Source organism: Benincasa hispida, chromosome 12 (genome assembly GCF_027475165.1).
Source record: "Benincasa hispida cultivar pf3 chromosome 12, pf3_genome.v1.1, whole genome shotgun sequence".
Lineage (NCBI taxonomy): Eukaryota > Viridiplantae > Streptophyta > Magnoliopsida > Cucurbitales > Cucurbitaceae > Benincasa > Benincasa hispida.
The window spans coordinates 34782290-34854378 of NC_143489.1; the positions used below are offsets into that span (position 1 = coordinate 34782290).

General features: G+C 33.4%; 2 protein-coding genes and 1 long non-coding RNA gene across 7 annotated transcripts; 2 read left to right on the plus strand and 1 right to left on the minus strand.

Annotated features, from left to right (window-relative positions):
- The first annotated feature begins 18040 nt into the window (after window positions 1-18040).
- Window positions 18041-41083, plus strand: LOC120092978 (Glycosyl hydrolase family 38 protein). 2 transcript variants are annotated; one of them, XM_039051254.2, is made up of 29 exons: window positions 18041-18538; window positions 18636-18719; window positions 19289-19377; window positions 19520-19694; window positions 19832-19951; window positions 20142-20225; window positions 20328-20399; window positions 23551-23664; window positions 31857-31957; window positions 32038-32131; window positions 32219-32386; window positions 32474-32563; window positions 33161-33226; window positions 33338-33394; window positions 34238-34472; window positions 34559-34695; window positions 35342-35413; window positions 35504-35563; window positions 35645-35716; window positions 36718-36765; window positions 37329-37448; window positions 37634-37699; window positions 38308-38420; window positions 38646-38730; window positions 39388-39498; window positions 39580-39675; window positions 39854-39901; window positions 40467-40535; window positions 40617-41083. In XM_039051254.2, the coding sequence occupies exons 1-29, from the start codon at window positions 18335-18337 to the stop codon at window positions 40842-40844; spliced, it is 3078 nt and encodes a 1025-aa protein (XP_038907182.1). In that variant the 5' UTR covers window positions 18041-18334; the 3' UTR covers window positions 40845-41083. The 2 variants fall into 2 exon arrangements, with proteins under 2 accessions (XP_038907182.1, XP_038907183.1); XM_039051255.2 differs by having other exon boundaries at window positions 34238-34457.
- Window positions 41084-43995: 2912 nt separating this feature from the next.
- On the minus strand, window positions 43996-45029 carry LOC120067338 (coiled-coil protein). Its single transcript, XM_039018903.2, has one exon. The coding sequence runs from the start codon at window positions 44780-44782 to the stop codon at window positions 44210-44212; it is 573 nt and encodes a 190-aa protein (XP_038874831.1). The 5' UTR covers window positions 44783-45029; the 3' UTR covers window positions 43996-44209.
- Window positions 45030-62086: 17057 nt separating this feature from the next.
- Window positions 62087-67352, plus strand: LOC120092639 (uncharacterized). Of its 4 annotated transcripts, none has more exons than XR_016525385.1 (4): window positions 62087-62312; window positions 63577-63658; window positions 65776-65975; window positions 66219-67352. It is a non-coding gene; the product is annotated as an uncharacterized LOC120092639 (long non-coding RNA). The 4 variants fall into 4 exon arrangements; XR_016525388.1 differs by having other exon boundaries at window positions 62107-62312; window positions 63577-65222; XR_016525386.1 differs by having other exon boundaries at window positions 62107-62312; window positions 66215-67352.
- Window positions 67353-72089: the final 4737 nt, after the last annotated feature.

Genomic DNA, 72089 nt, shown 5'->3' on the forward strand with positions numbered 1-72089 from the left:
ATATTCAATGGACATAGAAATATATCTGTATTGCGACGAGTGCAGTCGTCGGTCTTTAGTGGAGTGTCCGAAAATTAATGGATGTTGAATAATTTAATTAAAAAGTTTAATTACGATTACCATTGGAGCTTCAATCTATAGGTCCATGAGGTCCCTGGTTCTCAACAAAAATTTAATGAGAATCAATTTTGGATTATTTTGAATTGTTCAAATTAATTGAGGGAATTAATTATATGTGATATAATTGATTTTTACTTAATTATATATATGATATAATTACTATAATATATTTGATAAATTATTTAAGAGGAAATAAATATTTAAATTTGATTCAAATATTAATTATGTGAATTTTATTCATATAATTAAGCTTAATATTGATAGGATTTATATCGACTATCATACATCGATGAGAGAATTATAACTGTAGGTTATATTGTTCTTTATACAACATTAAACTATAGGTTGTGTTATATTAGATATAACCACACACACTCGCGCACACGCACACGCGCACACCACAACTCTTTAGTGATTCTAATCCCATTAGAGAATACAAGAGGCTTTTTTCGTGGTGGTGGTGACCATCTCCACACTTTCACTCAAGGACCTTCATAGGTTCCTTCAAAAGCAAAAAGAAATGTAATGGAAAAATACCCAAGATAGTGACATGACGAATTAATCATCAGATTGGACCAATTAAAGATTGCCACTTTGAGCTATCGGGTGAGTGACACATGGAGCTTTAAATTTGCAATTGGTGGATTTTTGTTTTTATTAGAAGAAAAGATAATTAAAAGAAATGAATTTTGTAAAAAAAAAATTGATTATGTTAAATAAAGAAATGAATTTAATATTATTTTATGATCATGTCTAATTGCTAGTTTTTGACAAATAATGGGCTCTTGTTTTTTTGTTGGGTTTTAAAAGAAATGATTTTAAAAGATGTATATTATTATGTTTTTTTGTTTGTATCTAATGACTAGTTAAGTTTAAATCTCCATCATTCAATTTAACTTTTTGAAGAATCCAATGACCCAAATTAAAATTCACTTTTTATCGCACTTCTCTCTCTTTTTATACTTCATCTTCTCTAAAATTATTCCAACTTTTCACATTTTACAATCCTCAAAATTAGCAAAAAAAAGCCACAATTGTTACTCTCTCTACAAGCTTCCAATTTTCTTTATTTTCATCTTATTCTTGAGAGAAATTTTTATTGTATTGTGAGGATTAAAGTGTGTGTGCTCAAATTTGTATACTTGCTCTATTTAGAGAGTTTATTGTGTGTATTTAAAGATTAAAAAATATTGTAACGGTTGGATCCTAACCCGTGGAAAGGATTGAGTTTACTCTTGAACCCAAAAAAAGAGCAAGGTAGCAATTCGGTTCTCATCCGTGGAAGGAGTCAAAGAAGATTTTTTAATTGAAGTCCCAAGAGGCGCTTGAAAAAGTGGATCTTGGTCGTATTTGACCAAACCACTATAACAATCACGGTGTCTTTTTCCCTAACTCTTTCCTAGTTATTTTTGCACTTAATTTTAATTGCTTCCTCTTGTTGGTTGATAGTGATTGAATAGATTATCATATATTATTTTTTTTTATCAATATTGTTACTTAGTATCAATTAGGGTTTTGTTAATTTATTTTAAAAATTATCCAATTAGATAAAATCGAGTATACTTTAAGAAAAAAATTAATTAAACCCTATTCCCTTCCCCTCCTCTAGGATTGCCATATCGATCCAACAATTGGTATCAGAACGAGCTTGCTCTCTTGAAATTTTCTCTTGATAAAATTTATTGTTAGAGCATTATGGAAAACCTACTAGCAAATTGAATTATTGAAGGGCAATCTACTTCTAGACCTTATTTTGATGGTTCAAATTATGCATATTGGAAAGCTAGAATGAAAATTTATTTACAATTTATTAACTATAATTTGTGGTTAATTATTGCCAAAGGTCCTTATATACCCATGAAAAAAGTTGATAATGTTGATAAGCCTAAATTACAAGAAGAGTACGATGAAAATTAAATTTAAAAAAATGTTCTTTTAATGCGAAGACTATTAATTGTTTGTATTGTGCTTTGAGCAAAGATGAATTTAATAGAATATTCATGTGTTCTTTTGCTTAAGAATTTTGGAATACTCTTGAAATTACTCATGAAGGAACAAATCAAGTTAAAGAGTCTAAAATTAACATGCTTGTTCATAGGGTTGGCAAAAATCCACACGGGTCCCCGCCCCGATCGGGCCGGGGAATCCCCAATTTGACCGGGGATGTGGGTTAAACGGAGGATCCTAATCGGGTCCCTGGTCGGAGACGGGACAGGGACGGGGAGGGTATCCCCGCCCCATCCCCGTCCTTGATTAAATTTTTTTATTTTTTAATATATATGTATGTATATATATATATATATATATATTACAAATATTTATATATTTATATATAAAAAAAGGATGGGTCCTTGTGGGGACCCATTTTCCCGAGGTGGGGACGGGGGTGAGGATGGGGGAAATATGCAAGTACAGAGATGGGGAGTCCCCCGACCTCATTGCCAACCTTACTTGTTCATAATTATGAATTGTTTAAAATGAATGCTAACGAGTCTATAACAAATATTTTTACTAGATTTACTAACATTATCAATGCTTTGAAGGGACTTAGTAAAGTCTATACAACATCTGAAAATGTTAGGAAAATTCTTAGGTATTCTTAGGTCTCTACCTAAGACTTGGGAAGCAAATGTGACGACAATATAAGAAGCAAAAGATCTCACTAAACTTCGATTGGAGGAACTCATTAGCTCACTCATGACCTATGAGATTACTATGAAGGAACACTTGGAGGATGATCCATGAAGGAAAAAAAACATTGCATTAAAGACCATTTCCTTGGAAGTTGATTCCGAAGATGAGGATGACCTTGATGAAGATTATGTTGCCTATCTCTCACGTAAGTACAAAAATTTCATCAAGAGGAAGAAACAATTCAAGAAACACCTATAAACCCAAAGAGAGTAAAAAGGTGAGAAGAATACAAAAGATTAGGTTATTTGTTATAAATACAAAAAGCCAGGTCATATAAGAACGGATTGTCCACTCCTCAAATCATCTAAGAAATCCAAGAATAAGGAAATGAAGGCTACTTGGGATGATAATAGTGAAAGTGGAAGTGGAAGTGATGATGATGATGTGGCATACCTTGGTTTCATGGCCCACAATGACAAAAATGATGAACTTGATGATGAGGTAACTCTAGAACCCACTTCTTATGATGAATTGTTTGAAGCTTTTAAAAGTATGCAAAATGACTTAGAAAAAATTAGCTCAAAATATGTTGTGCTTAAGAAGAAATACAATACTTTAACTAGTGAAAATAAGTCTTTACTTGATGAAATTGCTTGCTTTAAAGAGAATGAGCATGTTGTGCAAATTGATGGAATAATTGAAGTAGGCAAGCCTTTTGGTGATAAGAGAGGTTTAGGCTATATTGATGAATTTTCTACTCCTTCAAGTTCTAAAACTATATTTGTTAAAGAATCTTCTATTGTGTCTAGTTTGCCTAATATTGTGTCTAATAATGTTAACTCTTTCGTGCCTATATGTCATAATTATGGTGTTGAAGGTCATATTAGACCTAAGTGCTTTAAATTGAAGTATGGTCACACTATTCTTCAAGAATAAACTTTTCTCAAAGAGCAAAGTTTTGCAATGCTCCAAAAAATAATTTCTCCAAGAAGAGTAAAGTGCATAAATTTGTTGTTAGAAATAAATCCTTGCATGATGTTGTTTGTTTTTGTTTTTGTTTTTGTTTTTTATTTTTTGTTTTTTTTTTGTGGCAAATATGGACATAAAGTTTATTCTTATTACCTGTCTAATTCCAGTACTTTTAATGCTAATGCAAAAATGAAATACATCATTGAGTTTGTAAATGCTAACACAATTGGACCCAAACAAGTGTGAGTACCAAAGAATCAAACTTGAATTTTTTGTTTGTAGGTTTGTTGGAAAACCTCCAAGAAAAATAAGTGGTACTTGGATAGTAGTTGTTCAGGCACATGACCAGAGACTGATCTAAGTTTATTTCTTTCTCCAAAAGGATGGAGGCATGGTAACTTTTGGTGACAATAAGAAAAGTAAAATTATTGGCAAGGGTAATATAGAGAATAGATCTTCTATTTTGATTGAAAACGTGTTTTTAGTTTATGGTTTAAAGCATGATTTACTTAGTATTAATCAGTCGTGTGATAAAAGATTTAGAATTATGTTTGATAAAAAGGATCGCATCATTGAAAATGCTTGTGATAGAAAAGTAATGTTTGTTAAAAATAGGGATGAAAATATATATACCCTTGATTTGAATGATTGTCCTATTATTGATAAATGTCTTTCCATGTTGCAAGATGATTTTTTGTGATGGCATAGAAGACTAGGACGTGCTAGCATGCACTTAATTTCAAAATTTCCAAGAATTTTTTGGTTAGAGGTCTTCCTAAATTTAAATTTGAAAAAGATAAAGTTTGTGATACTTATCAAATGGGAAAACAAATTGTTGGGTTTTATGTTCTAAAACTTGCAGTTTGTAAAATGATAAACATTTTCTATTATCAATATATTTGTTATTGATCTCATAAATTGTATGAAAGTCTAAATCCAATAAACTAAGACCCATGCCTATTGTATGAGTACTTAAACTTTATGTGGAGACATAAGAGTGGATCGGGTTTGAATAAATAGTCAAAATGATCTATGATACATGAATAAAGTTGGGTATATAACACCATTGGATGTGACCTACTCTATAGTTGTTACAAAGAGTTGTAAAGTTCTACATACGATGTGATCCTAATTCGTACATGTTATGGCATGAGAAGTGGGGGCGTTCTATGCAATGAGTTTGCATAAGATCAGGACCAAGAAATAAGTCACTCTTACTTTATAACGTTGTTTACTGTTTAAGACTGACTATTTCACCTAGATGATCTAGGTAACTCGATCTTAATCCTGAGCTAACTATGAACTCTTGTTTATTCAGGATTGTCCTTAGATTTGCATAGTTTAGGGTTGGCTCAACAGCACCGGCTCAATAAGACTCCCATTTCAGGGGTAAGACCGGATAGATAGCTGGAGACATAGGGTGCAAGACGGAGTTCACGCCTACCCGATTTATGGATAGGAGAAAGGTTGTTTTCTCAAGTACTGAATCCATGTCTTGAACAAGGGGCCCACCCTCTCACTGGGCTGAGAGAGTTTGGTTTGGTGATTGGATCACAAACCAGTTGTTCATTAGAGGATCAGTAGGGACTTGAGAAATAAGACGTAATCTCGGGGGTAAAACAAATATTTGACCCAACTGTTATTACGAACAATCTGTAAAGGGTCGACTTGTTGATTATGGTTAAATCATGTGGACATAATATATCTACAGTGAGGGGAGTGCAACTATGGTCTTTAGTGGAATGACCCATTAGTTAACGAATGAAGATTAATTTGATCTAATGAGTTTAGGGAGCCCATGATTTGTAGGTCCGCGAGATCCTCTATTAGCTCCTAAGGACTAGCTCTAGAATAATGTGATAAGTTAATTTGAAACGTTCAAATTAGAATTAAGGGAATTAGTAATTATATGAGATATAATTATGTTTAATTTTAGAATTAAACGGAATAGGAGAATTTATATATTTAAATATAATTTAAATATATAAAGATGGATATGTGTTAAAATCAATTTAATATTTGATATTAAATTAATTAATTTTATTTAATAATTAATTTATGAAATTAATTAATTTTTCATTTTTAAAATCAAAATAGATTTATAAAATCAAATTTTGATTTTTAGATAAAATTGAAAAAATTGGAAAACAAAAACACAAAATGGAAAAATGGATTTTTCCTTTATCCATCACCTAAGTAGCTCACACATGAAGCATTAACATTGTCTTGTCTTCTCCAAGCATGAGTTGCAACTCATGCAACTCTTCTCTTTGCATGTTGATCTGCAATATAATGAAGAGATTGAAGTAAAATTTGGGCATACAATCTATAGAGTTTTTGAGAGAAAAACTGGTTTGAAGAAAGGTTCAGGTTGCAGAAGTGAACTTTTCTCCTTCATCCCTTGATTCAAGCTTGTTTTGAGTCCCACAACTCAATCTAAAGCACCAAGAGAATAATGTGGAAGATCTTGAGGTGATCTACAACAAGATTTAGAGAAGATTGTAGCTGGTGAAGGAGCTTTGAAGAAGTTCTACAAGAGGTATGTCTTGAAACTCACTTTTTCAGCAAAAGCATGTTTTATATTTTGCCAAAATTAGTGAATTTAAATGCTTAGATGATCCTTGTGCTTCTGCTGCTGTTGATACAATCCTACACAAACTAAATCTTCTTTCAAATCTAAAAATGTGATCTCTACTACTAGACCCTTACAACTATTACACATGAACTTATTTGGCCCTTGTAGTGCTAGCTATAGAGGAAATCATTATGCATTTATGATAGTTGATGATTTTTCTAAATTTACTTGGGTTTTGATGATAAAACATAAGGATGATATTTTGAAAAGTTTTATTAGTTTTGCTAAAAGAGTTCAAAATGAAAAATAATTTTTTTATTTCTAAAATTAGGAGCGATTATGGATGAGAAATTGATAATGATGTTTTTAAAGCTTTTTGTGAAGAAAATAGTTTTTCTCACAATTTTTCGTCTCCAATAACTCCTCAACAAAATGATGTGGTTGAAAGGAAAAATCGTACTTTGCAAGAATTTGCTAAGTCAATGTTGAATGAGTATGGTCTACCTAAATATTTTTGGGCGGAAGCCATTAATACCACTTGTTATGTTTTAAATAGAGTTTTAATTAGACCATCTTTAGATAAAACTCCTTATGAGCTTTGGCATGGAAAAATTTCAAATATTGGGTATTTTAAAGTTTTTGGTTGCAAATGTTTTATTTTGAATAATAAAGAAAAACTTGGAAAATTTGATTCTAAGACGGATTTTGGTATTTTCCTAGGATATTCTTCTACTAGTAAAGTTAATAGAGTTTTCAATAAGACAACTTTAGTTATTGAGGAATCTATGCATGTTGTGTTTGATGAATCATGTAACAATATTTCTAATGAGTCTATTTATAGTGATGATTTAGAAAAAGATTTTGGAGATTTACTTATTAGTAAAAAAGGCAAAGATATTATCTCATGCATGCAAGAAGTGAGTATCAATTAAAAGAAGGAAGATAATTCTTCATCCATGCCTAAAGAGAGTGAAGATATGCTCTACCCCATCCCAAAGATTTGATTCTTGGTGATCCCAAACAAGCTGTGAAAACTCGTTATTCTTTTAATTTATTTAGTAATCTTGCTTTTGTTTCTCAAATTGAACTTAAAAGTTTTAAAGATGTCGAATGTGATGAATTTTTTATTTTAGCTATGCAAGAAGAATTAAATCAATTTGAAAGGAACAAAGTTTGGCAATTAGTCCTTAGGCCTTCTAATGCATCTATAATTGGAACTAAATGGGTATTCAGAAATAAAATGGATGAAAATAGAAATATCATTAGAAATAAATCTAGACTTGTAGCTCAAGGTTATTGTTAAGAAGAATATATAAATTATGAAGAAACTTTTGCATCGGTTGCTAGATTAGAAGCTATTAGAATGTTTCTTTCTTTTGCCTCTTATGAGAATTTTATTTTATATTAAATGGATATGAAGAGTGCCTTTTTAAATTGTTAGAAAGTTTATGTAAAACAACCTCTGAGTTTTGAAAGCTTTAATTTGCCAAATCATGTTTATAAATTGAAAAATGCTCTTTATGGCTTAAAACAAGCCCCAAGAGCTTGGTATGATAGACTTGCAACTTTTTATTTGAGAACGACTTTAAAATGGAAAAATTGATACTACTCTTTTTATTAAAGTTAATTGATAATGATATGCTTATAGTGCAAATATATGTTGATGATATTATATTTGGTTCTACTAATCCATCTTTGTGTGAAGAATTTTCTAAATGTTTGCATAGTGAATTTGAGATGAGTATAATGGGAGAACTTAGTTTCTTCCTTGGACTCCAAATTAAACAACTCAATAATGACTTCATAAATCAAGAAAAATACACAAGGGGTTTGTTCAAGAGATTCAAATTGAATGAAGATAAAATTGCAAAAACTCTTATGAGCACTACCACTAAGCTTGACAAAGATGAAAAAGGTAAATGTGTGGACATAAAGACTTATCGAGGTATAATCGGATCTTTACTTTATTTGACCACTAGTAGACCCGATATTATGTTTAGTGTATATCTATGTGCTAGATTTTAATCTTGTCCTAAGAATCAAATTTGCATGCCGTTAAAAAGAATATTTAAGTATTTGCTTGGAACTATTGATGTAGGCTTGTGATATCCTAGAAATGTTGAATTTAATTTGGTTGGATATTCTGGTGCGAATTTTGACGGTAGTTTTCTAGCAACCACTAGTACTTGACCGTAAGAGTACTAGTGGGACTTGACAATTTTTTTGTAGTTCCTTAGTATCTTGATATAGTAAAAAGTAAAATTCGGTTGCTTTATCCACTACTGAAGCGGAATATACTGTGGTTGCTAGTTGTTGTGCACAAATTTTTTTGTATGAAACAAACTCTTTATGATTTTAAATTAAAATTTGATAGTGTGCTCATATTTTGTTATAATATTAGTACTATTAATTTGACTAAGAATCCTATCCATCATTCTAGGACTAAACAGATTGATATTAGGCATCATTTTATTAGAGATAATGTGCAAAATGGTGATATTACTCTTAAATTTGTAAGCTTTAATAATCAATTAGCGGATATTTTTACCAAGCCTTTGAATGAAGAAAGTTTTTGTAAAAATAGGCTTGAGTTTGGTATTATTCGTTGGGATGCATCTTGATTTCCCATCTTACTTTAGACTATTATATAATGCATATTGATAGAGGGAGAATTAGAATATTTGTAATATAACATATTTTTAGGGGAGCACTTAATGTTTATTGTTCTTTTTGATGATTTCAAAAGGAGAGAAGTATAAGAAAAACGAGTTATAATTGTTTCAATTGAATGTATTATTTAGAGGGAGAATTAATTAAAGGGAAGAAGGTAATTCTTTTGAATTGTTTCTATTGAATGTATTATTTAGGGGGAGAATTAACTAAAGGGAAGAAATTAATTCTTTTGAATGAATTTCAAGCATGATCTTTGTGGTGATATGTATACTTGATATTAAAATTACTAATCACATGTGTTGCTATAGTTATATGCATTTCAAGTTATTTTTCTTCTATGGTTTGTCATCATAAAAAAGGGAGATTGTTGGCTTTTTGGGGTTTAATTTCAAATTAGTTAATTTTAATTAATTAATTAATATTTTGATGATAAAAAACATGGTTTTGTTTACTAATAATTTTATTATTTTGAATAGTTCATAGCGTAGAGCTCAGAATAATAATTCTGATACATGTTGAAACACCCAAAACGGAGTTTGGATGAAAAAGATATAGTAAAAAAAAGCGTAAAGGAAAAAATATTCAAGATGGTGTCGTGGCTAATTAATCATCAAATTGGACCAATTAGAGATTGCCACTTGGTGAATTTTAGTTTTTATTGAAAGAAAGAGAATTAAAAGAAATTGATTTTGTAAAAAAAAATGATTTTTTAAATAAAAAATGAATTTAATATTATTTTATGATCATGTCTAATTGCTAGTTTTTGACAAATGGTGAGCTCTTGTTTTTTTATTGTATTACTTTTTTTGTTTGTATCTAACAATTAGTTAAGTTTAAATATTCACCATTCAATTTAATTTTTTGAACAATCTAATGACCCAAATTAAAATTCACTTTTTACCCTATTTCCCTCTCTTTTTATACTTCATCTTCTCCAAAATTATTTCAACTTTTTTACATTTTACAATCCTCAAAATTAACAAAAAAAAAAATACCACCATTGTTACTCTCTTAACAAGTTTCTATTTTTCTTTCTTTTCATCTTATTCTTGAGAGAAATATCTATTGTCTTGTGAAGATTAAAGTGTGTGAACTCAAATTTGTATACACGCTCTATTTAGAGAGTTTATTGTGTGTATTAGATTAAAAAATATTGTAATAGTTTGATCCTAACCCGTGGAAAGGATTGAGTTTGCTTTTGAACCCGAAGAAGGAGCAAGGTAGACTCTCATTCGTGTAAATAGTCAAAGAAGATTTTTTAATCGAAGTCCCAAGAGGCATTTGGAAAAATAGATGTTGGTGGTGTTTGACCAAACCACTGTAAAAATCACGGAGTCTTCTTTTCTAACTCTTTCTAATTATTTTTGCACTTAATTTTAATTGGTTGCTCTTGTTGATTGATATTAATTGAATAGATTATCACGTACTTTTTTTTTTTTATCAATATTGTTATTTAATATCAATTAGGATTTTGTTAATTTAATTTAAAAATTAACTAATTAGATCAAATTGAGCACACTTTAGAAAAAAGTTTAATTAAACCCTATTCACCCTACTAGTTGCCATAGCGGTCCAACGAGTGGATGTAGGCCGGTTGTATCCAACCACTATAAAATTCTCGGTGTTAATTTTTCTATCTCTCCTACTTTAGTTTTGCAATTAACTTTATAGCATGAAATTAATTGCAATATTTGTTCCTTAAATTAATTGTTTAATGTTTATTTAGGTTGGTTGAATTGATTTTTAAATATCTCATATCAATCTTGTTATTAGAATCAAATTAGGAGCTTCAATACATGTCATACCAATAACTCTTGTTTTTTAATTCAAAATAATCAAGAAGTTATTATATTATTAACTTCTTGATTATTTTGAATTGAATTTATTTGCATGGTATTTAAATTAATTATTAGGGAACAGTTTGTTGATCTATTTAATTGGGCCCACACTTAGAAGAAAAGTATTGATTAGTTTTATTAAACCCTATTCACCGCCCCACCGATCCTACATCTCCAAACTTCAATTTTCTTTCTTTCATTTTCTCATCTTGAAAAAAAAGTTGTTGTAATGGTTTGATCCTCAACCGTGGAAAAGATCGGGTTTATTCTTGTATTTGAAAAAGAACGTTTTTATAGTGACATACCCAAGAGGAGTTTGGAAAGAGGATGTAGGCCAAGCCGGTTGTGCCGAACCACTAAAAATTATTCGGTATCAATTTTTCTATCTCTAATCGAAGCTCTGACTTCGAGGTCAATAGTAAAAGCACTATATCAGTTGAGCTACGCTCATGTTAGCTATACTACTTTAATTTTGCAATTAATGTGTTATTATTATTTATTACATTAAATTAACTGCATATTTGTTCTTTAGATTAATTGTTCATATTGATTTGTTTTGATTGGTAGTTTTAAATTTTCTATATTCATTATCAATCTTTTTATTATAATTAAATATGATGCTTTAAAATGTGATTCTTATTTTCTTGTTTAATTCAAAGTGAAATTATTTCAATGAATTTATTGTTATTATCTAAAATTGTAATCATTTGTTTAATTGGGCCTACAATAGTAAAAAGTTTTTAATAGTTTCAATAAACTCTATTTATCCCTCTAGAGTTGCTATACCGATCCTAAAATTGTTATTAGAGTTGGGTGCTCTCTTGTTTGTGGTAACATTTTCATTAATTATTTTTTATTGATACCCGTTGTTTGAGTTTCTCACTCCTACAATTGGTATCAGAGCGAAGTCGCTCTTGTTTTTAATCAAAATTCTTATTAAGAGCTATTTCATTTAACACCTATTGTTGAGTTATTTACTCTAACAATTGGTATTAAAGAGGTTGCTCTTTTGCTAAAATTATTTTTGAAATATTGTTTTGGTACTTGAAATATCTTATTATTTTTTTGAAAAATTATTTGAAAAGCTTAATTACTAAAGCTATGACAAATGGTGATTGTGTTGATAGACCTCATTTCTTTGATGGTATTAGAAATTATGATGTTTGGAGAAATAAAATGAAAACTTTTATGCTTCTTTAGATTTTAATATTTTGTATGTTTATGAGCATAATTTGTCAAAATTGGAATTAAGTAACGAGTTGCTTACCTTTAATACCAAAGCCATGAATATCATATATTGTGCATTGGATAGACAAATATGTGATAAAATTTTATATCTTGATTATGCATATGATATTTGGAACTTTCTAGATAATATGTTTAGTATAGAAAATTCTCCTTGTACTATTAACTATTTATTTTATGTGAAAGAGAATAAAAATTCTCAAAATCAAGGAAAAATTCATAAAGTAGTGAAAGAAAAACGTGATGGATCTTCTTGTGCTTAATGGCTCATTCGGATAATGATTCCAGAGATGAAATTGACAAAAATGAGTTATTCAAAAATCTCAAACTTTGATGAATTATATGATGTATTTGAAAGCATGCAATGTGATCTTGAAAAAGTTAGCTCTAAATATTTAAAGTTATCAAAGAAATATAAGGTCTTGATTATTCAGAATAAAAGTTTGATGGATGAAAATGTTTGCTTGAAAAATGGAGCTAATGATATATTGTTGCATAATAACGTTATGTTTGTTGCGTTAAGAAAAATACATTGAATGATAGAATTGTTTTACTTGAAAAAGATAATGATGAACTCAAATCTTTATCATGTGATTTGAAAATTGAATTGAATGATTTGAGAGATGAAAATGAGAAAATTAGATCTTGTTCTTCAGAGCTAAAAGATGAAATTGCTAGTTTGAAAAATAAAGTTTTTGAGTTGAAAAGTAGCAACACTTCTTTAGAAAAAGAAAAAGTTTCTCTTATGGATAAAATTAAATTTCTTGAACATGATATCTTGGATAGAAATGAACTTGTAGAGCTCTAAGAGAAAAAGAGTCAAATTTTATGAATGAGTTTAAATGTACTAAAGAAAGTAAAATTGACTATAGGTGCTAAAAAATTAGATAAAGGTAAACCTTGCAATGACAAAAAGAGACTAGGTTATGTGAATGAAAATTGTTCTTATAGTTCTAAGACTACTTTTGTTAAGGTCACCTCTTCTATGTCTAAAAATATTTTACCTAATGTGCTTAATTTTGTTGAACTAAATTTGTGCCAAAGCACGAAAAAGTTAGACATGCCCATGAAAATTCAAAATTTGTAATTAAACTATTTCATGCTAGATCAAAATGTGCCTATAATGTGAATTTTGTGAATGAGCATGAAAAAGTTAGGCCTATGCTTGAAAAATTAAAGTTTGTATCTAAACATTCCCATGCCAAAACTACTTTGCATGAATAGTGCTAAGTTTGTGTCTAGACATGAAATGTGTGTTTGGTCCAAGGAGTAGGGAAGTAGGGATTTGTGAACTCCACTCCTTTGAGTCCAAGGAATTTATGGGCGATACTAAAAAACATCAATTTTATATCTTATCAACTCCTTATACTAGGAGTTTAACTCCCTAAACTTCATAACTCCTTACTCTTCACTATTCCACTCCTTACCCCAAACGCCCCGAAAATGCTAGAGATATTTGTGTGAAGTCAAAATTTGTAGACCAAACTGTTTTAAATTGAAAAATGCCCAAAAAAGAATTTCTTTGAGAAAATATTGTGAAAAATAAATTATTTAAAAAGAAATTCTTGCCTAATGTTACTTGTTATTCTTGTGGTAAAATTGGTCATAAATACCATACTTGTTGTTTCCCAAAGGAAGAATGCCATAATTTTAGAACTAATTTTAAGTGAGTTCCAAAGTCTTTGCTCACTAATGAAGGACCCAAGAAATGGGTACCAAAATCTTCTATTTGAGTTTTCCTTGTAGGTATTATTCAAGAAGCAATTGTTGCTTAAACTTCAAATGAGAAATTATTTTAAATTGGAGCAACTCTTATGGCTTGCTTAAATCCATCGAAGAAAATTGCCTATTTGGTAACTTTTATTTATTTTTAATTATTGAGATAAATATTCTCTTGGTATCTCTATGGAAAATAATTTTGAGCATGTTGTTTGGAAGGGTTGTTAAATTCCTTTTCATGCGGGGAGTATTTTAATTTATTTACTTTCTTGATCCTCTTTAGTGATTTGCTCAAAATTGATATAATTCTTGCTTGGATTGTTACCATGTTTATATTTTTGCTAATTTGACTTTGCTATTATTTGTTTTTCAACAATTGGTATTTATATCATAATGTTTTATATATTGGTATCTACATTTTACTTGAATGATTTTATCTCCTTAGTTTTAATTGATATTTCTTATTAGAAAGAGAGTGTTTGGTTTTAGAGGGAGTTATACTCTTTTATATATATGAATTTCATGTTTGATGATATTAATTTCCCATATCCCTTTATTGTAGTGTGATCCTCTTATGCATATTGCTTATTCTTTTAGGAAGTAATTGTCTTTGGAATAAAAATTTTTATTTGAAAATTTGTTTGATATTTCTACCCTTAAGTTGAATTATATATTAAATGTCTTTTTGTCTCTTATTAAGGGTGAGTGTTCAACTGATTTCCAAATAGGGAGAATTTTGTGAAATTTGGTCCTAAATAGAATTAAGCTTGAGATTTGTTGCCTTTTGAATTTAAGATATGTTTGTTATATTTTCTTAGAAGACACATCGATATGAAAAGAAATACAAAGTATGTGCTTGTGATTTTATAAGAAGCTTTTATGTCTTTGTTTATTTTTGTTAATTGTCATTTTTTGATTGATTCCAAAAGGGGGAGATAGTAAGAAAAATTAGAATATGTTATTATTGAAATAATCATTGTTTTTAAGTGGATTGAATTTGTGTAATGTGTGTTGATTGTGTTTCAAGTTTATATTTTATATCATACACTACTTTAGATTTCATTTTTCTAAAACCTTCACCATTGATTTTTCATTTCCAAGATCAAATGGTCCAAATTAAATGTGATTTTCAATAATTTTTCCTCTCTATTTAAACTCGTCTCCTTCTCTAAATCGTGACAACAACTTTTATTATTTTCAATCCTCTATAACTCATTAAGCCACCATTGTTGCTCTCTTTTCGAGCTTCAATTTTCTGCTTTTCATCTTTTTTAGAGAGATATTTTGTGTTGTGAGGATTGATTCATTGGGTGCTAAAATTTGTAAATCCACTATTATAGAGAGTTTGTCAAGTGTGCTCTTTATTTTTCTAATCTATGGTAAGGGTTGCTCTTGATCCCGGAAAAAGAGTCATGGTAACAGTTTGATCATCAATCAGTGGAAAGGATCAGATTTGTTTTTGTGCTCAAACGTTGTAGCGGTTCGACTCTGAGTCGTGAAAAGAGCCAAGTTTATAGTGACATACCCAAGAGGAGCTTGGAAAGTAGATGTAGATTGGTTGTGTCGAACCATTATAAAATTATCGGTATCAATTTCTCTATCCCTATACTAAATTTGTTATTGTTTATTACATTAAATTAATTGCAATATTGGTTCTTTAGATTAATTGTTCATATTAATTTGTTTTGATTGGTATTTTTAAATTTTCTATATTCATTACCAGCCTTTTTATTATAATTAAATATGGTATTTTAAAGTGTGTGCGTGTGCGTGTGCAGTGTGTGTGGGTGCATTTTTATCACTGATTGAAATTTATATTAGTCTCTACCAAAGAAGATTAAAAGTGTGTGTGCGATATGTGTGAGCATGCATGTGCGTGCATTTTTATCATTGATAGACACTTATATCAGCCTTTACCAAAAGAGATTAAACTCTATCAAAGAAGATTAATCAAATATGTTACTATTGGGATGCACACACATAAATAGAATATATTTTTTTTATTCATTTTTCTTCTCTTTTTAACCCAAACAAATTTTAATTTATATATATAATTATTTACACAAAATAGTAAAATTTAATCCTCATGTTCCTTTTCCTCTTTTATTCATCAGTAATAGATGTTGATATAAGTCTATCAATATATATCAGTGATAGAAACTGAAAGAAGTTTATCACTAATAGAGGCCGGTAGAAGTTCATCAGTGTTTATATAGAAACGGATAGAAATCCATCATTGATACTATAGTGATGGGAATTGATACAAGTCTATCACTATATATCAATTTTTTTTTTTAAATAGTTAGACAGTTTTTCTATTTGTGAAAATTTGTCTTTTAAAATTCATTATTCTTTTTAAACCAAGCAAAATCTATCATGTGTCACACTTCTATTACTCTACATGTCAATTTTCCTTTCAATTAGTTAACTTTGATGATTTGGCTACCATGCCATCAATGCAAGCATTTTCTTGTTAAGCTTGTTTTAGTTATATTTTCTTCGTTTGAGTTCCAATTTGAGTCTACACAATGGGCTCTTCCAAACACTAAAATTATTAGTAAATAAAAGCAAGTTTGTTATCATCAAAAATTAATTAATTAATTTAAGATTAAGGACTAAAAAACCAATATATATGATCACGATAGAAACTTCACCTTAATCTTTGAAACTTGTCTAGCATACCAAATTCGTGTTTGCTTACTAACTGTGTCAGATAATTAGGTGATAGAGTGATAGGAGAAGCTAAATTAGAACAAAATGCTGTAATTTAACATAACAAGTGAACTAAATTCACATCCCAATCAAATCCCTAAACTTTATATTACAATGAAATGTTACGTGGAATGTTTCAGTTCTAAGTTTTAAGGTTTGAATAATAAAATAAAGAAAATATTTTACACCGGCCTCAAAATGAAGTTTTAAGATTTGAATCCAATTCAAAGCAACCCAAAATTGTTGAGCACCCAACATGCTCAATACCACGAGGGCATAACTCAACTCAACATCATATTTTATATACAAACTAGAGCACATAACATTTTTAGTATCATACAAATTAAATTTCTATATTATAAAAAAAATGTTGTTTTCAAATATGGTAAAATAAGTCAGCTTACTTATGAAAATAGTACAATATCACGTTTATCAAACATTTTTGCTATATTTTAAAATATTGATAATAATTTTATCATTTAAAACAATTATTTTTCTAAAATAGCAAGACATATAAAGCATACAACAAATAGCAAATAGATTTGAAAAGTAAGATGTTAAGCAAATAGACTTCAAAAGTAAGATGTTAAGAACATCTGCACTTTCTAAAATGCTGATGCACCCACACCCATCTAAAATAATAATAATAATAATAATAACAAAATAAATAAAAACAACAAATTTTGTTAGGTAACAATTTGATTTTTAATTTTTTAAAATGAAGCTTATAAACACCCGTCTCAACTTTAAATTTATCGTTTTGTTATCTACTTCTTACCAATGTTTTAAAAAATCAAGCCAAAATTTTGAATACTAGAAAAAATAGTTTGAAAATTTTGTTTTTTTCTAAAATTTGGTTAAGAATTCAACTATTTTATTTAAAAATAGAAAGATCATAGTAAGAAATTGAGAGAAAATATGTTTGATTTAAAAAAATAAAAAAAACAAATGGTGACTAAATGAAGCTTTAGTGTCTTTATTTTTTAAAATGAAATGTATTTCTTTTTTTTTTGGTAAACATAAGAGTTAAATTTTAAGTTAGATTCCAGAAAAAAAATAAGTTTCAAACTATTTTTTTAGTTTTTAAAACTTGGGTTAGTTTTCTAAAATATGGATAAAAAGTTTGATAACGAAAATAAGAAATTTAGTAGGAAAATGAATGTTTTTACGTTTAATTTTAAAATTTAAAATTCGAAAATAAAAAAGTTACTAAAATGAACGAAAAAAATTCCGTTTTTACCTTTTCTTCACAAATTAAATAACAATTTTCTAAAAACAGAAAAATGAATTTGTTACCAACAAATTTATTTCAACTTAAAACAATAATTATTATTTTCATAAAAATTTAAGGAAATAAAAGCTTTTTCCGTAATTACAACTGTGCAAGGTTCTAATGTATATCCGATACCGAATATTATCTGAAAAGATGTTTCTAAAAAGGATAAAAAGAAAAAAAGTAAAATAATTCATAACGATGACGTGTCACTTTAAATTGAAATAATTATCTGAAAAGTTTTATTTTTGTTATATAAAGAAAATATTTTATTTTGAAAATGGATAATCTTTTTTACTTATATAGTATTTAATTCAGTCTCAATCATCTCTTCGGGCCCCCTCTCCATCGAGGTCGTCATTGAGACAATCTGAACCTCTACTCCAAAGCAAGCTCCACTCAACTTCCGCCATTTTTACTCGCTTTCCAAGGGATAGCCCTCTGACAATGCAGTTAAAATCGAGCTTCGATGCCGCCGTTTCTTCAATTTAACTGAGAACATCACTTGCGAGATCTTCTTTCTGTTTGAAATTTGAATTGAGCTTGAAATCTTCATCCTGTTTAGTTTCGGTTTCAATGGCCACGAAACTTTGGTTGTTTTTCGGTGGGATTCTTCTATCGGTGCTTTTTGGCGCTGAATCGAAGTTCATGGTGTATAATACCTCCCAGACTGTTGATCCTGGGAAGCTTAATGTTCACTTGGTCGCGCATACGCATGATGATGTTGGATGGTTGAAGACGGTTGATCAGTATTATGTTGGCTCTAACAACTCCATCCAGGTTTATTTCTTTTCCGACTCTTCTTTTGAAATGATCGTGAAATGGGTTTTGCTTTTTCTTTTTGAAATTTGACCCCCGACCCCTTTTTTCAACGCAGGGAGCTTGCGTACAGAATGTGTTGGATTCTATGGTTACTGCATTACTGGCCGACAAGAATCGAAAATTTATATATGTCGAGCAGGCGCGTCGTTTCTTCTTTGTTCCAGTTCTTTAAATTATTATCGATGTGATATTCTTTTGGGGTCCTGAGGAAATAATCCGTGACATTGGAAAGAAACAACAATAAGAAAGAAATTGGATGAGATTAAGACATTTTCTTTTAGCCATTGAAAAGTAACGCATTGTTTGGTGGCATTCTTTTTTATTGCTTGTCTTTTCTTTGATTACTGGTGCTACAGGATGAATTTCAATGTTTAATGTAGATGGGAAAATTTGTAGGTTGTAAGGGTTATTATTTCTTCCCTAGTCCACAACTTGTAAGGGATTGCTGAAATGCGTTATTGCCTGCAAATAGGAGTTGGGGGTACTAGGTATTCGAGTACCTTTCTAATCAAGTCTTATGTCACAAGTCAAACTGATGGCCGTTATTATCAAGACTGGCAAAGTGGCAGTTATTGGACGATTTTCTAAAATACACGATAAACTCAAGTTTCTTCTTCTGGGAAATTTTTAAAAATATTGTTCATATTTTTGTTACATTCCATCTTCTGCTTGCTAATATTTACACTTTTACTCATCTTGTTACTGCAGGCATTTTTCCAAAGATGGTGGAGAGATCAGAGTGAGATTGTTCAGGATGTTGTCAGGAAACTAGTTTGCTCGGGTCAATTAGAATTCATGTATAATTGTTGCTTTTTGTGTCCATATTTGAATCTCACGAGCTTATTGTTGATACTTTCTACTACATTTTTTTTTTTTTTTTGTAAATATTCGATATTATCATTCCAGTTTGAAGTCTTAAACTTAATTTTCCCAATGTAGTAATGGGGGCATGTGTATGCATGATGAGGCAGCAACCCACTACATTGATATGATTGATCAAACAACGCTTGGGCATAGATTTATTAAGGAGGAATTTGGTGTTACTCCCACGGTTGGTTGGCAAATCGATCCATTTGGCCATTCTGCCGTGCAGGCTTACCTATTGGGAGCAGAAGTAAGCTACACTTTTATATCTAGAAATTCTTTTTGGCGCAGCAAAAAAAAATCAATCACAGCACAATTAGAGACACTTTTCAAGGGGGAGCTTCAATAAGTACTCTATGAACTATTGACAAGTTGCTGTAACTTTAGGTTGGATTTGATTCACTTTTCTTCGGTCGGATAGATTACCAAGACAGAGCCAAGCGTAAAATTGAGAAGAGTCTTGAAGTTGTTTGGCAGGGTTCTAAAAGCCTTGGTTCATCTGCTCAGGTAAAATTTTGATAGCAGCCAGCATATAAACAGGCAAAGGCTACTTTGGACGTGTCTCTAACTGTACAAATATGATGAGAATTTACTACTGTTCACGATGTGGTTTTATATTTTCTTTTATTTTCTTTAAAATTCATTTGAGGCATGTCTGGTTGCTTTATCTTTGTGATTACCTTTTTGATTGTCGCAGATTTTTGCTGGTGCTTTCCCTGAGAACTATGAACCTCCATCTGGTTTTTACTTTGAAGTTAATGATGCTTCCCCAATAGTTCAAGTAATCTTTTATCTTTATTCCACTTAATTTCCATAATTGGTTAATTATATATTTATTATAATAGTTGATAATCGTGATACTAATTCCATCTCTGATATGAAGGACAATATTAACTTGTTTGATTACAATGTTCAAGATCGAGTGAATGATTTTGTTGCTGCTGCAGTAGCACAGGTAACCAATTAAAGTCAACTCTGTATATTTGGATTAACTTCTTTATTTAGATTATGTAAAATTAACTCTTTATACTATGAAAAAGCAACTGCTTCATATCTTCTCGTTTTTCTTTGCATATATTAGCAAAGTATCTACTATCATGTATGTTACAAATCTTACGATTGTTGTAGACATTACATTTGAATTAAAAATCATGATTACAGTTTGAATGAAGATTTAGTACTTTTTTCTTACAATTTTGTTGTATTAATGTAAAGTGCCCCTTCAGTACACGTTGAACGCTAATATGTCATTAAATATATTGTAATATTCTCTTTTGATTTATGTTGATTGTTAAATCTCAATTATTAAGTACACACTCTTTCATGTAATATGTTCATATTTACAAATATTCACGTGTACATGCAATATTTTATTGACCCATAAGGAAACCAAATTCTTTATTGTGTAGCTTCTAATTTTACTTCAAATCCTATGAAGCTTTTCTTAATGCCATTAATTTAAATATAAAAGTTCAACGAAATAATAATGGAAAATATATTATCTAAAAAAAATAATGAGAAATATAGTTTAATAAATGCAACTTTAGATGTCATTGATTTTTTTTATAAATGTAGAAAGGCATGTAACTGTGAACACATTTCACTACTTTTAGCGTTTGTTCATTTTGTTTTTCTTAAATGTTCACTCAAACTATCACAGTAGATTAATTATTACGAGCTACGAGCTAATGTTAGCAAGAGTTGAGGTGCTTTTTGGTGCGCTCTTCCTTTGTATTTTTGTTCGAAGAGGTTTTTCATTTTTTTTAAAGGAAATAAAGTATATAATATTGAAAATTGTAATTGAATCTAAACATTTTTTATTTCAAGAATTCAAAAATACCCCCAACAATGTGGTAATTTCTGCTTTTGATGTCATTCTACTTTTTAATATGTTTTAAACTAATTGTATTCTGCTGTAACTCCCCATGTATCACAGTAGCTTTGAATTGTATGTTTTCTCATATGCAACTAATTAATGAACCATGCATATACTGCACATTGCATTGAATGAAAATTTATCTGCTTAAATTATAAAAATAAATTTAATGAAAGAATTTGACAGAGTCAAATAATAGTAAAAATTAGTATAAGAATTAATTAATAACTAAAAACAAACACACATGTTCAGTAAAGATATGCCATAATGACCATGTGGACTGGGATTTCCTTGACAAAGTCCTGTGCAAAAAAGGTTTTGGGTACAAACGGAGTGCTTGAATTTGGAATTGCATAAGATCGACGAACTACTTCATCTTTGTCAATCGAAGGCCAAGGGGTAGGATTATTCTATGAGAGGTCTTAAGTGAGGTGCTCCTATTTTGCATTTTCTGTTTAATCTGTTGGTGAACGCCCTATTTTGGTTAGTGTATGCCGTGTGGAGGAGGGGTGGGGGAGGTTTTGGGTTCCTGATGGAGTGCATTTGTCATGCCTTCAATTTGCTGATGACACTCTTTTTTCTCAAGGAAGAAAATTTTCTTTAGAAATTTCAATGATTTTCCTTTCTTCTTTGAAGTTATTTCAATCCTAAGAATTAACTACAAGAAAAGTTCCATTTATTGAGTGAACTGCAAGCCTTTTAAATTGACGTTCTGGGGCCCTCTTTAGTGGAGCGCAAAGTGAGTTAGCTTCAACATCTTACATTAGTCTTCCCTTGGGAGATGACCCGATATCAGTGTGTTTTTGGAGCTCAATGGTAGAGAAAGTTCAGAAATGGTTGTCAATGATTCAATCTCTGTTGATTGAAATTCCCATATGCTACCTCTCTCTTTTAAGGATGCCCGTCTCGGTTAGTATGAAGATTGAAATTTAATGAGGCATTTCTTGTGGAAAGGGTCCTTTCCCTTTCTTTCTCAGGGTTTTCATCACCCCCTTACTGATTGTGACATGCCACCCGTCATGGGAGAAGGGATTCCAGGTCTTGAGTTTTGAGGGCTTCTGAGTGCTTTTTTAGTAGGGCTTTTGTCTTTTTTCCCTATCTAGATATTTTGCACCCCTTCTCCCCTTCATGGAACGCCAACATTTTCTCCTCTCTGGAAAGTTAAAAGTCCTAAGTGAAATTCTTTGTCTGACAAGTTTTGCATGGGAAAGTGAATACTAAGGACAGTCTTCATAGGCTTTTGTCCTTGGTGTTGCGGCCTCGTGTTCTTTATAGGAGCTAGGAAGAGGATCTTGCTTGACCATTTTCTTTGGGATTTTCATTTGTTAGTTCCTTGTGAAACTGGTTCTTTTGAACTTCTGGAATTGTGTTGGCTCAAAGTAGGGTGTTGTTCAATGTTTGAATAGGTGCTCTTGAACCCTCCTTCTAGTGAAAAAGGAAGGGTTCTATGGTAGTTTTGTTTTTGTTTTTGTTGTTTTTAAACGTTGTTGGGCATCTTGCTTGAGAGGAATAGTAGAATTTTTTGTGGGGTGGAGTGGTCTGGAAGAAGCTTTCGAGAACGATTAGATTTAATTCCTATATGTGGCGTTTGTTAATATGATTTTTCTTGGGCATGTTGCTTTTGTTCTTGGGCTTACTTTTTTATATGCCCTTATATATATATCCTTTCATCTATCTCAGTGAAAGTTTGGTTTATTTTAAAAAAGGTTTAACTATGAGTGAGTTCCACTTCGCATTTGCCATGAAGTTTGGAGGATACATGTTATCCAGAAGATGATTGAATTAACTGTTTTCTTGCTAGCTCAAAAATAGTGTTTGAATGAGAAGTTCAAGCTCAAAGTATCGTGGAGTTAAAAGTTGACGGGGAAGAGTTGTATCCCACGTAGACACTTTAATATAATTCTGTTATCATGTATGATTACTCATTTGTTGTAAGTTATATTATATAGTTGGAACTTGAAAGGTTCTCTTTCTTGAGCACTGGCACGTAGAATGAGATCCATAGATTGTCGGTGATCTTCAATTCCTGCTGTCTTGAGTAGGTGTGCAACTTCTAAATATGAATTGTAGGAATTTTGATGTTAATTCAAACTTAAAATCTGTCGTACTTTCTCTCACTTGAGTACACCTTCAAGAATTTGTTTGTTTGAGGTGCATGCAAGCAAGAAGCTGTAATCCTTTTTGTTTAATGAGGTCTTATTAATTGATGGTGACCATTCTGGATTCTCAGGCAAACATAACTCGAACAAATCATATAATGTGGACAATGGGAACTGATTTCAAATATCAATATGCACACACCTGGTTCAAGCAGTTGGACAAGCTCATTCACTACGTGAACAAGGTAGTATGAGTTGTATTGAAACATCTTTTAATTAGATTATATGCTATTATAAGTTGCAATTTTGAATCATAGGGCCACCCTTACTAAACTTAAACCTTGTGCTTATATGGTTGTCTTATGTTCTTGTGGCATGTCTTCCCTACTTGGTAATTATTGGTTGCTTGCTTTTGGAAGTTTTGCCTTGTCGCACAGTTCATGGGACAAACATGACAATGTTTAGACCTTTTATTTTTTACTTCTCCACAAAATGTTCCATGCTAGGATTAAAAATCTGATTTAAGAGATCCAAAGTAGGGAGGGGAAAAGCATGGTCAAAGCAGAGGGCTTTTGGAAGTTTCGCCTTGTCGCACAGTTAATGGGACAAACATGACAATGTTTAGACCTTTTTCTTTACTTCTCCACAAAATGTTCCATGCTGGGATTAAAAATCTGATTTAAGAGATCCAAAGCAGGGAGGGAAAAAGCTTGGTCAAAGCAGAGGACATTTATGTATTGTTTTTGTGATCAAAATATGCTTCAATTTGAAAGGCCTTCTCAGTTGGAGATCTGAACAATTATTACTAATTGGCCCTCTATAAGTCTTGGGCCAGATGGTTATTTTGCAGAATTGCTAAAAGATTTGTTGGAATATAGTATCAAAATGGACCTCCTTAAGGTCTGCTGAACTTTCTTGAGATTCTTGTGATCAATGAGACCTACATTAGTTTTATCCCCAAGAAAATGGACTTCCAAAGTGGCTGCTTTTTTCCCTATAAGAGTTCAGTCCAAGCAATTAGGAACTCACTTCTTGGGTGCTCACAGTGACATCAAAAGCAGATCTATTTCTTCCTGAACAGTTTGCCTTTTTTTTTTTTTTTTTTCAATAATCATTCCATTCACAGTCATGGCAATGAGTTGTGAGTGATATATATACATATATTCCTTTTTTTTTTTTTTTTTGGAAATTGTGAAGGTTACAACTTACAAGCAAGAAAACCTATAGCCCCCCTTGTGGGACTATTTGGCATCCCCTAAAAGCCCTACAACAACACAAAAGAACATTCAAGCTCTCCCCATTAAATTCTAACTGAGAACCAACATACTTTAAGTAGGCCAACAATCATGAAACCCAGTGAATGGATTAAAAAGCAAAAAAAAAAGGGAAAAAAACCTCCAAGTAAATCATCTGTCTTTGAGAAGTGAAAGAGTCCCTTCTGATAGCATCAAAGTCTGAATAGGAGTCATACAAAAAGATCTAAACATCTTTCTCGAATAAACCAAATTTTCTTTTAAGAAGGGAAGATTGTAATAGACCCCCATATTTAGAAAATATGAAAGGAGAATTAACAAAAAGAATAGGAAGGGGGTACAAATGTAAATGAGGAAGCGAATAAAAGTAGTTAGAGATGGGACCACTATGGGAGGAGGAAGAAATCTGTTATCAATCTGTTATTTGTGGGTGACTGATTTAGTATAAAAATATGAGGTAGGGGGAGGGATAGATATCGAATTTTCATCTTAGAATTAAACTTGTAAGCTGTAATGGGAGGAGGTCTCGACTTCCTAGGCTATTTTGAGCCAAAACAGTGAATACATAACCGAGTTACTATCAATTTGGTATCAGAGCCGTTCGTTCTTGGGAAGGGTATGGTGAAGAAGATGGAAGCAAGATTATCAGCTGTGGAAGAGCAACTCACCTTGCTACAAGTTGGAATGGAAAATAGGATGGATCAGCGGTTTGGGGAGATGCAACAAATCACAAAGAGCATGATGACAGCAAAGATCGAAGCCTTGGGAGAAACTCTGGAACAGAAAATGATTCGTGCGTTGGAAGTATGGTCGAAGAAATCGGAAATACTCAAGGAAGGGGAATCAGGGTCATTGGAGAAAATGGTGACGGACAGAGGGAAACAACTGGTGAGGGAGGAGACCGGCGAGAGAAGAGAAGTACCGTTGTTCAATATGAGATTGCGAAAACTGGAAATTCCGATATTCAAAGGGGAGATAGGAGAAGATCCGATGGGTTGGTTTCACAGAGTAGAAAGGTATTTCATAGTTAATCGTTTATCGGAGAAGGATAAGATCGAAGCCGCGATTCTGTGTTTGGAAGGAGAAGCGTTGGAATGGCATCAGTGGGAGGAAGAGAGAACACCGTTGAATACCTGAGCAAAGTTTAAGAAGCAGCTCTTGCTGCGCTTCTTACCAGTCAAAAAAGAAGATCGGAGAGCCCAGTTCCTTACTCTGAAGCAGGACGGCAGCGTTCGTGCATACCGACGGCGGTTCGAGCAACTTTTGAGACCATTGAAGGATCTTTTGGATGAAACGTTGGAAAGTAAGTTTGTCAGTGGACTGAAAGATGATATCCAAATCGAGATGAGAATGTTTAAGTTAATTGGGCTGAAGGAGAAGATGAGGATGACCCAGATCATCGAAGACACGAAGGAAGCCTGAAGGAAGAAATGGGGCGGAGGCGACCCAAATCCATCGAAGTCCATGAGGGCGTCTTCGAACTCGGGGCTCAATACAACCACGGGTCAACTTGGCCCTACCCCGAACCAAAGCACACAGTTGACCACCCGAACAATTTCTCTCAACCCGACCCGCGGTGGAGGTATGTCTTCTAACTCAATCACACTAAAAGACGTAAATGGGAGATCATTCACGGTCGGCGCATTCAAACGGCTGTCCGACAGTGAAATGCAGAATCGGAGGGACAAGGGGCTATGCTATCAATGCGAAGAGAAATATACGTTGGGGCACCAATGCAAAAGAAAAGAATTGAGTATCCTGCTATTCCACGATGAGGAAAAAGGAACAGACGAAGCAGAGGAGGAGTCAGGCGAAGTTGAAGTCCTGACGACCACTATGTTAGAATCTATGGTGGTTGAGACTATCGATCACGAAGTGACAGAACTTTCCCTCAACTCGCTGGCAGGAATTGACTCGCCTTGAACAATTAAGGTCAGAGGAGCTATCGGGGACAGGGATGTGGTCGTTCTCATCAACGACGGAGCATCCCACAATTTCATCGATAAGGAGCTGGTATCAACCCTAAAATTACCACAGACGCACACGACAAGCTACAGGATCATGTTGGGGACAGGGACTTCAATGAGGACGACGGGCATCTGTAAAGGGGTAATTCTTAATCTCCCTAACCTCACAATTATCAATGACTTCTTCCCTTTACCTCTGGGCAGCGCTGATGTAGTGTTGGGAGTATAATGGCTAATGACTTTAGGACGGGTAGAGTGTGATTGGGGAACGTCGGAGATGGAGTTTCAAATCGGAGATTGGCGGGTGCACTTGAAGGGAGATCGCGGTCTGATGAAAGCCCAAATCTCTCTGAAATCGATGATGAAACTGGTCAGAGAAGAGGGCCAAGGTATATTACTCGAGTTGAATTCTCTTTTGACCATTGAGAGGGAGGACGGAGGCCGATTGGAGGAAGAACACCGACCAGAAATCCGGGAAATTCTAAGAAAGTATCAATCAGTCTTTCAAGCAGTAGAGGGGCTACCTCCAGTACGAAACCATGAACATCATATTGAGCTTAAGCCGGGAGTAGGACCGGTGAATGTCAGGCTGTATAGGTATCCACAGTTCCAAAAGGATGAGATTGAGAAATTGGTCGAAGAGATGCTCACTGTCAGGATTATTCGTTCGAGTGTATGTCCCTTTTCCATCCCTGTATTATTAGTCAAGAAGAAGGATGGGAGCTGGCGATTTTGTGTTTACTACAGAGCTTTGAACCAAATCACGGTATCGGATAATTTTCCTATTCCAATGGTCGACGAACTCCTAGATGAATTAGCTAGAGCATGAGTCTTTTCCAAAATCGACTTGAAATCCGACTACCATCAAATTCGTGTGGCCCCTTCAGACGTCCACAAAACGGCATTTCGCACTCATGAAGGCCATTACGAGTTTCTAGTCATGCCATTCGGATTAAGAAATGCCCCGTCAACGTTTCAATCGGTAATGAACGATCTTTTACATCCATACTACGAAAATTTGTATTAGTGTTCTTCGATGATATCCTAATCTACAACTCTTCATTGTATGATCATGTGCATCATTTATCCTTGGTATTGCAAGCATTGGAGGATAACCATTTCATGGCCAATCTTAACAAGTGTACCTTTGCGGCAAATCAGATCGATTACTTGGGTCATATAATATCAGAGGACGGCGTGGCTGCAGACCCATTGAAGGTGGAGGCTATGCTACAGTGGCCAACCTCGACCACAGTAAAGCAACTAAGGGGATTTTTGGGGCTGACCGGATACTACCGCAAATTTTTAGTTCATTATGGCTCCATTGCTTTTCCATTAACGCAGCCGCTCAAGAAAGACAAGTTACAATGGGATAAGGAAGCTCAGGAGGCCTTCGAGATCTTGAAGCAAAGAATGGCCTAGCTCCCTACCCTCAAGCTCCCTGATTTCAACTAAGTTTTTATAGTAGAGACAGACGCATTAGGGGTAGGAGTTGGAGCGGTATTGATGCAAGAAGGGCGACCGGTAGCCTACTTCAGCAAGGCTCTCCCACTAACGCATCACCTTAAGGCTGCATACGAACGAGAGCTGATTGCCATAGTCATGGCAGTGCAGAAATGGCGGCCCTATCTGTTGGGAAGGTAGTTCACCGTGCGGACAGATCAAAAGAGCCTCAAATTTCTGTTGGAGCAACGTATTATAGCAGGGGAATACCAAAAGTGGGTGGCCAAGTTGATTGGATACGAATTTGATATTGAATACAAGAGGGGGTTAGAGAACTCGACAGCCGATGCACTGTCTAGATTACCTACCATGGTGGAGATGTCGATGCTCAGCATGATGAGTTCACTCAATCCGGTGATATTCTCTAGCCAAATCGAACAAGACCCGGAACTAAGAGCTATTTGGGATAATATTCGAGCAGGGCAGCCGCACCCCCAAGGGTATACACTACAAGGAGGCCTTCTACTATATAAGCAGCGCATTGCTCTGCCACCACAGTCACCCACCATACCATTGCTCCTACAAGAGTTCCACAATAATCCAATCAGAGGACACAGCGGGGTAGTTAAGATGTATCAGCAATTGAAAAAGGAATTTTTTTGGACAGGCATGAAAGCAAGGGTGAAGGCTTTCGTGGGAGACTGCTCGGTTTGTCAACAAGCCAAGTATCTAGCACTAGCCCCTGCCGGACTGCTACAACCACTGCCTATTCCCGAGCTCACTTGGCAAGATATCAGTATGGACTTCGTGGATGGCCTGCTAAAATTCGAGGGCTATAACTCAGTTTTGGTGGTGGTTGATCGGCTATCTAAATATGCGCACTTCATTGCCCTCCGCCACCCATATACCGCAACAACCGTGGCTGGTCTATTCTTAAAAGAAGTTGGACGATTGCATGGAGTACCGAGGAGCATCATATCGGATAGAGATAAGGTGTTCACTAGCCTATTTTGGGAAGAGTTGTTCAAACAAATGGGGACACAACTTAAGAGAAGCACATCCTACCATCCACAAACGGATGGACAAACGGAAGTAGTCAATCGGGGATTAGAAGCATACCTCCGATGCTTCACCATGGAGACACCATCACAGTGGCATAAATGGCTAGCATGGGCTGAGTACAATTACAACACGTCCTACCACACAGCCATCAAGCGGACACCTTATGAAGTATTATATGGAAGACTAGCACCTCCACTAATCTATTATGAACAGGGGAATGGGAATGCAATAGTTGGGGAAGTAGATGTGTTACTAAAAAATAGAGATGACATGCTCAAACAATTGAAGAAAATATTAGAAGCAACCAAACAACGAATGAAGGCCCTAGCAGACTCTAAACGACGAGAAGTGAACTTTGAAAAGATTGGGTATACATCAAGCTGAAGTCATACCGCCAAAGCTCTTTACTGGTGCACAAGCATCCCAAATTAGCTCCATGCTACATTGGCCCTTTTCAAATAACCCAAAGGATTGAATCAGTAGCATACAAACTTGACCTACCCCCCGATATAAGCATACATATCGTAGTACATGTTTCACAATTGAGAAAAGCCGAGGGGACCTTACTGCCAAGATTCACATCACCAACAGTTGGACTATTCGGGAAGCAGCTCAAACCAGTGTCGGTTTTGGGGGTCCGAAAGATTGGCTCGACCATATCATCACCTAATGATTTCGAAGTACTCATCCAGTGGGAAGACTTACCAATCGAAGATGCAACATGGAAGGAGGAGCACAAATAGTTGACCAATTCCCGGACTTTCACTTTAAGGACAAGGTGGTGCTTTGGGGGAGGGTAATGATAGACCCCCCATATTTAGAAAATATGAAAGGACAATTAACAAAAAGAATAGGAAGGGGGTACAAATGTAAATGGGAAGAGAATAAAAGTAGTTAGAGATGGGACCACTGTGGGAGAGGAAGAAATCTGTTATTAATCTGTTATTTGTGGGTGACTGATATAGTATAAAAATATGAGGTAGGGGGAGGGATAGATATCGAATTTTCATCTTAGAATTAAGCTTGTAAGCTGTAAAGGGAGGAGGTCTCGGCTTCCTAGGCTATTCTGAGCCAAAACAGTGAATACATAACCGAGTTACTATCAGATTGATTAACAACCTCTTTAAAGTCTTTATTAGTTACTTCTCTTCTGAAGAATGTGTTGTCATCCTATCTAGCTTTGCTAAAGCAATTGAATCATCAGAGAATGGATGTTTACAAATTTCCATTAATAGTTGTATACTTGTATTCTCACGCTAGAATTTCCATGCTCCTCCAAGGATAGGGAACCTGTTTCCTTCAATTGAACGAAATGACTCTGAGGTGTGCATGATTCTCCCACGAATATCTAGTCAGGTTGAAGTCACCTCCAATGATGTAATTGGCCAATTGGAACACTCGACAATTCCCAAATTTCTTGTCAAAAAGAAAATTCATAAAATGACCTAGTTGTTCTATAGATACCAGAAAGTCAGAAGGAAAAATCATCATCTAATGAGATATTAATGGACAGATGGAGTGCCTTTTATCACATCGTTGGTAAAATATGATGGACTCCTTGACAAATAAAAAATACTGTCGGTTGAACTAATAACACCTAAAGAGGCTCGTTCAATGCAAGAGGAGTTCTTAACAGATTTATTAAGAAATTTTCAATGCTACTTAGCTTTGTTTCTGGAAGGCTTACAAAATTCAAGTTCTCCTTTTGAATGAAGACCTTGAACAGAGGGAAGGATTTCTTCAATGGCCAGAAGAGCCATCCCTAAAAGCTTGACAAGAAGTTACAAAAGTTAAGGAAGAAAGGAGGTTTCTAAGCAATTGGGTTCTCCTATGTGATATTTTAGCTGCCTTGTCGTTCCTTTTTTGGTACTTGTGATGAAATGGGACTATGAAATGTAGAGGCCAAACTCAGAGGGGATTGGGGGCACTCAATGGTATGTCTCCATTAGTGGGTGCCTCAATGAGCTAAATAGTTCCCAAAGACTCTGGTTGTGGTTGGTTTACAGAGAACGAGGGTTTGTACCATGGGATTGGAGATGCTAGTGGTGGGCAATGAGTATTGTGCACCTGTTTTCTAGTTTGCGAGGCTCAATATCCAGAGAACAAGGGGTCTTTGCCATATGACTGGAGATAGTAGGAATAAGTGTTGTGGGCCCATTTTCTTGTTGGGGCTGGAGAGTTGTCAAAGAGGGTAGAACAGCTATTAGGAGAGAAGAAGCTGGTGATAGGGAGGAGGAAAACATGGAATATTTACTTCTAAATTGGTGTATTTTGTTCAATGAATTTTGTAACTAAGATTTTCCTTTTTAGATTAATACCAATTCACAGACCTTATTGTAAACTCTTTGAGCCGTTCTGGGTGATGCCTTATCTATCCTCTCTTTTCTATTCTTCTTCATTCAATGATATTTTTCCTTGTTTCCCATAAAAAGTTCATAAAATGGAATGGAAATAAAGCTTGTTTGTGAGAAATTTGGCAATTGTTAACAGTGTGTTGGGCATTGTTTTGGGATACGACTTTACTTGAATAAGATTTGTTATATAGGTTGTACAACTATGCCCTTGAGTTCAAAGAGCATTATTCTTATACTGATTTCATATTTGTATGGTTCCATGGCGAGTGTGTAAGTGCTTTAAGTATTGTTATGGAAATATATATCCATTTTGAGTATCTTTTTAGCCTATTGCTGATTTCATATTGTACAACTCCAGGATGGACGTGTAAATGCATTGTATTCTACTCCGTCTGTTTACACTTCTGCAAAATATGCTACAAATAGTTCTTGGCCAGTCAAGACTGATGACTTTTTTCCGTAAGTTTGATTGAAATTAAAATATGGGGAGTCTATGTTCTCAAATTCAATCTCTTAAAGTTGAAGATTTTCTATATCAGCTATGCAGATCGTGTAAATGCTTACTGGACAGGATATTTCACAAGTAGGCCATCCATCAAGTACTTTGTCAGAATGATGAGTGGTTATTATCTGGTATCTGCAATGTAGCTTTGCCTATGTTTACTACAAATCTTCAGGTTTAACATAAGTTTTGACCATAACGTTCTGTTGGGCCATCAGGCAGCAAGACAACTGGAGTTTTTCATCGGAAGGAGTAGCACAGGCTCAAATACAGATTATTTGGCCGATGCCGTAGCAATTGCTCAACATCATGATGCTGTTACTGGTACAGAACAGCAACATGTGGCAAATGATTATGCAAAACGACTGTGGATAGGCTATAAGGAGGTGCATTGTTGATTTTGTTCCAGAAATACTTCAGACTTTTGAGCTTATTTTTTTTATCAACCGATCTACTCAACTGTATTTCTGCAGGCGGAGAATTTAGTGGCATCTGCACTTTCTTGCTTAGTGGAGTCAACTCCATATTCTGAATGTGGTAACCCGACCACAAAGTTCCAGCAGGCAATGATCAAAAACACCTTAGGAACCTTATTTTGTTGTTTGAAAGTTATGATAGCTTCTAGCTGTGGGTTCAGAAACGTAAATGATTATGCATGAAAGGGAGAGAAAAACGACTATTGAGAAAGAAAATCTGGCATCTAGAAAAAGTAGAGAGTGAGAAAGAGATACAGAGGAAGGATAAGAATTTTGCTCTAAGCCCTATGTACAGAGGTCAAAATTTGCAGTACATTAAATAAAAAGAAAAGTAATAAATTCTTAATGGTAGCTAAAAGGGTTGTTCAAATTATGAAGGCTCTTCCATAAGTGTTCCAATAATGAAATTGATAATTTGTTTTTCATCAATAATTTTCAACTGATTTCAACTGTTCATAGATCCCTTCAGTTAGTTATTAGTACGATTGAAGAACTTTTCACTGAAGTATTTGTGTAGAATTAAATTGAAGGTGTTACTGTTAAATATTAACCCTATCATATCACAAATTAGTAGTCATTCTAGTTCTCAAGTTCATCTCTATTTAGTAGATCGAGTTGCATCATTAGTCATGTTAAAGTTGTTTGACTTGTTAACTGAGCTTGTTTCTTTCTCTGGCTTTCTAGTGCCCCCTTCTGAATGTAAGCTATTGTCCTCCATCAGAACTTGATCTATCTCAGGGAAAAGATTTGGTATGGGACTTGTTAAAATTCCATATCCTAGTGTTTCCCTTGAAAAGAAAAAACCCTATCTGATATTTAATGCACAATCTAATCTATTTTTGTGTTTTTAATCATGTTTAGGTTGTTGTTATCTACAACCCTCTTGGATGGAGTAGGAATGATATCATACGTATACCGGTGAGTGCCACCAAATTTCTCATTTGAGTGCAATAATTTTTTATCCTACTCGAACATTTTAAAAAAAAAAAAAATGAAAAACCAAGCTAGGGGAATACAAAAAAAATAAAAAAAAGGGTAGTTACAAAATGTCTTACACATGGAGGCCGAAAGATAGGTGGAATTTAACAAGGGACTACACCTCACCCGAAGGTTTTTATGCATGTCATAAGCCATTCATTTTCTGTTGTTTTGTGCTTTGGATATGTCAATGGACCATTGAATTGGATACCTGGCACGGAAGTAATGGCTGATAGTTGGCTCTATATGCATATTATTGGTTGTATTTATGGTCCATTCTTGAATAGTGAAGTAATGGACGAATTATAGAATTATAGAAGATGATACATGATGTTTTCTGCAAATGTCACCATCTGTCACTTCACAAATATGAGTGGGATTTTATCATTGGAACATGTTCTTGAATGATAATATATCTCTGTTTTTGAATTTTTTCTGTGTAATAACACTTTTGCAAGAGTTCAAGATTAAGTAGGGTTCATTATGTTATAGTTATAATGATCATGTAAACTTTCTGTATATGCTTAATATCTTCTTTTATCATAAAATGTTTTATCCATATCTTGATGTCCTTCGATCTTTCTTGGCATTTATTCTCTCTCATAATCCCTTGAATATGAATACTTGCCTTGTGACAATATAGCCTTTTATTCTACAAGACCTGCACCTGCACCTTGTCTAGCAGTTGCACCACCCAATTTCTTTTCCGATATAATATATTACATCACCAGTTTATTGGCACATTCTAAAAATTGTTAAGTTGCTAATTGTAAATGGCTACAGGTTATCAGTGAAGATGTTGCAGTTAAAGATTCTGAAGGGAAAGTAATCGAATCACAGATCCTTCCTCTTGCTGATGCAAGCATGCGCTTGAGAAATTATCATGTAAAGGCCTACTTAGGCTACATTCCTACTGCAACTCCAAAATTTTGGCTTGCGTTTCCAGTTTCAGTTCCACCGTTGGGCTTCAGCACATATATTATCTCAACCTCCAGGAGGGCAGGTCATCTTATAGAGGGTTGTTTCATGTTTGAACTAAATTGAAGGTGGAAGTTGGAACACCATTGGAACTTATTTCATGTCATTGTGGCTTCTTTGATGCAGGCGTTAATGCAATAAAATCTTCTATTCATACATTTCCAAGTGCTGAAATATCCACTTTTCAAGTCGGTAACGGAAACCTTCAGCTTAAATTTTTTTCAGATCAAGGAAAAATTATTTATGGCAACAGCAAGAGTTTGGTATGTAATCTAACCAACGGTAAATTCTCACTGTTATTTAATGCTGAAATCTTGAATTCTTTATTTTTAGCCGGGAAATGTGTGACCAAATAGCAGGTTTTTCAGTTGGAAACAAACTCGTAAATAGAGAGGAGTTTTTCTTTCTTTCTTTATTTTTCTCTTGAATCGAATTACAACTGTTTGATCCTACTGCGAGACTTAAATTGCTAGAAACTTTTCTAGTTGACTTCTAATAAAATCATTTAGACTATGTACACCATCAAAATGCTAAATAAAAGATTTAAGTATATCCACTAAATTGTCTAAAACTTCTATGCATATTCTAAAAAGTATCAATTTCTCTTTGGCCAAAATTTCACTGACCATTTTGGACCAAAGAGATTTAGCTTTCTCCTTGAACTGCTGCTCCTCAAGAGCTTGTATCACAAAATTCAGAAAGCATCAATCCATCCTTGTCATCTTTTCTTCATTAAAGACGAGCCTAAATGTTTTTTTGGCAACTATAGAAGTTCATTTTTTATAATAATCTTATGCAACACACCAAACTGTTTTTTCATTTTCGGCCCTCTTCTTTAAAAGAACAGAAGAAAAAAATGAAGGACCTGTGAGTTTGTGTGGCTGACATACCTGTTTTTAATCATTGAAGGTTGATGAATTGGTTGATCAATCATACAGCTACTATTCAGGATATGATGGAAGACATGACAAAGCTCCAGAGGTAGATACTGTTATTTGAAAATGTTTATTTCAGTTGTTTATGTTCTAACTTGAAAATTGTTATTTGTTATACAAATTTTAACGTTTTCAGAACGATGGGGCTTATTTATTCCGTCCAAATGGGACATTTCCCATAGCGCCCAATAAGCAGGTATATTTTCTCACCGAAAATATGGGCTTTAGCATTAGCCACAAGTGTCATGAAAAAAAAACCTTTTCGTCAAATTTTCAGGTTCCCTTGACAGTTATGCAAGGACCTTTGATCGAAGAAGTACATCAACAGATAAATCCCTGGATATCTCAGGTAATATTTTTTATTGTGGGCTTTGGCGAAATAACAGAATTTTCAAAGGGGTGGAAAGGGAGATTTTTTATGTTTGGCCCATTGTGAGATACTCTTTTTGGTTTGTGGGTGACAAATTCTTTTTGTAATTATTTTTTAGGTCTTATTTTGCTTGATTGAAGTCCCTTCAGATTGCTCTCTTTTGTGGGCTTAAACTTTTTTTTTTTTTAATGCCCTTGTATTCTTTCCATTTTTTTTCTTTTTTTTTTTTTGCTTTTAAATTTTAAAAAGAAACAAAAGTCAGGTAATATTCTTCATATTAGTTGTGAATTTTAGTTGCCCATGTTGATGATAATAATAAAATCATGTTGTTTCAGTTTTTGTTTTTCTTATTTTATGATACTTCTATTATATAGGTGGCCTTTGTATTACTGTTACTATTTACCTTCACTTGTAGAAATAAATGCAATATTGTTCTTTTTCATAAAATTAAGCTGACAAGTATTCGTTTTGGCAAGATCTGATATGGGATTGGTTGGTTAATTGTCATGGTTAGTATTTTCTTCTTGTATTTTTCCAAATCCTGGTGGCTTTTAATTTTGTTAAATTAAATAATATACTGAATTTCATGAAAAGGAATAATGAACATATGACCCCGAGTTACACAAAAAAAAAAAAAAAAAAAAAAAAAAAAAAAAAAAAAAAAAAAAAAAAAAAAAAAAAAAAAAAAAAACTCCAATTATTCAATGGAGCTAAAAGAGAATATAATTAACAAAGTATATCTCTAGACTCGAGAGCCAAAAGGACAAATGAGATATGAGAGTTGTGAAAGGTACCAGAAGACTTTGTTGTTTTGTTGGAATTATTGTTTTGGTCAAATGTTTTAAGAATTGGACAACTGAGTTGTTCTCTTGGGTCATTATCTCCTTGTTGTAAAATTGAAGCTGTGGACCTTAAGTCGTCATATGTTTAGTATACCCGATGATTAATATTTTCAGTTATTGCCATTTTGACATTTGCAGGTAACCAGACTTCTAAAGGGAAAAGAGCACGTTGAAGTAGAATTTACTGTAAGCTTCCCACACTATCTCGGATACTCTTATTTTGAGCAAGCAAGTAAAGTAGCGAACATAAGATAAAAGTTCATAACCGAGTGCCTAATTTGTTCTGCATATGCTACTCTGATACTATAGATTGAAAGGAGCAATGACCAAACATATGCTGCAAAGTCTGTGCGCCATTAATTGTAGCTTGTAATTACAATTTAATATTATTTGAAATATTTATTAGTATTATTTAATTGTTAAAACTTGTTAATTCAATTAAAGTAAATTATTCACAGACCAATTATCTCATCAAAATTTAATTAAGTACAATACTGTATGAACATTATAGAAGTATTCATAATGTAGAAAATAAATATATAATATGTTAATCATTGAATGTCAATGTCAGTTTTAGTTATCTCGAATGCCGCTGCCACCCCCCGTGAAAATAAAGAAAAAGAAAAAAAAACTTATGATAAAATCAAGGTGCATTTAGATATGCAGACACTTCTCGTATTTGTTTCCATAATTTATCTTATTCCTGAAACCCCCCAAACAAACACCCCTGACTTGGTAAATTTCTGCAGGTTGGGCCCATACCTATTGATGATGGAGTTGGCAAAGATGTAACAACTCAAATAACAACTACTATGAAAACCAAAAAAACATTTTATACAGATTCCAACGGCAGAGATTTTATCAAAAGGGTATGACGTCAGCTTATTTCTTTTTCACTTTATGACACTTCAGAGTTGACGTTGGCTCAATGATAGAGTTTTCATCCGCATTGTAATTACTTGTTCATCATCTGGAAGTGATAATTGTCTTAGTTGAGTTGATATGAACCTCTGATTCCTTGACTGCTATGTCATTTGATAATTAAATTTTGCAGATTCGAGACTATAGAGCAGACTGGAACCTGGAAGTGAACCAGCCTGTTGCAGGAAATTATTATCCAGTAAGTGCATTTAGGTCCCTGTGGGCTTTTGGAGCATTTTCTTCTGTAACAACTCTATCCATTTTATAGCAATATTTACCGTAACAGCTCCATCCATTGTAAAGTATTATTTACTGTAACAATTATACCCTTTAGGACTCCCAACTACATCATGTTCTCCATTTATACGGCTCTAGTGAATGGAAAAAGTGAAAAACAATGAGTGTTTTCTCTGAAACATCCCTCACTCTTTGTTAGAATATTTTTTCAAACCATTAACTCTTTATCTTCCAAGCAAGATAAGGGTTTGAAAGATGGATCATCACTTCTGAGGGTGGCCACCATCCCAAGGGGAGCATTGCCAATATGTGCTAATGAATGAGTAGCCAACCTGAACATAACTTAACTTATAACCTCCACAAAAATGTCAAAGGCTTGAATCTCTACCCCCTTATATTTTGTACTAGAAAATGAATGTGTACGAGTAAGATACAGTAATTGCTTGGAAATAATCTGTAAATTTCACTCTTGTAGATGAATATGATTTCTGATCTTATCCCTGTTGCTCTGTAGTCCCACATTAACATTGCACTCTATAATTGTTTAATTATGTGGAATTGTCATTTCAGATAAATCTTGGGATCTATACACAAGATGATGAGAAAGAATTTTCGGTTTTGGTGGATCGTGCTGTTGGGGGGTCCAGCCTAGTTGATGGGCAGATAGAGTTGATGCTTCACAGGTGCATGGTTATATATATATATTCGTTTTTGAAAAAGAGTGTAGTTCCTTCTGCTCCTTTTTTCACGTGCTAAGAGCTGCTGGAGGTTTGCCTATGCAGTTCGATAGTATACTTGGCAGTTGTTGATATAATCAAAACTCACAAGATAGCTAATTTGCACTGGCGAATGTTTTTCTTTATGCATATGTTGTCCGACCTAACTTATTAACTTTTTTCAATATATAGGAGGCTGTTACTAGATGATTCCAGAGGTGTTGGAGAGGCTTTAAATGAAACAGTTTGTGTTAATAATGAATGCAGAGGACTAATCGTAAGTGCCTGCACCTAACTCTTCAAAACATATGGCACTTATACCTTTGTTTTCTATTTCTTTTCTTCTTTATCCTCCTATATATGGAATTGAAGCTGAGGTTGGGGTCTGCAGTTTCTGTACAGCTCAACTTTGCTTGGAAATAGTAGTTAGTTCATGTGGATTATAGAAATTTATGTGATTGATCAGGCTTGCTAATTTATTGTGATCATGAAACTGTTTAATTGTTTCTTAAGGAGGAATCAATTGCACGAAATAAGAATATCTAAAGGAAAACTGAACAAGATATTCTCGGCATGCGCTTAGTTGGTTTGAACTCACATTTTTATTTCTATGTTGAACTTTTGATTTCTTATACTGACCCTTTTCCTCAAGATTTTGATGTAAAATAAGAAATTAAAATTTATGATTTTTCTTTGTAACAATAGATGATTACTCTGTACTTCATTTTTCTCTCCTACCCCTCTCGATGGTCTAATGGATTTTGGTAAGCAGAAAACCAAAAACCAATTAGTTATCAAGTGGGTCATAATTATTCCTTTTCTCCCTCACCCACAATCTCTATCTCATATCTTCTTCTCGTATTCATTTTGCCTCTGTCCGTTCTTCCTCTCTGCTTTGTGTTCTCGTACTCACATTTTACATTATGGCATGCAGATTCAAGGAAGATTATTTTACAGAATTGACCCTTTAGGAGAAGGTGCAAAATGGCGACGTTCTTTTGGTCAGGAGATTTATTCTCCCCTTCTCCTAGCCTTTGCTGAACAGGTGAATATTGGAGGAAGGGCAAAGGAGAAGTTGTATATTATAATGTGATCATATTAACCTTACCAGGCAATTATCGTGCAGGATGGAGATAACTGGGCAAATTCTCATAAACTTACTTTCTCTGGAATTGATTCCTCGTACAGTTTACCCAAAAATGTTGCTGTTTTAACTTTACAGGTACCAATCAATTTTTTTTTTGTTGGTTTTGGTCCCTTGCATCTCAACCTGTAGACTGTTGAATTTTAACAATCATCCTCATCAAGTTTCTTCAGTTTCTTGGAACTTTTTTTTTTTTTTTTCTTTTTCTTTTTCCATATGTGACTTTTTCTTTAATCATTTCTCTAATTTTAAACAGGAACTTCACGATGGAAACATTCTACTTCGATTGGCTCATTTGTATGAGGTGCTAATCTATCCATGCTCAAGAAATAGTTTCACTTTCACTCGATCAAATACTCTCTAGTTTTGCTTGAGTTAGTTATGATCTTGCGTTAGAATGACATGCAAATATTTATGATTTATTTAAGAGCTTGAGTATATTCAATTGACTCTCCATGGCTATGTATGCTGATATTTTGTATATTAATAATCCTTGGTTGCAATATTTCGTCTCTATTTTCTGGATGGAATTTTAGAAAGGAAAGGACTAGTGCAGAAACAGATTATACATATACATATATATCAGTTATAATTCTCCTGCCAACGTCTCCATCGTTATCAGTGCTTGACCCAGTGGTAAAACCATTGCATCCAGATTATCATGTCAAAGTTCATTTATTAGTACTGTTGAAAGTATCATACTATTAAGAGAAAGCATGTAAACGTTATGATCTTTTATCTGGGCTGCAAAGTTAAAGAAAAACCTGCTGTATGTTACAATCTTCTTCAAACGATCAATCCATAATGCTCGCTGTTGTTTTATCCAAAGTACTAATATGCTATTCTTTTGGCTTATCAAAATTGCAAAGACTGGAGAGGACAAGGAATATTCAGTGATTACCAGAGTAGAACTAAAGAAGCTATTTCTAGGAAAGGAGGTAAGAGCAACAAATTCTTCAAAACTAGCTGCTAATCATTTGGCTTCTTTCCATAACTTCTAATTCTCCCCTCCATTTCAGATCAAAAAGGTAACAGAAATGAACTTGTCTGCAAATCAAAAAAGGACAGATATGGAGAAGAAACGAAAGGTGTGGAAGGTAGAGAATGGTTCAAATGAAGTTAAAGCTAAGAGAGGAGGCTCTGTAGACCCTAAAAAGTTAGTGGTGGAACTTGCTCCTATGGAAATTCGAACCTTTCTCATCGACTTGGGTGAGAAACTCAGCCGCAAACTGCTTTTTGATGCCTAATATTCTCAAGTAAGCTCCTCGTCTATTCTCTGATAATTGGGGTTAGCCTTTCAGTTTCCTCCTATTGAATGGAAGAAAAAAAATTATAAATAATTTGAGAGGCTAACCTTTATTGTATGCTAGACTTCATGTTCATGATCATGAGGAGAGAATGTAATCTGTTCAATGCTTCAGTCCTGTAACTGATACATATAGAACTTTTTGATGATTAATTGCAAGTTTAGGGAGTTACAGTTCAATCCTTTGTAGTAGTTGTGAAAAGAATTGCTCTTATCAGTTAAAGAGATGACTTTGGGGAAGAAGATTCCTTATTTTTCACCCAAGAGAAGTAAACTAAATATCAAATCTTTAAAATAGTAGAAACTGATATTTTATTCTTATTTATTAAAAAATTGTTCTTAGGTTGTATTTAACTTGTTCTCGATAAACGTTATAAATGAATTTTATCAGAGTAACAACCAACATCAATATAAATGAAGTGGAAAACAGCCCAAGCCCATGATTGTTTTTTTTAAGTTATTCAATCATGTAGGGGTGAGAATTCGAATACTTCTTATTTAATGATATACAACTTTTTTTTAAGCAAATATCAATTTATACTTAATTTTGAGGGTTATATTAGTTAAAATTTTGAACAATTTAGACTATCATTGACCAAATTTATAATTTGAATTAATTAAATTATTAAATTTTTATAAGTCGATCAATTTAGATATTTCATTATAATTTTTTTTTTAAAAAAATTTATCTATGCATTGATTTTTAACATCTACAAATGTTGATTTTACACATTGGACAATTAAGGTAAATGTAATTTTCAAAGAATATTTTGTCTAAGAGTCTAAATTTATTAAGTTTAGAGACTTAATTAATACAATTATAAGTTTCACGTTAGGCTTTTTCAAACAGAACAATCTATTAAACTTTAGGGGTATATATATATATATATATTCTCTTTAATACTCTCTATCTTTGTTCACACTGAGGTTATATTTACTAATCTATAATTAGATTCTCATTCATATATTATTTGTAATGAGCCTCAAAAAGAATGAGATTCTTTTGACAGTGTTTATCATAAATTGATGCAAACCTAATAAAAAATTGATAGGTAGTATTTACTTCTATATGGAAACATAATGAAACATAGATTACCATAATATCATTAATATTTCTAATTATTTAAAACATAGTACCTAAATAATATGTTATAAGAATTGAAACGCCGTCTTTATTTACTTGTACAAATTTTTATATTTTAAAAAATTAATACTTAAATTAAAATTAAAAATGCATTTTTTTAAAAAAAAAAAATAAAACAGTAGTCAACTTTCAATTTAGAAAAGCACAATTTTTTTTTAAAGAAGATAAATAATGTTCATATAAATACATTTTAGAAAATAACAATTTTCAAACAAAATCTATAACTATTTGATTTAAGATGACATTATTTAATTTGTTTTTAAAATACATTTTGTAACAAAATAATTCAAAAATCGTATATAGGAGAGAAAAGATTATTTACGCAGACGTGTCAAAAACTAGCCAAAAAAAAAAAGGCATAGAAACAAAAATGCTAACTTAAATACTGTTTTCATAAATATGACTCAACAAAAATAATAGATAAAAGAAAAAAAATGCTAACTTTGAATATCGATATAGGTTATTGATGCAAATTATTGATATTGATTATGAATCTAGAGAAGGTATGATATAGTTCCACATAATAATTAAAGATATTCTGATCGAAGACCTATTCGAAGAGAATTGGATTATGGATTTTATAATTGGGACTCACTGTTTATTGCGATTGCAAAATATTTATAAACAACATCAGACAGTAATTAACTAGGACTTAAGTGACCTAAAATATTTTGACATAATATCACTCAGTTTATATCAAAAGTTGATAACAATGGTTAGAAATATTAATATTCCCGCAATGTTGACTTCTATGTCAACATTTTCGGATCCAATTACTGCATTGCTGCATTTTTTTCTTTTGTTTTTGTTTTTGAAGAGACTGCAATGCCTTTATATGTTAGTAAATTAGAACTATAATGTACCATTTTTTTTAATTTTTATTTTTAAAAAAACAAATAATAATGCTATGATTTATCTATAGAATTGAGCACAATTTTTAAAGTTGAGTATTTAGTTTTTAATCAAGCAACACTGATCGATGATGGCAGAGGCAAAGGGATGATTAATCTTTTCCCTCGTCTTTTTCTGACCAACCAAAAGCAATTAATTGGAGGAGAGGAGGGACTCCGTTGGAGTCAATTTGAAAAAAAAAATCCAAATAAAAAATGGTCAATTTGTACTCGAGGTCGCTTTGAACATTTACTAAACTAACTCCTACCATTATGTGGTTGAGTTTTCAGGTAATAAATATTCATTTTCTTGGCACAAAATATTATTAGTGAAGTAATCTAAACACTCATAAACATCAAAATAATAATGATAACAAGGATAAATATTCAAATTAATTTTTTTAAAAAAACTATTAAATTAACCACTTATGCTATAAATTTAAAAATTTTAAGACGAAGAAAAGAAAAGGGAAATTATTTTAGTAAGAACTTGTACTAACCAATAAAAAATACAAGCATAGTGCTTGTACTTTGATTTTTTCAGTCCCGGCCCCACATATTGCTAAAAAGAATATCTAGTGATTATCGTTTAGTTTGAACCTAGTTTGAACTTATACCATCTTGAAATCGAGTATAACTCAATTGGCATTAGATTATACTACAAAGCCACGAAGTCCGAGAAGTCCAAGGTTCCCATTTAATCACACAACTAATCAATATGTTTTTTCCCATAGTCTAACAAGTGCTATTTGGAGATTTGAACCTCCAAGATGTCATGAGCTATCTTTTCTTTCTTTTTTCTTTTTGAAAAGGAGCTATGTTATCTTACAACTTAGGAACTCTCATTCATAAATGTTAAAATGTTTGTGTTCAAACTTTGATATATCCCATTACTTAATCCATACGATAATATGAATTTCCATGGTTTTCATTTGTTTTTTCAACACAAAAACATCAGCACTACAATTGTCTAGCATCTCGGTCATGATCTCTGTAAAAAAAAAATTGTCTACACGGTACGTGAAATGCCTTGTCTAATTGTGATCAGAATCAGATGGTTAATCAAAATTTCCAATATTGTTATAAATATAAACATTAAGAGACGCAATTATATGCTTAGATTTCCTTAACTTTTATGCATTTCGAACAAATCATACAGAAAATTCAGCCAAAATTCCAAGATTTTAAGGGGAAAAATAGATAAATCTATCTATATTACTAAAAAGATGGCGGAGGAACACTCAAGATGACCTTAGAACAGAAGCAACGGACCTATTTTTTGATATAATCCTCAGGAACAACCTTAAGGAGCTTCTTCTGCTTAGACTTAGCAATCTTCTTCAGCGTCTTGGGATTTGTAATCTTCTGTAGCTTAGTTCCAGATCTCAAAATGTTCTCCTTCTTCTTCTTCTCTCTCTCTTCTCTCTTCTTCCTCTTCTCCACCTTGTTTAACCTAATCTGCTCCTTCAATTCCTCCTTCCGTTCTCTAAACGCCGCCTTAATCTTCTTCTGCCTCTCCCTCTCCTCGAACGTGGTGCCTTTTCGGCTCACCTGCATAGCGGACGTCCTGTGCTTCCGCGGCTGTTTCCACTTACGTCCGGAGACTTTTCCGGCAATCACGCCGTCGTATGTAGGGTTTTCGAAGGTCGGTTTGTCAGGATTTTCCGACGAAGGAATTGCAGATCGTTTGGAAGGCGGAGGAAGTGAGTCGTCGATCTCCATGGAGGTGTCGGCATTTTCAGATTCAGTGATGTTGAGGCTTTTTTCGGCTTCTTCACGCTTTCGCTTGTAGGTCTTTCCACCAAAACCCTCGTCCAGGCGGCGAAAGTCGATGGTGCACGCCATGGAAGAGATTTGAAGATTAGGGTTTCTGGTGGTGAAATTAGGGTTTCAGAGCTTAAAAGAATTTTTGTTAAAGGGATTATATCCAATTTATAGATAATGGGCCCAAAGTATTGGGCTCCGTTCGAAAATAGAATAGGGCTTTTATATCAATATTATTGGACCATACATTTACAAATTAATTTGTAAGTGAGAAATTGTGTAAATGGCCAAAACAAATATTCAATTGAAAAATCGGATGGTTTTTTAATTGTATGATTTATGACCAAAACATGATGTGTAGGATCCATCTTGCTACGTAAATTTCCAATTTTATCTTTTCAACCTCACACTCTCAACAATTACCACTAGCGTATATCCTACGATTTTAGCAGAATCTAGAGATGTTTCCGTATCGAGAAGATTTTGTTGGGATTTAGTTTATATTAACAAAACTTTCTAACCATTTTATTCCTGTAATTATTTTGTTTTTTTCCTTATTTTTTAAGATTATACTTATTTTCACCCAATTTCTTATGTTTCTATATTTTTTACGTTAGAGATCTTAACTAATTTCTAAACACAAAAACCATTTTTTAAAAATTACTTCTTTTCGACTTTTAAAATTTTCATTTTGATTTGATAAACTCTCCTAAAATATAGATATATTAAGAGTATTTTGATTTGTTTTAATGGACAAAACTATTGGAAATATTTCTTTTAAAAACTAAGCCTAAAAATATTATTAGAAAGGTTATGTCTATAAACATTATTAAAAATATTATTTTCAAATATAGGAAAATCGGTTAACTTATTCACAAACATAATAAAATATATGTTTATCACTAATTGACAAGATTTTACTATGTATGGAAATATTTCCAATAGTTTTGTCCATTAAAACAATTACTCTTATTTTAATAATAAAACATAGAAAACGATATATTAAAATAAGAGTAATTGTTTTAATGGACAAAACTATTGGAAATATTTCCATACATAGTAAAATCTTGTCAATTAGTGATAAACATATATTTTATTATATTTGGGAATAAGTTAACCGATTTTCCTATATTTGAAAATAATATTTTTAATAATGTTTATAGGCATAACCTTTCTAATAATATTTTTAGGCTTAGTTTTTAAAAATAAAAAATAAAAGACTAAGTGACGGATATAATTGGTTTTTAGTTTTTCAGAAGGTATCTAATTGAGTTTTATGTTTTTTTTTTTCTTTTAATTCTAAAAATGTCTTACAAATTTTTTAAAAACATTTTTTTTAGAAGGTCGTTTTTAAAGATGGTTGTTAAAATTCCCCTGTGGTCTAATGGTTGACATATATGGTCTTGAGTTCAATTCCCAAAATTTATATTTTTTTACTTCTACTTTTATTTTATAATAATAATTTATATTTTCATATAGAAATAATGGTAAACAATATTTAAAATATTTTTTTGTTGTATACTATAATTCCACGTCAATTCTCATTTTTCGTTTAACAAGTCTATCTTGAAGTTTTTTTTAACCATTTCAAAATTCAAAGTTAAATAGTTGGAAAATATGAATAAAATTGTAATTTGAAAAAAATAATTTTTGGTCCCTATATATTGGGTTTAGTTTATATTTACTTCTTAGATTTCAAAATTTTACACATGTAGTCCTTAAGTTTTAAATTTTGTTTCAATTTAGTCCATAAATTTCTAGATGTTATAATTTTATTCTTGACATTTGAGTTTTATTTCATGGTCATTATGTTTCAAGATTTACATTTTTAATCTCAATTTTTAACTAAATACTCATTTCCCGTCTTTAAAGTTAATTTATGTTAAAAAATTAAAAATCGTTAAAAAATTATAATTAATTAGATTTTACTATTTTTATCGCTTTTAAAATTCCACCTCACAATTATTTTTACTCGATTAATAGAAATTGACGGCAATTATTGAAAGTGAATATTTAATGAAAAATTGAGGTTAAAAATGTAAAATCTTGAATCCTAGAGATCAAATTGAAACAAAACTCAAATCTCAAAAGTAAAATTGTTACATTTTGAAATTTATGGACTAAATTGAAACAAAACTCTAAACATAAAAACTAAATATGTTACATTTTAAAATATAGAGACCAAATAAAAATTAAAGTCAGAGCTTAAGGATAAAAAATGTATTATTCTCTTAAAATTTTCATTATTGTTAGTTTAATTTAGAAAACTAAAAATCTTTGAGAGAGTATGTTTTCTGAAAAATGACCCAACAATGATGGAAAAGATATGTTTTCTTGGAAGGATACGGATAAATTAAAATTGTTATTATTTTCTTATATTTTATCAATATGTTTATTTTGGTTATTTCTCTTGTTTGTGATTAGTCTGTACATTTAAAATATTGATAATTTTTTTTTATCAGCATGGATTTTTTTAATACATATTGTTCGTACCAAGAGAAATTTATTTCGTGGAACTTGAATTTTGTATTTGTATTAATTTTGTGAAAAGTGAGTACAATCTCTAATATACAATATTTTGATGCTTTCAAAATAAACTATAAACTTTAAGCTAGTTGATCTTCTTGAACGATCGACCTTTTTTTGGGTGATCGACTTTTGGGCTGGGCTTGTTGATCTTTTTGGGTGATCGACCTTTGGGCTTGTTGATCTTCTTGGATAATCGGCCTTTGGTTGATCTTCTTGGATAATCGGCCTTTGGGCTTGATGATTTTCTTGCATAATCGGCCTTTGGGCTTGATGATCTTCTTGGAGGATCGATCTTTAAACTTGTTGATTTTCTTGGATGATCGGCCTTTGGGCTTGTTGATATCGGTCAAGAAACTTGTTTCGTGGAGTTGAACTTAAGTTGGTGTTAATGTTGAAGTTGATTTGATGCGATGTGGTTCGATCTCTAGTACTTATCCTCTATTCTCTCTCAGCTTCAGAAGTCTTTGATCCTTGATGAATTCTCTCTGGGCTCTCTAAATGTAGAAAAAGCTGCCCCTACAAATGAAGAGAACTTCTCTATTTATAGAATTCTTAGGCGGGCTTCGTGGGCTTGGTTGGTCCATGGGCCTGGCCCTTGGGCCCAATTAGTTGGTTTTGGGCTTGATCTGAAATTTGGATCCAATTCATTTTTTTTTTGTAGTTTGGATTTTAAACCCAAATAATAATATCAAATTGAGCCAATTTAATCTCATCTGATTCAACCGTATGACGTCATCGAAACTTGTCTTCAACTCAATTTGGGACATGTGTCAACTTCTAATTGGACCCAAATTTTATGATTTAGAAAATTCGTCATTAATTTAACAAACGGCGTGGTGACTTGTGATTGGTCCAAAATTTTGTCCTTCAACAAATGCCCCCTTTCGAGATTTATGTACGCTTACGGGTGGGTGAATCTCGAAAAAAAAATGAAGTTGTGAGCGAAATTCAAATATATTTATTCTTGAATTTGACCTCAACTGATGTGTTAGTCAAACTATGAATTCAGTACATAAGTTTAACTTGAATTTGGGATAAAATTTGGAATATAGCCAAATTTTAACTTGACATTTTATTCATAATTCAATATCAAAGTTAACCATTTGAATTTTAATAAAATTTGGGATATGGCCAAATTTTAATTTGGGACGAATTTGACATCTATCTCACCACCCGATTTGGCTGGCTTAAATTTAGAATAAAATTTGAATTAGAATCTCCTCAAACTTTAGACTGAAATTTGGAATAATATTTGAATTTAATTCCAATTTGAATGGAATATGAATTTGAACTTAAATGGAAGAAATTTTGGAGAGCCAAAGTATTGTAAGATAGCCTTACTAGCGAGATTCTCCTCCATGAGCAAGACTCTCATGAGCGAGATCAAACTTTCCTAGCGATACTCACTTACCAGTGATACCAGCAATGCTAGCGATACTCACTTACCAGCGATGCCAACGATACTCACTTACCAGTGATGCCAACGATACCACTTACCAGCGATACCAACGATATTCACTTAACAGCGATGCCACTTACCAGCGATACCAGCCCAATTTCTAGTTAGATTTCCTTCTCCATATGAGCTGTTTGCTTGTTTTTCCCAACCAGTTGTCTGCTTATGCACAGATTCTCTTGAAATTTAAGCTCAAAATTTCCTGCCGTTTAATCTGGAGATTCAAAACTTCATCGTTGCCCCCAATTCAACCAGCTGCCTCAAATTTTTTTTAACTAAAAACGTTTTGTAATTCATTTTACCACAACTTTGAAGATTTTGAACGACCGGATATCCTAAGGTTATCATTGAGGCAGCAAGTATTTTTAATTTGCTCGACAAAATCCAAAGCAATTAATGATCCAACTGTCTTACTGCAGAAAACTCTTGATCCACCTACTGCCAATGTTGTTGAAGATGCACCGAGTCTGAACTTATCAAATTTCGGCTAAAATCGGGATTCCAAAACCAGCAACCAGCATCCAATCGAGTGTGATACAACCAGCAACCAGCATTCCGAAACCCAATAACCAGCATCCAATCGAGTGTGATTTTTTTTAATCTTAACCAATTTCGGCTAAAATCGGGATTCTAAAACCCAACAACCAATATTCAGTTCAGATAACCCGTGATCTTATCAAATTTCAACTGATTAGTAGAAAATCCCATCCGAACTTAACTATATATATAATGGCAGGACACATGGTTTTCTTCATCTTGAAGTGTGATTTTTTTTGTTCTTACATCCTTTGCAGTTTGCACGCTGTTGCAAATCAGACTTGGATTGTTGTGGGGAGACGGTCGTCTGTTCAGAACTGCCGTAGGAGGCTGTAAGTGAGAAGGAAAAAAAAAGATGGGAAATTAGGGTTTCTCTTCTTTTTGTTTTTATATATATATATTTTTTCTTTTTTTTCTTTTGTTTTTCTTTCCTTACGTTTCTTTCTATTTTTTTTGTTTTGCGTTTTTTTTTACAATTTCCCTTTCTTTTCTTTCTTTCTTCTTTTATTTTTTTATTCTTTTTTTTTTACTATCTTATTTTCCTTTTTTTAATTTTTTTTATTTCATGATCTCTTTTTCTTTTCTTTTTTCTTTTTTTCTTTTTTTAAATATGCTTTTTTTTTTCCTACTAACTGGCCCCCCTTGCTTTTTATAGGAGTTGAAGCGTAACTTAAGAGAGCATAACTATTTTTTAAAAAATCTTGTCGGTCGTCAGTAATCAGGGTGGGTTTTTTTCTCTCACGTCCGTGTGATCGACTCCTTGGTGTACATGTTCTTCCTCGTATTTGTGCATCCTGATTGTCGTGGGAAGGGCCCCGCAAAGGCTTACAACTCTCCCATTCGATCACCCTAGGGAGGATCCTCAAAAGGTTTGCCTCGTAGCAATGTTCATGCATCCTGATCGTCATGGGAGGGGCCCTGCAAAGGCTTACAACTCTCCCATTTGATCACCCTAGGGAGGATCCTCAAAAGATTTGCCTCGTAGCACCGTTCATGCATCCTAATCGTCATTGGAGGGGCCACGCAAAGGCTTACAATTCTCCCATTCGATCACCCTATGGAGGATCCTCGAAAGGTTTGCCTCATAGCACCCTTCATGTATCCTAATCGTCATGGGAGGGGCCCCGCAAAGGCTTACAACTCTCCCATTCGATCACCCTAGGGAAGATCCTCGAAAGGTTTGTCTCGTAGCACCGTTCATGTATCCTGATCGTCATGGAAGGGGCCTCGAAAAGGCTTACAACTCTCTCATTCAATCACCCTAGGGAGGATCCTTGAAAGGTTCGCCTCGTGGCACCGTTCATGCATCTTGATCGTCATGAGAGGGGCCCCGCAAAGGCATACAACTCTTCCATTCGGTCACCCTAGGACGGATCCTGGAAAGGTCTGCCTTATGCACTGCTCATGCATCTAGGTCGTCATGGGAAGGGCCCTGCAAGGCTTACAACTCTTTTATGTTTTCACCCTAAGGAGGATCCTGATAAGGTGCAAAGCTTACAACTCTCTCGTTCGATCACCCTAGAGAGGATTCAAAGGTCTGCTTTATAGCGTCGTTCGCATATCCTGATCCTTATGGGAAGGACCCTGCAAGGCTTACAACTCTCCCATGCTTTTACCTTAGGGAGGATCCCGATAAGGTCTACCTCATTATGTTACTCATTGATCAAAATTTGAAGATAAGGGAAATATGCCATCAAGTATTGAAGATGAGGAGGATATGCCATCAAACCTTGAAGATGAAAAAAATGTGCCATTAAGCTTTTGAGCGGAGTCAGATTGGCTAGAGTCGATCTCGCGTACAAGGCGGAGCCAGACAGACCAGAGTTATCCTCGCATATAAGGTGGAGCTGGATGGACCAGAGTCGTCCTCGCATATGAGGTAGAACTAGGCAAACCAAACTTGATCTCGCATATGAGGTGGAACCACACCCACATTTTTGGAGAGGAAACAAAGCTACACTAATTTTGGAGAAGAGGTGAAGTTGTACTAATATTTTGGAGAGGAAATGAAACCGCACCACGACTTTGAAGATGGAGTGAAGTCGCGCCATCAGTTTGGAGATGAAGTGAAACCGCGCCATCAGTTCAGAGATGAAACGAAGCCATGCCACGACTTTAGATATGAACGAAGACGTGCCAACATTTTGGAGAGGAAACGAACCCGCACCACGACTTTGGAGATGAAGCGAAGTCGCGTCATTAGTTTGAAGATGAAGCAAAGCCACGCCACAACTTTGGAGATAAAGCAAACCACGCCAGACTTTGGAGATAAAGCGAAACTGTGCCAACATTTTGGAGATGAAGCGAAGCCACACTATCAGTTTGGAGATGAAATAAAGCCACGTCATCAGTTTGGAGATGAAGCGAACCACACCAGACTTTGGAGATGAAACGAAGCTGCGTCTTGATTTTATAGATCGAGTCATTGAAGATGGAGTCAAGCCATGCACATCGACCTTGAACTTGAAGTTGGAGTGGAGTCATGCACACCGACCTTGAACTTGAAGATGGAAGTGGGGCCATGCATGCCAATCTTGAACTTAAAGATAGAGCGGCATCAACGAAGCCTCTGAACTTAAAGATGGATGAGTATCGACGGAGCCTTTGAAATTAAAGATGGAGAAGCATTGACGAGACCTTCGCACTTAAGTTTAACAAAACATCAGCAAATTCTTCGCATTTGAGTTTGACGAAACATCAGCAAATGCTTCTCATTTGAGTTTGATAAAGCATCGATAAATAATCGACATCTAAGCTTGACAAAGCATCGGCCAATCCTTTGCACTTGAGCTTGAAGTATCGGCGAATCCTTCGCATTTAAGTTTGAAATATCGGCGAATCTTCCGCATTTGAGTTTGATGAAGCATCAATGAATCTTTGGCAATAGGCTTGACTTTGTGACTTTGAACATGAAGATGGCATCGCAAAACCTCTAGACTTGAGCATTGAAGCATCAATGAAACCTCTAAACTTGAAGATGGAGGAGCATCGATGAAGTCTCTGAACTTGAAGATTGAAGAGCATCAACGAAGCCTCTGAACTTTAAAATGGAGGAGCATCTAAGTTTGATTTTAAAGAGGAAGCGAAGCGTATTCCAAGTGTGTGCCTTTTATTTACTGTGCTGGCTCCTTATGAGGGATGAACATCTTCAATCCATTGTATTGCCCCCAATAGGGATGAACATCTTCAATCTGGAGTGTCATTCTTTAACGGGGATTATCAACATCAATCTTGTAGTATTATACTTAGGTGGTTGTGGTACATTTTTTGATGGATTAAACTTAAATTTCTTTAAGTTTCCTTCGTACCTTTAAAGAAAAGGATCAAATCATGACGTAGTTCAATTTTTTTTTTTTTTTTAATTGGACTGAACTTGAAGTTTCTTTCAAGTTGCCTACATACCCTTCTTAATGATAGGGATCAAGTCATAATGTAGTTCGAAAAGATTTTTTTTTTTTTTTTTATGCGCGACTGAACTTAAATTTCTTTAAGTTGCCTACGTACCCTTTATAATGACAGGGATCAAGTCGTAACATAGTTTGTACAAATTTTTTTGGGCCGTTCACATTTTAAGCTCATGTGATCTAGGAGCATTATGCAGTTTAGGCTCTTGCGATGAGGAAATTTTTCATTTAAACATCAGAAGCTCTTATTTCATCATGGTTTTGATTATCCTCTTCATTTGTAGGGTTCGTCAATATGATGAGTGTTGGCTTCACTATCAAGGAACCTTCTGTACTTATGTCAACAAAAAATTTCCTCTTCATTCGTGAAGGTACACGACTGTGAATCTTTTCGTCGTTGTTTTCTTCGTGGAATGACGTTGGCTTCAAGATTTTCATCCTTCCTTTACGTTGGTTGCTTGTTGTTTTGAGACGATCAAAAGCATTTGTTGAAGGTTGAGCTTTCTTTGATGTGGATATACTTTCTATGAAGAGTGGTAAACTCTTAAAAGAAAGATGGAAAGAGGGGAGCCTTTTGAAGGCTGAAGTTCGAGCAGAAGTAGTCGTTGAACATTGGTCTTCTTCTCTTATCGTGGCCATACTCAATCTTTGAAAGACCGAAGATCGAGCACTTAAAGGCTTAATACGATCGAAGACAGAAGTTCTTTGCTTCATTTCTTCTGAGTCGTTGACTTCTTCAGCAGTAACATGATTGTTGTCGACTTCCACTATGCCGACAGTGTGACATGCAATAAATTCTGATACTTTCTCTGGATGATTATTGAGAAAGCTTTTTGGGAGAAATTCTGTCGAAGTTTCCGACCGTCGGAATTGAGGGAAGTCCTTGTCTTCTTTCTTAGCAGGCTTAGGCTTCCGTGTCATCTTTTTGCCTTTCTTTTTATGAGTTTTGTTTCTTCTTCTATAGCTTCGATAGAAACGTGACTCTTTTTGGGTGGAGTTTGGTTGTCTTCTCTTTCGATGAGTCACTACTATCCACCCTTCGTTGTCATCTTCAACAAGCTCATCTTTCTTTTCGAAATTTGCTGTTTGAATCTCTTGTTGGAACCGAACAACTATAGGCTCAAATTCTCCAAACTGGATCGGGCTTTGTCTTTGAGCATGAGACACAGACAGTATTGGAACATTTGAAGTCGCTGCTACTGTAGCGTGATTTGTCTGAGCTACTTCATCCAAAGCTAGCTCAATCTTCTTTTCACTAGCCAACTTCATAATTCGTTCATTCAGCACGAAACACCTTTCAACTTGGTGACTAATGACCCGATGATATTTGCAGTAGTTAGGATCATCTATTTTTCCTTCTTGTTCCGGCCGCTTGCATTCCGGTAGTTGAATAAGTTGATTCTCTAGTAGTTGCTCCAACATATCTGCCATATCAGAGTCAGGGAATGGATAAACCTTCTCTTGTCGTTCTTTAAGAGTTGGATGACGCTTCTCGCCCTCATTGTGCCTTCTTTCAAATTTTGTTTGTTTTCCTTTGGAGGAAAATTTCAGCGGGGTCGCATGAACGACCATAGATTCTTTTGTGGCACTACCCACGATCTTTTCAGTGCCCTTGGCATCATTTTTGTATTTTTTCCCTTTAGAGACTAAGAAATCTTTAGTTCCCCTGTTGGCAATGCTCAGCTCCATATAATGAGCGCGTGTTTCCAGCTCCTCAAACGTACGAGGTTTTATCCCTTGTAGGATGTAGAGAAGCTCCCAGTGCATGCCTTGAGTGCACATCTCCACTGCAGATAATTCAGTAAGTCTATCTTTGCAATCCAGACTTAAAGCTCTCCATCGATTGATGTAATCGACGATTGTCTCTCCCTTCCACTGTTTGGTATTTGTCAACTTCATCATGCTAACAGTGCGCCTTATACTGTAGAAGCGGTTCAAGAACTCCCTTTTTAGCTGTTCCCAACTGTCAATCACTTATGGCTCCAAATTAGTATACCAATCGAAAACATTTCCTTTCAAGGTACGGATGAACTGTTTGACTAGCTGGTTTCCTCTGGTTCCTGCATTTTCGCAGGTTTCAATGAAGTATGCAACATGTTGTTTTGGATTGCCTTTTCCATTGAACTGCTGAAACTTTGGAGATTGTTACCTAGCTAGCGTTCTCAGGTTGTCGATTCTCTTGGTGTATGGCATCGAGTACATAAAGGAAGTTTGCAACGATCCTCCGTATTGAGCTCTTATAGAGTTTGTGATCATATCCTAGAGTTGTTGAACTGACAGAGAGGCAACAGAGGTGGATTGTGGTGGCTGACTTTTCTGCAAGACAGTCTTTCCTTTGTTATTGGCTTTTGTAGCTGGGGATTGACTTGATTTAGCAGTATCTTGAGCCTATATTTGATCTTTTAAAGCAGCGATTTCATGATCTCGCTCCTCTACAACCTTTATTAGGAGATTTATCTTTATCTCCATCTCTGCCATGATCGACTCAGTTGTTACGTCAGTCATCATGACAGACACTACCTCGAAATGTGATTCTTTCTTTGATAGATCAGTAGCAGAAGCATAGTTGTCGAACAAGGAATTTTTTCTAATGACGATCCCGCCTTTAGGAGATTCCGTCAACTGGTCCCAGATTTCCTCCGTGATGACAGAGCTTATGTAAATGTTGCTTGCAATGGTAGCTTTAGATGCAACTTTCTCTGGTTCCATTTGTAGATTTGTTAGACTTGGATGACGAGAGAGAGATGAGAGGTAGAGATGTCCCACCGGGCGTGCCAATTTGTTTGCACAAGTTTTCAAGAGAAATTTATTTCGTGGAACTTGAACTTTGTATTTGTATTAATTTTGTGGAAAGTGAGTACAATCTTTAATACACAATATTTTGATGTTTTCAAAATAAACTATAAACTTTAAGCTAGTTGATCTTCTTGAATTGATCTTTTTGGGTGATCGACTTTTGGGCTTGTTGATCTTCTTGGGTGATCGGCTTTTGGGCTTGTTGATCTTCTTGAGTGATCGGCCTTTGGGCTTGATGATCTTCTTGGATGATCGATCTTTAGGCTTGTTGATCTTCTTAGAGGATCGGTCTTTGGACTTATTGATTTTCTTGGATGATCGGCCTTTGGGCTTGTTAATCTTCTTGATGATCTGTTTTTGGACTTGTTGATTTTCTTGGAAGATCGGCCTTTGGGCTTGTTGATCCTCTTGGAGGATTAGTGTTTGCACAAGGCTTCCAGAGAAACTTGTTTCGTGAAGTTGAACTTAAGTTAGTGTTGATGTTGAGGTTGATTTGATGCGATGTGGTTCGATCTCTAGACTTGATCCTCTGATTCTTTCAGTTGAATGCGTACGCTTGATTTGAGGAAGCGAAGCGCGTGATGATCGTGGAGTTGAAGTCTTGGAAGAGTCTTCTTCTATCTTATAGGAGTGCAGCTTCAGAAGTGTTGGGAGTCTTCTGCTTGTTGATGAATTCTCTCTGGGCTCTCTAAATGTAGAAAAAGTTGCCCTACAAATGAAGAGAACTTCTTTATTTATAGAGTTCTCAGGGGGGCTTCGTGGGCTTGGTTGGTCCATGGGCCTAGCCCTTGGGCCCAATTAGTTGGTTTTAGGCCTGATCTGAAATTTGGATCCAATTCAATTTTTTTGGACTTTAAACCCAAATAATAATATCAAATTGGGCCAATTTAATCTCATCTGATTCAACCATGTGACGTTATCGAAACTTGCCTTCAACTCAATTCGGGACGTGTGTCAACTTCTAATTGGACCCAAATTTTATGATTTAGAAATCCTGTCATTAATTTAGCAAACGGTGTGGTGACTTGTGATTGGTCCAAAATTTTATCCTTCAACACATATAAAAGTTTATAGCTATGTATATTAGACACAATTAAAAAAAAAACTTGATTTTTTTTAATAAAAAATATATAAAACAAAAAAGTCATAAAAAACTTATTTTGATTTTTAAAAAATGAAAAAAAACTATCAAACATGTTTTTTTAGCTTAATAAAATAAAATAAAAAATAATTGTCAAACAAGTTTTTGAAAACCAGAAACAGTAACAAAATATGGATAATTTTTCTTTTTTAAGAACAAAAAACCAAAAGATTATTAATCGAGACCAAAATGATTATCAAATGGGCCTTCGTTTTTTTGTTTTTAAAATTTATGCTTCGTTTCTTTTTCCAATTTTCTTACTATAGTTTTTGCCTTTCGTTAAAAAATGGTTAACATATTATTTTCATCCATATGTTTTGGAGTTTGTTCGATTTAGTTTATACACATTTAAATGTTCAATTTTAGTTCATACACTTTCAACAAATCTTAACTTTAGTCTTTCAAAGTTAATTTTTATCGAAATTGGTTAAATAATAATATTTTGTATAAGAAAATACAATATGTGAATACATTTCCAAAATTTATAGTGCAAATGCTAATAAATAATAAAATATCAATGAGAAAATCAACATTAAACTACAAGCACAGACTAAATTTAAGCTTTATTGAAGTATGTGACCTAATATTTGATATTTAAAAGCAAAATGACTAAAATTGAACGAATCATAAAGTACAAGAACCAATATGATATTTTTTTTAAAAAAAATATTTGTATTCTCAATCAAATTTTAAAAATAACAATAAATTTCTAAAACTATTATTTTAGTTTTTAGAATTTAGCTTGATTTAAAAAAAAATATGGTAGAAAATGGAGAATAAAACTAAAGAAATCTACAAGTGAATGTGGTGTTTATAAAATATATATATATATATATATATATATATACTTTTTCTTTTTTATTGGAAGTTACTATTGTACCAACGTCATTTCAAACGAGTGATTTTTTAATTTTATGAGTGAGTATTATGTATATGTTTCATTGAATTAAAATATAAAATAACTTTTAACCCTATAAAATTTTAAATTTGTTGTGACATTTTCTTCTTAGTTTAACAACAGATAGGGTTACGAGATTCAAACCTTTTAACTTAAGGCCCATTTAAATTGATTTGAGGAACAAATATTTTTAAAAAATTTAATATTTAAATACTTTTGATAAAAACGGATTAAAATACACTTTAAATGGTTATCAAACACTTTAATTTCTTCCAAAGTAATCTATTTTTTGAATTAAATACTTGAAAATATATTCCAAACATATCCTTAGACTATCTTAATCAGTTGAACTAATTAGTTCAACAAATATATTTTCACATCGCATAGCATTATTTTGTCAACAATTTTAACCTTTGGCGATGATAAAGACTTAACTGAATCCTTTCCATTATATTTTAACTGAAATTGAAACTTTTAAAATATTTATGATGAATTGAAAGCTCAAGAAAATATTAGAGATCAAAACATATATTTGTTTAATATAATAAATTAAGTTTTTTAGCAATTTTATAGTTTTGTTATAGTTTCAATTTAATTTTGATATGATTTAGCATAATTTAAGGGATAAGAAGTTCAAATTTTTCACCTCACATGTTATTGAACTAAAAAAAGAGTAAAAATTTTGATTTAATCTTAATGATCCGAGTATTTATTTTCACTAGTTTAGGAACACATGTAATGCACGTGAAATCTCCTAATTTTTATTAAAAATTTTAAAATATATGAAATTTTTTAAGATGTAATAAAAAGTATATAGTTTTTTTTTTAGTGTTTTCATATTATCATCTTTATATATACACAATATATAGTACTAGTAACAAATTGTGTTTGTAATTAAATTAAATTATCAAATAAATAAATAAATATATATATTATGAAATTTGGTATCGTAATATTGATAATGCAACCTTTTTTTATTTAAATGTTTTTTTTCATATATTTACTTTTAAAGCAGTTACTCTCCTACATAAAATGATGAATTTTATTTTAAATTCTTTCATGTGAAGGAACAACAAAGAGAAAAATGTATAAAAGTTTAAGGAAAAATGGGAAAAATGAATTTTTCTTCATAACCCTGTTTGAGTCTTCGAAAGTTATGTTCAAAGAAAAAGAAGGTATACATAAAATCTTCTAGGTTTAATTAAAGTAATTAAATTTTTTTGTTTGTTTAAAATTTATTTATGTCACAAATAGATGTTATTTAAACATCATTTAATAGATACATTATGTATTATATTTAAAATCGTAGAATAATTTTTTATTTATAGATTACTTAACAAATAAATACATGAAACTTGTTTTTCTTCAAATCATATGAAATCCTATTTCTATAATTTATATAGCATTTTTCTTTTTCTTTTTTTAAAAAATATTATCCTTATTATTATGCTACAATAAATCGATTTTTTAAAATAAATTAAATTTCAAAAATTATTTCGAAAGAATTTAAACCCATGACTTGCACCTTCACATTTGTTCCCATTATCACTACACCACTTTTAGATTTCAAGAATATTGGTTTTTTTGTTATATATATATATATATATAGTTTAATATTACTTAAATTTTATATTAAAAATAACGATAAGTTGAGGGGAACATGTGCCACCCTTCCCCTACATGGTTCCATTGGTGGCCAAGAGTATAATAATCATATGCTTAAAAATGAGGAGCAAAGATGGAATATAAAGATTCTCTCTACTTTATCCTTTTATATATGGTAGATTATTAGATTCGTGGCAACACGTATTTAACAAGATCTAGATCGATAATTTTGAACGTTATCCCCAACATCAACTATTTGATTCTTTGTCCTTCGCATTCCTCCATTTTGATGTCGTTTTTAAGATCATCAATGGCTTTCGCTATCTTCTTTTTCCTCCACAATTCAAAATCACATTATTTGTTCAAAAGTTTCTCTTCTCACAAATTTTGGTGTACCGTTCTTCTTCGTCTTTATTGCTTTGATAATAAATTCGTCTTTTGTGTACTTGCAAACTTTACGGTAACATTCAACAAGATTAAATGTGACCATCCAAACAAAATAATAATAATAATAAAGATAAACAAACAAAAGAATTAGAAAACTATGGATAAACGAAAGGGAATCATACTAATAGCATGTTTGGAAGAGATTTTAAAACGGTTAAAATTATTTTTATCATATTCGATTGATATATACTCCCAAATATGTATTTAATCATTCAAAATCAAATTTCATTGTACTAGTAAGGAATCACGTGCATTGCGAATTTTGTAGTGAATATTGAAAATTCAATTTTTTTTTTTTTTTTAAAATTGAATCATGTTAATTTATCTTGGCAAAAATTTTTATTGACCACAAATTTAACTAAAAAATCATTTTTATAATTATGTAGTTTGAAAGATATAAATTATGTAAAATTATTTACGTGTTTGTTGCTACTAATGAAATCCTAATTTTAAAATTATATTATAGTTTGTTCATAAAAAAAATTAACTTTTAAAATCAAATGGAATCAATCATTTTAGCATATTAGGATATAGTTATTAAAATTATGCAGATAAATTATCGGGCGTACTAAAAAAATGATTATTAGGCTAGTTATTATTATTTTTATTATTTTCGTTTCAAAGATTTTGTTTTTGTTTTATGTTTTGTTTTTTTTTTTTTAAATTCAATAGGTTTTATATGTTAAAAACACACCCCAACAAAATTGAGACCCCATTTGAATTGTGATCAGAAAATTTGTTTACGAAAACAAAGAATTATTAAAAAAACAAAACTGAATTCTTCTTTCATGCAATATCCAAAAACACTTTTGGTTCCAAATTCAAATTTTTAAATTTGAATTCAAAAGTCAAAATCTGTGTTTGGTTGTGAATTTGAAATGCGAGATAAGATATAATTTGTATTTGATAAAATTTATTATTCTAGATAATTAAAAATAATAATTTAATACAATATTTTGTTATTGTAATGAATTTTTTATCGTTAATAAAGAAAAGAAAAATAGTGGAGAGAATTACATGATGGAGAAAAGTTTTCTGAATCATAAAAATACAAGTGATAAAATGTGTAAGAGAATAAAAAATTATTTATGAGAAAATAATATAAATAGTTTCCATCAAGATAAAGTAAAAAAAAAAAAAAAACTTTTATAAAAAAGGAAGTGTTGGGTTTTATGTGTAAATGGTAAATGTAAATAATTTACTGTCATCGATAAAGAGTTATCGATATTATTTCAATAAATATTATTAATTGTGTTGTATTCTATTTTGTCTTATTAATTCTAAATCTAATAAACTAATATCCAAGCCTGTTTTATGAGTCTTGAACTGTATATAGAGAAATACAGGGATCAACGTTCAAGATATAGGCTAAAGGGTCTATAGGGATAAGGTTTGGTACCTTATCCTAGTGACACTATAAATACGACTCACTTTGTATTTGACACAAACACAATGATCCAACTCATTCGTGTAGGTGATATGTGAGTGAGGGTATCCTATGCAATGAGTTTGTATAAGACCGGACCGCGAAATAGTAACCACTAGATGTAACACTGTTGACTAGTTAGGTTTCTATTTCAATAGGATGACCAAAGCCACATAATCTTAATCCTGAGTGTATTATGAATTCCTATTTACGAGGAATTTTTCTTTGATTTGTATGGGTAAGAGTAGCCAGTTTTTTGACTCAATAAGCCTACCATTTTGGGACAAGACCGATTAAAGAGCTAAGGACATAATAATACAAGATGAAATTTATTCATTCCTAAGTTTAGGGTAAGTAGATAAGTGTTCCCTTATGTGGTGTCTCCAGGACTTAACAAAAGACCCTACCCTCTCACTGGCTTGAGAAGGGTTTCTGTTTAATGGTTGAACCATAAACAGACTGTTTAAGAGAAGTATTGGTAAAAGATACAGAGGTAATACAAGGGTAAAACGGTAACTTGATCTAGTTGGTGTTACAAACACTCGTGAAGGACTAACTTGCTATTATTGATCTATATCCGTGGACACAGAAATATATCTGCAGTGAGAAGAGTGCAACTGTGAGTCTTTAGTGAAGTGTACCCACATGTAATGAATATTGATTAATTTGGTTAATGAGTTTAGCCCATTAATCTCATATCGTTGGAGCTTCTGATCTGTAGGCCCATAAAATCCTTTTGTTAGCTCACTAAAGGGTATTAATGAGGAATGATTTGAATTGTTGAATTCAAATGAGGAAATTGTGTATTAACGTGATTAATATATAATTAATTATAGATGTAATCTATAATTCAAATTATGTTAGAGAGAAATATTTGAATGAGATTCAAACATTTAATCATGTGAATTAGATTCATGAAGAATTAAATAATTATAATGATAAAGAGGTGGAAGAATATAAACATGTGATGTTTATGTATATTAATTAGTTAACTATATTAAATTAGATTTAATATATGGTTATTTAATTAATGTGTCAATTAATTAAATAATGAATTATTTAATTAATTGACGTCAAGGGTGAAAAAGAAAATACAAAGGTTAAACCCCTTCCCATATAAATTCGTCCTATTAGCCCATTTAGGCCAAGCATTATTTGTACAAAAAAGATAGCTAGCCTCCAAAAAATTTCCTCTCTACACTCTCCTTACAGACTCTCTACCTCTTCATCTTCCAAGTGTTGTAAATCACTAATCCAACTCTTGAAATCCTAGAGAATCACAAGGTTATTCTTGTCGTAGTGTTGGTGATCGTTGAGAAGATGTTCATGTGAAGAACAAGAGAAATTTTGAAAGGGTTGGGAATCTACGAAGGTAAAAATCATTCACCCATTTGTTTCTCCTTCATAATACATGCTTAGTATGATGTTTTTCATCTTCTATTTTGTTTAAGCTTGCTTTCCTAAAATTTTTAACTAAAAATTGATAAAAGATACAATTAGTAGAAAGAAGCAGACTTCTTGACTCTTAAGATAAAGTTTATAATATTTAATTTGTAATTTGAATGTTTTAAGTGTATTTTGTATTCACAATTTTTTTAAAATAAATTTTGAAAACAAAGAAAAATACAATTTATTGTTTTTGAAAATAGGCTATTTTAATGGCTGTTTTTTATTTTTTATTTTTTTAAAAAATAAGTATACCAAATACGTTTTTATTGTTTTCCTTATTTTTTGTTTTTGAAAACATGAAAACAAAAATGAATCACGCTAAGCTTTTGAAAAGAATTTTTTTGTCATTATCAAAACTTTTACAACAATTTTGATATTGTTTTATATTTAAAATGTAAAATAGATATATTTTTAAAAGAAGGTAAAATAGATACTGTATTTATAATTTTTAAAGTAAAACATTAAATATATTTTTTTCCCCCAAAATCTTCATAATTCTAATTTCACATTTATATTTCCCTTAAGAAGGAGATAGAATTTAAAATTGAGAATTATGAAATTAAAATTAAAAGAATCAAATCAATTACTATATGATATTCCCTTAAATTTCTAACCCCTCTCACCATATCCTTTAGTCTCTAAAAGGATCTATTTATATAAAAAGCAAACATATAACTACAAAATTATCATCACCAATCGATTAAATCCCATTTTGCTTTCTGATTTCAATCATTATTTCAAGAAAAATTAGTCATGAACTTAGAATAATGTTTATTCGAGGTAACTTTTTATTTGTTGAATGATTTCATCATGTTGCAAAATTTTACTTGTTCCTCACCTTGGGAATGGACGGATGACTAATACGGTTGTGAAATACTTATTCAATTTCTTTAGCAATTATTTTTCATTCAAATAGTTTCTTCTAATGTAATAACATCTTGAAGGCAAACCTTTCACTTCAAAAACTTCTTCAAAACACAATTTATGGTGGAAATAATTTTTTTAAAAATAAATAAACAAAGAAAGAAAAAAAGATGGATAAAAGTACTTCCTCATTGACTTAGTAACATTTTTTCCTTTGAAGAACAAAAAATTATAGTGAAAGATTTTGTTTCTCAATGTTTCATGGAATCTCAAATTTGTTATGATAATGAATGTACTGGGCATCAATTTCTTTATTTGTATAGGTACTATCACACACTCATATACTTACAATGGAAGAGTTGTGTCTCATCATCATTAAATCCAAATAATCATGTCTTTTCAAAGGTACGTGAGAATTACTACGTGAATCTCACCTTATAGCCCATTTTAATATAATATAGACGTAGATCACATTTTATTGTGTAAAATCAAGCACTTAATTGATTTTGATTAGTGATTAAATGTGGTTTTAACTTTTTCAAATTGCTCCCATGAAACATGGCCAATTATATATAACATAATTGCCGGTAGAATTCTCTCACATGAATTTTCTTCCTTTAAGGCTTAAAGCCGCTTAACCGAGTCTTGAAGTTTGGAGTCAATAAGTGTGTGGGATTAAAAAATTTGTGTTTAGAGTGCATGAGTTGAATTAATAAGTTAGAGGTATTTAGTTTAGTTTTTTTTATTAAAAAATATAACTTTCTGGTAATTATTTTTATTTGCTTTAATTTTTTGCATAACACTTCAATTATACATATATTTTTCTAAATTCTTAAAACTGTCAACTTAAACCTTTATGTATATTTTGTACTTTTGTATAATAAGGATTGTACTTGAGGTAGACAAAATACTCTTATTTCATACAAACCACAAAATTATAATATAATTTCAGTCTTTCACATTAGTACAATGTATGAGTGTAATATGAACATAATTTTAAAAGTATTCCATCAAGGGGTATAAGTCATTTTATGGCATCTTATGTCAAATTGTAGGTTAAGGCTTATTATGCATATATGTTGGCATTGGGAATGTGACTAAAGTCCTACATCTCCTAAATAGGAGATGATCATGGGTATATATGGAAAGAAAACTAAGGGTGTGTTTAGAGTACCTTTCTAAGTGATTAAACTAAAAGAAAAAAGTTATTTTGAAAAAAAAAAAATTCATGTGTTTGGCAACCACCCAAAATAGATTTTCAAAAAATGAGTTTAAAATAAGTTGGTTTATGATAAACACTTAAAACCAACTTTTAGAGAAATGATTTTTCAGTGTTCAATGGTTTATAAGTTTTATGAGTGATTTATGCAAAAACAAGTCGTGCTTTAGCATTGATTTTTGAAATAATGTAAAAATATGTCTAAAAAGAGTCGAATATTGAGTAATTCTTGTGTTTTTATGTCATGGGTAAGAAAATGTCAAAATTGTGATTGAATTACGATCACAAGGCTTTAGGTGATAGAATGTTGAGTTACAGAGAAGAGCCAAATTGCACTCAAGTTGCGATTAGATTGCAACTACGACCTGCCAGAAACAAAAAATTTTCCATATTTCTTTCTTTAATTTTTTTGAACATTATAAATTCTTCTCAAATTCAATCCAAATCAGATCAAGTCTGCATAGTTTATTCTGTCCAAACTGATTAGAAAAGAGCTACAGTGCATTCTAAGGAAACCCTAACCATTTGAAGTCTATAAAAAGCGTCATTTGTTCTCTTTGATCAATTGTTCAACAAGCTCAAGCCACCAAGGAACTTTAGAGTTTTTCTATCTTTTATTTTCCATAATACACCCAATGGATTGTTGTTTTCGTTCTTCTTCATCTTTCTAAATCTTTTTTGGGTGTTTGGGTTGAACAAGCACAAAGACTAGTAGTCATCTCGAAAGGGAGGGCTTAGCTAGATTGAAAGGTAAGTTGAAAAGCTCTATCGTATTTCCTTTCCATTTTAGTATACTTTTGAATTCTTACAACAGTGTAGTTTACATCATTTTTGCTATTTTTTTATATTCTTTTACATTTAAACAAGTTTGTATTCGTTTCCATTCATTTAGTAACATGACTTATTACATTCTTTACACTTTGTGCTCTTCACTTTTCATTATGAGTTAAATATTCTTTTGGGATTCAAAGATGTGGATACCCCAAGGATGAAATAAAAGCTCCATGTGTGTCCCCCTTTTACTTGCTCAACACTGAGTTCACATTTGCTTTTATTGATTTAATGTAAATTGTTAACTTGGATTATTGATCACCTAAGTTAGCATACAATGTTGAGTCTAATATTGAAAGAGATAGATAACAAACGGTTTTCATAAAAGTAATATCGGAGAAAAGTTTACACGGGATTTCATTTGACCCCTAAACATAGGGTAATGTCTATAGAATCATTTAGATTGCATGGTTAATTATCTAAGTTTGAATTAGCCATAAAAATATGTGTCTGATTGCTTAGTCTTCTAAAGGTGATTCTTCAAAGGAGAATGGAGTTGAACGATTTACGTGGCTAAGTGTGTTGATTGGGGTAGATTACAAGTGCAATATCTTCCTATACAACTTAATCCTTCTTAGATGGGGTGCATCTTGATCACATGCCAAGTAGTATCTGGATCTAGTTGAGCAGAATATATGCAAGCGTATAATCGACGTAATGTCCAATTTGCAGGTTGCAAATTTATTTTGAATCTCATACTTTTATCATATCTTTTCACAATCAAATAAATTTTCTTGATTACCATCAATTGTAAACTGTGAGGAGACTTTCCTTTGTTCAAAATGGATTGCTTATACTCTATTCCCTTGAAATTCGATACATTGACTTATCCATTTTATATTACTTGTTGGTAATCTATACATGCACCTAGGGACTGTTCGTTCTAACATCTAACATAATCTTCATCGAAGGTAGTCAACGAAAGTGTTCACCATCGGAGTTTGACTATCAGAGGTGGTCATCTAAGCACATTTCATTGGATTGAGGTGGCAATAGTTATGCAATAATGGTTGTTGCCAGAGTTGGGCTCCGGAGGTGGCTGCCAAAGTTGGCTATCAGAGTTGGCTATCGAAGCATGTCGCTGATAACTTGTAGAAATAAAAGTTATTTATGCTGCCTTATCTAGATATTGTGGCCAAAGAGAAGGAATATGCATCGATTGTATGAAAAAGGAGCTCAGAAATACAATAATTATAAATTGTCGCAATTACACCCACTAACATTGTCAAGATGGTAGAAGATGATATTTTTATTCCGTTTTGCAGGAAATCAAGTCACCGTTTGCGATCGAGGCTCAACGAGAAATTGAACAATGCATCTCTGTCACATTGCGCTCGTCAATCAACAATGAATAGATGATTAACGCAATGACGGTGCAATGCGACAGTCGATTCAGAGCTGAATTTCAACCGCATGCGGTAATAAAAACATCGCATGCGAGAAACCGATCGAAAGATGCAGCTGAGCAAAGCAAACGTGGAGGAATGTGACACGTGTACAACTAACCATTGTGTAGATTTGACGGTCTGATTGCATAACAGAAGGAATATTTATTCCTCCATCTTTGAAATTTCCATAACAAGAAGTGGGGTCCACAAGCCAAGAGTCAAAGCTTTTCATCTATAAATACCCCCATAGAATTCAGAGAAGATATACTTGATATGGGTATAATTGATACGAGGGCTAATTAATACTGGATTACTGAGAGAGAGGCTGAGCTGAGTACTGATCGGAAGAAATCTAGGAAGAGAAGAGACAAGGCCGAGAGGTGAGTCTCAGTACGAATCTGCCAGATCCCCGCCATGAAGCTCTGTGCTTATATCTCTGCTACCGGTTGAGCAAGCCTGAGAGGGAAGTTCATCCTTCTGTTCACTTCATCCACGCTGGCAAACAAATCTCCATCCAGATCGGCGCTAAGACGTTGGCACTTATTTGTATTTGTTTCTAACTCTATTTCATCAAGTGTATTTCATCTTCTTAATCTCTTCATTCACAAATCATGTATCAGATGCTAAATAGTTTTATTGAATGTCTCGATCACTTTCATTACCACTTCTCTGTCTATTTCTGTTCCTCCATTAATCATTTTCTCCATGAAGCTTTCTTAATACCTTGGTAATTATTATGGATTAAACGAGTAACTTAAACTGTGCTAAAGAGATAAATGCGTTTAGCTAAGGCATGCTAGACGACATCTTCACCTGTGAGAGCAGAAGTGAAGATGTCATTCTGATCTATCGAGAGAATGTTAGAAAAATGTGTTAACTAAAGCGAGTAGTACTTCCAGAGATGGAAGCAACCTTGCGTTCATTACGTTCATCCCTATTTCACCACAGAGATGTGGGAACGTGGCCGATCACAGAGAGGTGTACGCCAAAGAAAAAGCGGAACAATACTTATATCTTTAACGCAATTAAAGAACTTGCACTGTTTATATTAGTTATTTTTTCTGTTTCTGCTTCGTACATAAGATTTGTCACCGCATTACACGATCTTTGCATAATCTTCACAGCCAGCCTTGACCTCAGTATCTTGTATCATAAGTCCTGTATCTTGTATCATCTTAGCTTAGATTTACTTTATCGCATTTTACTTTAACGCAATTTATGTTATTATTGCATTTTTACTACTTTACTTTACTTGATCGCATGTTTAATTACTTGTACATAATTTCTTTTATAAATTGAAAAACCCCTGGTCACATATATCACAAGCACAACGCAATAACCTAAAACAGCCCTTGTGTTCGACCTTGGATCATACCGAGAAACTTGCGGTGAAATTATACTTGGTTTCAACGCAAGGAAACTTGTGACAACACATAACATACTACAAGAACATTTGTTAATAAAGCATATCTAGAAGTAGTATCATATATCATTGCATAAAATCTATGTCACAATGAGTTTATGGCATGGGCTTGCATTGCATTACATAATCCTGCATTACAAGTTCATGGCACCGTTGGCGGGGAGTGGTTAACGGTTTATTGTTTGAGCATGTTTGTGGTATTTTGCAGGACAGATCTCTTTTTACTGGCTGTTCAATGTGAAGAGCAGTCTGACGGCTTAGGAGTGCTGGAGTGATCAACAAATTCTAAGTGGACCCAGAGATCAAATGTATTATTCGCGCAAGAGTTCATTAGGGCTGAATTAAGTGGTGAAGAAGCATGGCTAATAATATCGAGGCTCCTGTAGGGAATCAAAGGAAAAATGGGCCAGTGTAAGGCTCCATATTTCTTTCTGCTGATCATGATGTCCCAATGAGAGACTATGCAGCGCCAGATCTATAACTTCTTACCAAGAATCGCAAGACAAACGGTTAAGGAGAATGTAAGCGTTGAATTAAAACCAATTATGCTGCAGATGATTCAGAATATGGGTCAATTTGGAGGATTAACAAGGAGAAGACCCACATGCGCATTTGACGAATTTTGTAGACATGTGCAGCGTATTCTCCATGCCTGATGTGACTCAAGAAAGAATTAGGTTATATTTTTTCCCGTACACACTGCGGGATGAAGCAAAGAGGTGGGCTCAGTCATTAGAGCCGATTGAGATTAAAGCATGGGAACAGTTGGTTGATACGTTCATGAATAGATTCTTCCCTCCAGCCGTCAACGCAAGGAGGCGGAGGGATGTGCTAAATTTTGAGCAAAAGGGTTTTGAAACCTTGAGCACCACATGGGTGCGATTCCGACAGTTAGTGAAGAGCTGTTCGCATATCAGGATTCCCGATAGTATTCTGATGGAAACTTTTTACAATGGCTTAGACCAATCAACGCAAGCAATTTCCGATACCTCCGCAGAAGGAGGATTAATGAATAGATCATATACGTAAGCAAAGAATATTTTGGATCGCATCTCGCGACATGCTGATGAGTGGATTGATACTGGCTTGAGGTAAGAGGTCTAGAGCAAGAAAGAGTAGAAAGTGCAGATGTCTCAACTGATACAATGAGCGCACTGGTCGATCAAATGACCATATTGACCTCACTCTTCTAGACGGTGGCTAACCAACAGAGAACTCTCTCTCAAGGATCAGCGCAAGTTAATGCAGTGACTTACATAGTCGCAATGAATTGTGTCCAACGTGGAGAGGGACATCCAGTAGAAGTCTGCCCATGGAATCAAAAACCCGTATATTCTGTCTACGATGAATTGGTTAGCAACATCTATAACCCTGGTTGGTGGGATCACCCAACTTCAAGTTGGGACGGGAATCACAACCAGGGGGGCCATAATTTCTATCAGAATAGTTATCAAGGGGATAGAGGCAACCCTTTGGTCTTCATTACTCCGCAATGTAACCCAGGTAATTCTCAAGCTATACCACCCTGCAACCATGTGACAATCACAAGCTGACTCCCTTAAAGAATTAGAAGAGCAGATCGATCAGCTTACGAGGGAATTAAAGAAGAAAGTGCCTGGTACGCGGCACAGCAACCTAGGAGCATCGGGGCAGCGAGGTAAAAAATAATGTCACGCAGTGACATTGAGAAGTGGCAAAACAACAACCCCTATGCCATCAGTACCATATGCGACAATAACACCAGTAGATTTGACTGTTGATGATGATTAATCAACTAATAGTAGAAAAATTACCAGTTCAGAAGCAAGTTCACCTACAAAAAATAAAGCTCCTTAAGCTTTGAATTCTCAATCGATGCAAGCTCCAAATAATGGAATACAACAAGAACAAAACTCAGCAAACAACCAACGCAACAAGAAGAAAGGCGGGATCCTCCACCTTTCCCATCCAGGTTGAAGAAGAAAGATGATAGTAAGCAATTTCAGAGGTTCTTGGACGTTCTCCGACAGCTTCACATTAACATTTCCTTAATAGAAGCACTAGAGCAGATGCCGAGTTATGTAAAATTTCTCAAGGATATCCTTGCCAATAAAAGAAAGATCGGGAAAAATGAAACAGTTGCGCTAACATATGAATGCAGCGCATTGTTTCAAAACAATATCCCCACTAAAATGGACCCTGGGAGTTTACATTACCCTACACGATAGAAGGAAAGATGGTCGGGAACGCACTGTACGATTTAGGGGTAAGCATAAATCTAATGCCCTTGTCGATTTTTAAGAAGTTGGATATCGAAAACGCAAGACCAACTACGATCACATTACAGTTGGCCGATAGATCAATGAAGCATCCTGAGGGCAAGATAGAGGATGTACTCGTGCAAGTGGACAAGTTTATCTTTTCGGAAGATTTTGTCATATTGGATTACGAAGCTGAAAGAGAAGTCCCTATCATATTGGGTCGCCCATTTCTCGCAATAGGGCGAGCACTGATCGATGTGCAAAAAGGGGAATTGACCATCAGGGTCGACGACCAAAAAGTAAAATTCAATGTGTTCAATGCGTTAAAGTACCTAGGTGACATGGAAAACTGCCAATATATTGAGGAACTATGGGAAGAACATTGGCACGAACCCTTGAAGGAGCTGGAGGAAGAAGATCTTGAAATTGGGGCAATATTGGAGGAGGACTGCGCCGCAATTCATACTGAATCAAATTTTGAACCGCTCAAGTTATCTGAACGGACCTCACAACGCATTAAGCCATCTTTGGAAGAGCCACCTGTGCTAGAGTTAAAGTTGTTGCACATGCACCTTAAGTATGCTTACTTAGGAAGTAATAACACGTTGCCAGTTATCATTTCTGCATCGCTGAGTAAAGAGAAAGAAGATGCTCTCATACAGATCCTAAGAAATAACGCAAAAGCCTTAGGGTGGACCTTGGCAGACATTCGAGGAATTAGTCCCTCATATTGTATGCATAAGATTCGTCTGGAAGAAGAAAAGATAGGATCGGTAGAAAGGCAACGCCGCTTGAACCCGATTATGAGGGAGGTCGTAAAGAAGGAAATAGTGAAGTGGTTAGACACAGGAGTCATCTACCCGATATCTGATAGCAGCTGGGTGAGCCCAGTGCAGTGTGTTCCAAAGAAAGAGGGGATGACAGTTGTCACTAATGACAAGAATGACTATGGGGTGGAGAATTTGCATGGATTATCGCAAGTTCAATTTGGCCACTAAAAAGGACCACTTTCCACTCCCATTTATTGATCAGATGCTAGACAGACTTGTGGGGAACGAATTCTTCTGTTTTCTTGACGGCTATTCAGAGTACAATTAAATAGCAATTGTGCCGGAAGATCAGGAAAAGACAACATTCACGTGCCCATTTGGTACGTTTGCATTTCGATGCATGCCATTTGGACTCTGCAATGCGCCAGGCACTTTCCAACGATGCATGATGACAATATTCTTAGATTACTTGGAGGAGTCAGTCGAGGTATACTGCATCCGCCAGCCGAACAAGTAAGGGATTCTTCACCCGGTGTATGAAGGGGCTCCACTACTGGCTTTTACTTTTTCTTTGGTGACTCTCATGGATGATTTTTTAGTCTTCGGCAATAATTACGACTCCTGTCTATTTAACCTTGAAAAGGTCTTGAAGAGATCCGTGGTAACAAATCTTGTTTTGAACTGGGAAAAATGCCACTTTATGGTAGAAGAAGAAATAGTTCTAGGTCACAAAATCTCTAAAGCAAGATTGCAAGTTGATCAGGCAAAAATTGATGCAATTTCCAAGTTACCCCCACCGGTGAACGTGAAAACACTTAGGAGCTTTTTGGGACACGCTGGGTTTTATAGAAGATTTATTTGCAACTTCTCCTAGATCCCAAGGCCCCTAAGTGTGCTCCTTGAAGCTAACCGAGAATATAATTTTGATGATGCGTGTACCAAAGCATTCAACACATTGAAAGATG

What these genes read in the sequence shown, in the direction of transcription:
- LOC120092978 (XM_039051254.2), top strand. Translation starts at nt 18,335, where the DNA reads ATGGCCACGAAACTTTGGTTGTTTTTCGGTGGGATTCTTCTATCGGTG. An exon ending in TAAATCCCTGGATATCTCAG is followed by an intron (nt 35,717 to 36,717) that starts GTAATATTTTTT and finishes TGACATTTGCAG; the next exon opens with GTAACCAGACTTCTAAAGGG. An exon ending in TCCTAGCCTTTGCTGAACAG is followed by an intron (nt 39,499 to 39,579) that starts GTGAATATTGGA and finishes ATTATCGTGCAG; the next exon opens with GATGGAGATAACTGGGCAAA.
- LOC120067338 (XM_039018903.2), bottom strand. Translation starts at nt 44,782, where the DNA reads ATGGCGTGCACCATCGACTTTCGCCGCCTGGACGAGGGTTTTGGTGGA.